The 72,089-nt window shown below is 34.4% G+C and overlaps 3 protein-coding genes, 1 long non-coding RNA gene and 1 other non-coding gene across 8 annotated transcripts; 1 reads left to right on the top strand and 4 right to left on the bottom strand.

Annotated features, from left to right (window-relative positions):
- The first annotated feature begins 6,984 nt into the window (after positions 1–6,984).
- Positions 6,985–9,672, top strand: LOC132609791 (uncharacterized). Its single transcript, XR_009571000.1, has 3 exons — positions 6,985–7,441; positions 8,280–8,345; positions 9,265–9,672. It is a non-coding gene; the product is annotated as an uncharacterized LOC132609791 (long non-coding RNA).
- A 14,821-nt stretch (positions 9,673–24,493) lies between these two features.
- LOC132630022 (uncharacterized) lies at positions 24,494–33,164 on the bottom strand. 3 transcript variants are annotated; one of them, XM_060345528.1, is made up of 8 exons: positions 32,797–33,164; positions 29,178–29,290; positions 28,633–28,682; positions 27,109–27,342; positions 26,648–26,800; positions 25,696–25,791; positions 25,580–25,600; positions 24,494–24,832 (listed from the first exon to the last, which is right to left on the bottom strand). In XM_060345528.1, the coding sequence occupies exons 1-8, from the start codon at positions 33,078–33,080 to the stop codon at positions 24,665–24,667; spliced, it is 1,119 nt and encodes a 372-aa protein (XP_060201511.1). In that variant the 5' UTR covers positions 33,081–33,164; the 3' UTR covers positions 24,494–24,664. The 3 variants fall into 3 exon arrangements, with proteins under 3 accessions (XP_060201511.1, XP_060201503.1, XP_060201521.1); XM_060345520.1 differs by lacking the exon at positions 32,797–33,164 and adding an exon at positions 30,828–31,132; XM_060345538.1 differs by lacking the exon at positions 32,797–33,164 and adding an exon at positions 30,828–31,132 and having other exon boundaries at positions 24,776–24,900.
- Positions 33,165–34,535: 1,371 nt separating this feature from the next.
- LOC132630010 (14-3-3 protein 9-like) lies at positions 34,536–39,740 on the bottom strand. 2 transcript variants are annotated; one of them, XM_060345509.1, is made up of 7 exons: positions 39,560–39,740; positions 38,085–38,391; positions 37,887–37,974; positions 36,301–36,410; positions 36,068–36,216; positions 34,983–35,035; positions 34,536–34,862 (listed from the first exon to the last, which is right to left on the bottom strand). In XM_060345509.1, exons 1-7 carry the CDS (start codon positions 39,636–39,638, stop codon positions 34,860–34,862), a joined length of 789 nt encoding a protein of 262 aa, XP_060201492.1. In that variant the 5' UTR covers positions 39,639–39,740; the 3' UTR covers positions 34,536–34,859. The 2 variants fall into 2 exon arrangements, with proteins under 2 accessions (XP_060201492.1, XP_060201484.1); XM_060345501.1 differs by having other exon boundaries at positions 34,983–35,038; positions 39,560–39,736.
- A 5,165-nt stretch (positions 39,741–44,905) lies between these two features.
- On the bottom strand, positions 44,906–44,979 carry TRNAT-AGU (transfer RNA threonine (anticodon AGU)). Its single transcript has one exon. It is a non-coding gene; the product is annotated as a tRNA-Thr (tRNA).
- Positions 44,980–48,260: 3,281 nt separating this feature from the next.
- Positions 48,261–55,735, bottom strand: LOC132630001 (proteasome subunit alpha type-2-A-like). Its single transcript, XM_060345488.1, has 12 exons — positions 55,576–55,735; positions 54,345–54,415; positions 54,171–54,247; positions 53,404–53,468; positions 52,857–52,903; positions 52,115–52,190; positions 51,602–51,669; positions 50,677–50,746; positions 49,960–50,045; positions 48,865–48,927; positions 48,616–48,681; positions 48,261–48,532 (listed from the first exon to the last, which is right to left on the bottom strand). The coding sequence occupies exons 2-12, from the start codon at positions 54,383–54,385 to the stop codon at positions 48,484–48,486; spliced, it is 708 nt and encodes a 235-aa protein (XP_060201471.1). The 5' UTR covers positions 54,386–54,415; positions 55,576–55,735; the 3' UTR covers positions 48,261–48,483.
- Between the last annotated feature and the right edge of the window lie 16,354 nt (positions 55,736–72,089).

Genomic DNA, 72,089 nt, shown 5'->3' with positions numbered 1-72,089 from the left:
GAAAAAAGATGTGATATAGACAACTTATCCTAATGCAAACATTAATGACTACTTCCATGGCTCGAACCTATTACATTTATGTCACATCGATCGAGTTCTAAACTAATAATTTATACATATTTAAGTTATTGTATAAATATAAATTTTGAATCAAAGCTACTCAATTCGACCGAATACGTAATCGAAATGCTAGCTCTCCGTACTTGCTTTTATCGTGAATTAATAAAAATGCTAGCTCCCCCGTACTTGCTTTTATTGTGAATTAATAAATGTAAATCTAAATAACCTCTCACGTGAACTTAAGGATTATTTTTCTATGAAAAATCTTTTTCAAATTGCAGTATAGCAAGTACTGTCATCTACTGGGAAGAGAAAAAAAAAACATTTTATAATGCAACAAAATGTTTGATCCAATCGGCCGCTTGTAGGAACGACACCTTTTCCTACTACCCAGCTACCATTACATGATGTCCAACAAAATGTTGTTGGATATATTTTATGCAGTGACGTAAAAAATATTAATACAATTAAATCACATAAACAAATGGAAAACACTTTTATTAATAAGCATTTAGTTGGTAATATAATAAATGAAAAAGTAAATTGTTGTAATAGGCTAGCAAATGATGTGATTAGATGAATGAGATTGATTCTCTTTTGATGGGTTTGAGATGAAAAAGGAGAAATTCTTGTTAAGGAAGTTTAATCTATGTTTGCCCCTTTTCAGATCATTATTTAAATTTTGTCTCTATCTTCAAAAGTTGTGCAAATATAGAAGGTGGAAAATTACTCTTACTAACAACGTTAGACTCAGGTCCAATGTCTGCTCATATATTGCTCAACTTTATATATAAAATATTAGACTATCATCCAACGTTTTCGATGACCTTCAAACTTTTAGATAATAATCTAATATTTCTCATAAAATTTTCAATTTACTCAAAAGAGATATTTAGACTGTACATGATCTGAAAGATCAATAAGTTTTGTAAGAATAATAAAAAGAGGATACTTTTCTAAACAACTGTCCAAAAGGGACAACGGTCGAAAATTTCTTGTTAACGAGCCCTTTCCCCTTAAATAGGTCTTAATATGCAAATTTACATTAGTCGGGTCAATAATCCGAATATCAGATGCATAAACAAAAAAGGTCTAATGTAATGGAGTAAATCACATTAATGGTGTAAGATAATTAGCTTACACCGTCAAGTGTACATGACACATTCTTCTCTAACAAGTTGCCAGGTTTTGTTTACTCCTTTTGATACAAAAAATTTTAAAAAAATTGTTTGAGGAATTCACAAAGTCCAATTAATTCCAAATCTAGAAATGGCAAAGAGAAAAACAAAATAGGGGCCAAAATGCAAAAGGATAATATTAAGCATCTGCATTAATTTTAACATCATGTGCAGATGCTGTTACTAATCTTGCCTAAATCCCATGTGCCGTTTTATTAGCTGGTACAATTACACTCTCCATTTAAAAAAAAAAAATGTAACTTATATACATTGATAATGTAAAAAAATTTACATTGTCAATGTAATTTAACTTGTACAACAACAACAACAATCCAGTGAAATCCCACATCTTGGGGTCTGGGGAGGGTAGAATGTACGCAGACCTTACTCCTACCAAGGTAGGATGACTGTTTCCGAGAGACCCTCGGCTCAATAGAAGCATAAAAAGGGAGTCAGATAAGGTTAAAAGATTCAAAACGATATTGTAATGAAATAATGCAAGCGACACAGTAAAACAGGATAATCAAGGAATTCAAACCGATATGGAAATGCAAATAACGAAAGCGGCACAGATAAAATAGAGTAATCAAAGTACAGAAAGTAGCGAATAATAACATAAATCAGAGCACAAGAAATTATAATGCGCTAATGCGCCTACTAATAAGGAAAGATAACGAGACTTATATACTAGCCTTCTACCCTAATGTGGGTCCTCCACACCTTCCTATCTAAGGTCATGTCCTCGGTAAGCTGTAACTGCGTCATGTCCTGTCTAATCACCTCTCCCCAATATTTCTTTGGCCTACCCCTACCTCTTCTGAAACCATCCATGGCTAACCTCTCACACCTCCGCACTGGGACATCTATGTCTCTCCTCTTCACATGCCCAAACCATCTCAGTCGCATTTCCCGCATCTTGTCTTCCACCGAGGCCACTCCCACCTTATCCCGAATAGCCTCATTTCTAATCCTGTCGCTCCTAGTGTGCCCACACATCCATCTCAACATTCTCATCTCGGCAACTTTCATCTTTTGAACGTGAGAGATCTTAACTGGCCAACACTCCGCCCCATACAACATAGCCGGTCTAACTTGTAATTTAACTTGTAATATCATATTAATTATCATTTATACATTATTAAAATTAATACTCAAACAAAATTTACATATAGTTTTTTTTTTTATAACAAATGATTGCGTAATATTTGTTTGTATTATCGCTACATAAAATTTAAAACTCTTTCAAAATACACTCAAAGGGCTTGTTTGGTTGGGGAACAAGTTTTCTTGGGATTAATTATTCTGGAATTAGTTATTCCGAGATTAATATCTCATCTTCAATGTGGGATAAAAATAACACTACAATTCCGGAATAATTAATTCCGGGATTAGTTTTTTCGAGATTTTATCCCAACAAAACTTGGGATTAACTCATTTAAAATTTAATTTCAGGATTATTTATCCCTCTTTCCTTCAAGCACAAAAAGGATTACCTACACGTTTTCACTAAATTATACTCTTCGCTTTATTTTATGTGTCGTTCTATTCTTTTTATAACATCTTTAGCCAAAAAAATTAAAATATGGTTATTTTTAAAGTACTTTCCGAAAAATACTTTTGATGAGCAACAATTTGTGTTTCACCAATAAATTTAAAAAATATTTTTGACAAAATTAGATCAACAATCTGTGCTTGGCCATATTTTTAAAAAGAGCTTCTGGAGAGAAGCTACTTTTTTCATCTTCTGAAACACATCTTCTGCTTCTGCTTAAAAAACACATATTTTTTCCTAAAAGCTTAGCCAAACACCTTAATTTCTAAAGTAAACACTTTTTGATATACAAAAAAGCAATTTTGTATTCCAGAAGCTTGGCCAAATAGATATTAATCTGTTTTAAAAAGAATGTAACTTATATTTAGTAGTAACTCTTTAATTCTAACATCTCGCATGACAGATTCAAAACAATAAGTTTCAAAGGGCATTGGGTACATTACATGCATCTTTGGTACGTACTTTTGGTCCCTCAAGTATCGGTAAATTATAATTTTAGTTCTTATAATGTATGATTAAGCATATCTAACCTTCAATTAATTGAAATGTGCAATTTTTATCCCTTGCTTGTGAATATTCAAAAAATTATCATAATCATTTTGCCACTTAATTACATATGTGTTATGTTGAGCTTGTACTATTACTCCATATTTATAGGTAATGTAATTTTTAAAATAGTCTGAATATAACATATATACTTTCTATAAAAAGGCACCAAAAATACATATTTTAATTAAGTGAAGGTTAAATGTGCTTAATAAAATATTATAAGAATCAAAATTAAAAATTTACTAATAACCGAAGGATGAAAAGTGCTATTATCCCTTTTTTTTTGTGTGTGTGTTCTTAGAAGCACATTCGTTTCTCATGTGCTATATATGGCTCCTACCTAAGTTGAAACCTAAATAGGTAACACTTGATGATAGATTCTGATCTAGCCACATGATTCCACTATATATCACGTACACTAAAATAACGAGTAGATATTAAGTTTTTCATGTGGATTTAAGCATAAGTTACAATTAATGCCAACATAATGAGAGCTTTAAACGACCATCATTATTATTATTATAATATATATATATATATATATATATAGACTTCCATAACAATTTTATTGATATCTTCATGTGGATTTATGTATAAGTTACAATCAATATAATCAAGCATTTTAATATGAAACCTTTACTAAGGCACCTTCATCATGGATGTAATTTGCTTAAAATTATTGTGCCAACTATTGTCCACCTTATCACCTTCTAAGCCAATGCAAAAGTTATTATAATCAGCCCAATTTCTTTTTGTAGTCTCCTACTCTCCTTTTTTCCTCTTAAATAAGTGTATGGTATCATTTCAAATAGTTAGTGCTCCATAATTTGACTTTTGGCCTATATGGAATAATTAATGTAGGCGCCAACTGTTAAAAGAATTAAATATATACTACTTTGTTGTATGTACAATCATATCCCAAAATCCCTTTAGAAATGAGATATTTTATCCTCTTACAATTTGAATAGAAGAAAATATCTTTTTCAGATCTCTTGTATGTTATTTTTCAGATCTCTTATATGTAAAAATGAAAGTCTCTTATGAAAAAGACATAACACTAAAAACATTTTGTAAGTGGGCTATAAAACCATTTTTTTTGGAGGTTATTTACTTATTTCCTTATAATTAGTTCGTTTGGAAGAACTAAGCTTCTAAATTTTGAAAATAATTTCATTGAACTTTTCATTTTATTCTAATTGTCTGTTTGGTATGACGGAAAATGTTTTCTACGTCAAATGTTTTTCTAGAAAATACTTACTTGAAAAGTAAGTGTTTTTTTAATGTATTTTCAGATGTTTAGTCAGTAAACAAAAAAAAAAATTATTCTAGTAGCATTTATATATAACTTAGACAGACATTATGAGGGCGATCTGGGTGGTTGGGGTAGGAGTGGGGGGTGGGGAGGGTGGGGTGGGGGTTGCGATGGGGTAGGGAAGGTGAGTCAGGGGCGGGGTATAGGGAGACAATCAGTATGGAATAGCACTAATGAAACTTATTTCTCCTAATTCCCACAATGAAAGTCATTTTCATACCAAACATGCCCATCAAACTATATCATATAGATTGGATAAAGAATAAAAAGAAAACAAGACAAAGGTTCTCGTGAGTACTCTAAAATTACCGCCGAAAAAATGGACCCCTAATTTTGATGCATACGCAGTTGAACAATAAATAGACTAATGTGACTTCTAAAAGAAGACAATTAGTTGTTCGATTAGGACATAAAAGGAGATGCTTATTCTCTTATTAATTGGACCATGACTTTCCTTCTAATCAAGCAATTCACTATCATTCGAATATTACATTTTCAAAAGTATATTACTCTAAGCTTAAAAGTTTAGCCCCTCCAAAAATATTATAAGCAAAGCATGCTACCAAGTACCAACCTATGGGGCTGTCCGCCTGGAATCGTGGTTGCTAATTGTGATATTTATTTGAAACATCCTTAATTCATTGCTAATCGTGGTTGCAGTGAATTAAGGATGTTTATTTGAAACAATGGTTTTATTCTATTCATTATAAATGTTAAATTATTATAATTTGATCAAACTGCCCTTCTAATATTACGCTCTTTTATGGTGCGGGGATGGGGTGGCGCTATTGACGCGGGAAGGAGACAATTAACATAGAATGTCACTAAATTACGTGACTTATTTCCTCTATTTTTTGCAGAGATTCTGATATTTTTGAGTAACTTTTAAAAAAAATAAAAAAAATTGACCAGTAAAACATAAGAAAATTAAAAAATATTTTCTTCCCTACCAAACATACCCAAACGGACAAAAAAGAAATGAGCACCCTTAGAAGAAAAGGCACGCAACTGAAATTGACTTTGTTTCTGTCAAAGGCTGCCCTACTGAAATGGCTGTCTGAAATCCCAAACAACAGACCATCTTACAGCAACTTTTGGAATGAAGCTTTTGTACTTTCATGCAAATCTAAATTCTTAAAAGATTGTGATACCAGACAAGTCATTCATTAATTAATTATTAAGTAGGTTTTAATTGGCTGTATTTACACCTAACTATTTAATTAATCAGAGAGTCAAGAATCGTGTACTAACTATAGCTGCCAAAATTCATAATGGATTCTTTGTTGAAATCCTAAGTTTACGCAAACGATGATCTCATTATATTTTATTCTAGTGATTGCTTTGATATCCATTTTATGAGATTGTGTAATCATAAGTTTGGTTGAGCTAATTATAGCCTTGCTGGGCTAGTTTCAGATTACGTTGGTATCCATATTTGTTTTTATGTGCTAGTGTACCTGCATTTTTGTTTATAACCATATGGTATTCGATAATGTTTTAAAAGGCGTTTTTCTGAGAAAGTCCCGCGGCTCGAGTGCTAAAAATGCATCGAGACAGACTGAGTCCGGAGCCAAAATGGATTATTTTTGCAGCCATTAGTCCAAAATAGTATGCTTTTTTTTTTAGACCAAAATGGGTATTTCGTTGGATAACCAACGAAATACCCACACTCACACTGTTCCGGTGCCGAATGAATTGTTGCATTTCGCTACATGTGTAGCGAAATGCAACAAATTATTATATTTTTTTTTTTTTGCATTTCGTTGTGCAATTCACGAAATGCAACAATTTTTTATTTTTTTTTTGCAATTCGTGAAAGAAACTTTTTTTTTTTTTTTGCATTTCGTTGTGCAATTCACGAAATGCAACAATTTTTTTTTTTTTTTTGCAATTCGTGAAACTAATGAATTTTTTTTTTTTTTGCATTTCGTTAATTGATCAACGAAATGGGTTTTTTTTTTTTTTTTTTTGCATTTCATGAAATTAATGAAAAAAACTGTTTTTTTTTTTTTGCATTTCGTGAAATTAATGAAAGAAACATGTTTTTTTTTTTGCATTTCGTGAATCAATGAACGAAATAGTTTTTTCAAAATAGTTTATTTTATTTTATTTCGTTCATCTAAAAACGAAATTGGAAAATATATGGATAATATATATATATATATATATATATATATATATATATATATATATATTGTTAGAACCCGTATTTTTGTATAGTGGAATAATCCTGATTTATTTATGATAAGCTAAGGACAAAAAGTTTTTTCGGGATACAAAGTCGGGATTCTTAACCTTCGATTTTATTTTGAGATATAAGTTGTGCATGAATTTATTGGTATGGGACAATTAGGAAAAATTTGGGACCAAAAGGTGATAAATTGGAAGTGGAAAATCATCCACAAATTCCATGTGGGCTGAGCATAGTGGATTGTGGTGCCCACACAATTTGTGTCATCTTTTGAGTGGAACAACTCTTTAATGTGGGCCAAGGGACAATTGTGCAATTCATTAAGTGATAAAAAGATAACCACAATTCATTTACTTCATTCTCCACTTGAACAAAAAAAAAAAAAAAAAAAAGAAGAAGAGAAAGAAGCTCCCTCCATTGAAGCTCACGGACAAGAAGGCCAAAAATCATCCCCTCTTTTTAGCTCCTCTAAAATTATTCCATTGATGTAAACCCACTATATTGAGGTCCCTAAGTAGCGTGGAAGCATCGTTGGAGCGATCAACCCATTATTTTCATCTTTTGGAAACCCTAGGCTATTGGAAAGTTGAAGAAGGAAGGTAAGCATTCATTATGTTTTTGTGTTATGAAGGTTATATTCATGTTGTAGTATCTTATAGTGGTTGGAAATCATGAAATATAGTATGATTGGAAGTGGGTTGTGTGATGGGTGTGCTAGCCGTGTAAATGGGTATTGTGATTGGGTTGTTGAATAAATTCCCTGTAGCATGTTAAATTGTTGTAGTGTGTAGGATGGCTAAGAATCATCAATATATGTATATGTGTAGTGATAGATGAATATGGGTCATGCTATATGCCAAAGAACACACTAATGTCGCTTAGCGTTTTAATGGTTGTTGTGATGACTTCTAGTTTAGAAATGAAAGTTTAATGTCCCAAAGTGATATGGTGAATTGTTGCGGGCTGTTTTGAGGCTGGTCGTGCATTTGACATGAATTGTACATTTTATGAAAATGACATCGTTATATTGTGGATTGTGACGCAAAAAAAAAAAATGGAAAACAATTGTGGGTTGTTGGAATTATTATGTGAATTGTTTAGAATGTTCTTGAATGTTGTTAGTATGAGTTTGGGTTAATAATCAAATGTACGAACGATATTGTGGCTTTAAAGTAAGCCATGGAATTGAATAATTGAGAAGTTGTCGAATGGCGTAGAAGAGAGCTACCATTATTATTTTGCTTTTCGGATTGGTTGTCAATGTTACTAGGTTGGTTATTGTGGTGGTTGTTGTTGATTTTGAGCGAGTTAAATTCTCGAGGTAGCCTATTTACAGGGGAAATGCTGCCCGAATTTTTGTAGAATTAAGGGCGAAATTGGAATTTAATGCCCAAAAAGTCTTTAGCTAATGTTTGGCATTTTATGGCTTGTTTGTAGACCTTGGGCAGCCCGAATCATAGGTTGGATTTATCTTGAGTTGGATCATATTGGAGAGTGTTTGAGGTATGTAAAGCAATCTTCCTTCTTTTGGCATGCCTTAGTTTCACATAGGCTAGATTAGAGCTTTAAGGAAATTCCAAATTCGAGATCCGAGCATGTTATGATCCATATATATATATATTCTTTGGCACTCTTATGTATGTTTTTATGAAATATGAACCATGATGTATTTGAAGTAATCGCTTTCCGAAATTCGCATAGAAAATGTTCACTTTAAGGAATTTTGTAATCTCTGAATGCCATATTTTTTCGCATAGAGGCTCGGATCGCTCCAATAATTTTTATGGGAGTTTGCTTGATGTATAATGGGTATGTTTTTCATAGGCGGGCTCAGTTCGGGTCTATACTCGTCCGTGGGTCCCGCGACGCCCTTTATGTAAATCCGACAACTTTGAATCAAAAAGTGATAATTATTATTCCGATTTCGAATATGACTATTTTACTTATCCTTCGGATTTATAATAATGATTTTATGCATATGATTCCTCACTACTCCGCTCGTGCCTACTATGATATCGTTCGCCGGTTCCCGGGCCGGTTCTGTTGTCGTGCGCTTTGTGATACATTCCGGTGTTATGCTGTGATTATGGTTCACCGTGCTCCTCGCTCGAGGGCCGGGTTCCACTTATGTTTGGCGTTATGCTGTGTTGTGATGTGTGACGGGGATTCGGAGATTTGAAACTTTCTGGTGTTATGTTGTGTTGTGGCGCCATCGACAGGCGGGCGACCACATTTTCCTGTGCCCTATGCATAATTTATACTTTGGAAATAAACATTTTGATATTTTCTTTTTGATATGTATTATTTTCTATATATCTGATTCGATTATTGTTCAGATTTATTTCTGTACCTTCTGCTTTGCATACTCAGTACATATTTCGTACTGACCCCCTTCTCCGGGGGCTGCGTTTCATGCCCGCAGGTACGGACGCACAGCCTGGTGATCCACCTGTTTAGGACACCCTTTCTGCTATTCGGAGTGCTCCTCTCTTTCCGGAGCTTATACTTTTGGTATATATATATTTATTAGTGCATTTGTATATATTCATTCATGGGTACGGCGGGGCCCTGTCCCGTCATATGATTCTGTCGGTCTGTTTAGAGGTCTGTGGACATGTTTGTGGGTTAGGGTCTTTCTGTATGGATGTATGTACATGTCGTTTGGGCGATCCCATACGCCGAGGCGGCCGGTCCGCATATGTTGTTTGGGCGATCCTATACGCCGAGGCGGCCGGTCCGCATATGTTTATATATTGCTTGGTTAGCCCTGTGTGGCTTTTGTTGGTATTTTCTGCGTGCAGGGTATATTGGATAGTCCGTAAAACAAAGGAAACTCTGCCGAAATTTTTCTGGAAATTACCTAAATCTAAAATAAAGCCTTGTCGGCTTCCGCCATATACTAGAATGAGTTGATAGAATTTGAGATAATATTTGATAGATGGGTTCGGGGTGCCCAGATCGGGCACTAGTCACGGCCTACGGGGTTGGGTCGTGACATATATATATATATATATATATATATATATATATATATATATATATATATATATATATATATATATATATATATATATATATATATATTATTTTTTTGCATTTCGTGTATTAAAAAACGAAATAGGATAAAAAAAATTAGTTTTATCCTATATGTTGAGAAAATTAGTCAGCTTTATTTTCAAAAATTGAAACCACATAAGTGAAATTGACATTCACAGCTACATTACTCCGAAATTTTTATGTTGAAGTCTATTGCGCATCATCATATTATAAGTGTTTTATTTTTTAATCAAAACATAACTTTATTTTGAATATAAATCTAATTCAATTAGATAAAAACATAGTTAGAAAATATAGGAGAAAGAGTAGTTGTAAATTGGTGAAACTTTAAACAGTCATAACTTTGCGCTCGGATATCCGATTTATGTAATTGTTTTTTGATTTTTCATATTTTTTCGAGATCTAGCAGCGCAACCGGGCCGATTTTCTAGAAAACCTCTTTTTTCCCTTCCAATTTTAATTTTCCCCCAAATTGGCGGGAAATTTTTAGTTTTCTTTACTTATAATATGATGATGCGCAATAGACTTCAACATAAAAATTTCGGAGTAATGTAGCTGTGAATGTCAATTTCACTTATGTGGTTTCAATTTTTTAAAATAAAGCTGACTAATTTTCTCAACATATAGGATAAAACTATTTTTTTTTATCCTATTTCGTTTTTTAATACACGAAAAAACGAAAATTATAAAAATTATAAAAATTGGAAGAATAGGCCGAAAATAAGAAATACACCTACATGATAAGAAGAATCAAGGAGTGAGGGAGTACTGAGTAGGATTGTTTAACATATAAGTAAAAAACCGCATAATATTGCTATTTTTCTTTCTACAAAAATTAAAACTTATATATTTAGAACTTATATATTTATTGAAACAAAAATATAACCCCCTATCACCCTTTTGGTATCAGAGCGAGAAGATTTGTGGACCTAAATCTGTATTTTAGATAAAAATATAAACTAGTTTTACTTTTTTTTTTTTTTAGGTAATGAAAGATAATTATTTAGCTGTAAAACAAGAGTTAGAAAAATTGTATCCGGAATATACTAAATTAAGTAGTACCAAAGAAAACCAGTTAAGACTACAAGAGTTAATAGATATAATATCAGGATTAGAATATAAATTACTACGATATATAAAATCTAGAAAAACTTTAAAAAACCAAAAGCGATATAGACCATATTGATTGTATGAGAACACTACCCTTTGTCAGACAAATACAAATTAATCATTGGTATTTATATAGAGATATAAAGAAAAGACGAGAAAATCAACAAGTAGAAAAAGCCCTAAGTGCATATTTAGAAATAATAAATTCAGAAACTTTATCATCACTAATACAAAATAGACTTTTATAAAGTCAGATTAACGAAGAAACAATCTCTGCTATAACTTGGGAATTACACGGTATAAGAGAAGATATAGAAAGACTTACAACTAGTATAGAACATCAGAAACAATTTTGTAAAATAAAAATCCCGTTAGGATAATAAATAAAGCTAGAGAAATAGATATCTTAAAAAATCTAGAGTACCTAGACTTAAAAATATACTCAGAAAAGAAGTATAGAGCATTAACAGACCATAGTATTATAAAGTGTAACTTTAGTAACGGAGATCATATATTACATAGTGAAGACAAACAGCTAAATACATTAGTAGATTTAGTCATAAATTTCAGTGAAAAAATACAAGAAAATAATAAAGATATCACTAAAATATTAGAAGTAGTAACTACATCTCAGACTAAGCAAAAGAAAACCTTTGAAAAATTAGAACAAAACCTAGACTACTTAAAAACACAAGAATTAGAATTAGAAAAGAAAGTTCAGACTCTAGTTAATAAATTTAACCTAGAAAAATTACCTACAAAAACGGAAATAGAAAAGTTAGTTAAAGTTATTATAGAAAAACCAAAAGAAATAGAACTAAAAACAACCCACATAGTCTCTAAAATAACGCAACAAGTAGAAGTTTTAACGAGTGACATTAGAGAATTAAAAAAGACAGTAGCAGAACTAAAACAATCACTCTTTCATGAGTAGACCAACATTAGCTCAAGAAGAAGCCGCGAAATTAATAGAAAAATCCATACCTTTACCAGCAGACTATAAAGATTATATACCTAGCGCTAAATCGGACCAAATAATAATACAACAGAATACTACTATAATTTCATTAATATTAGAAATAATAAAGAAAATAGAAAAAATAGTACCAAGGTTAGAATTATTAGACGAACGCATTTCGTGGTTGACTGAACAACAAAGATGACTAATGTCCTTGTCTCTCTCTTTTCGATGCCTTTGTCTTTAATTATTGTTTTCATGCTAATAAATAAATAAATAAAAAGGGTAGGTGAAGGTTGGTGAAATTGGTTCAGAGAAAAGATGAAGAACTATATCTTGATTTGTTGCTTCAATAGATGTTGTTTTAATTAAAATAAAAAACATTCCCGATTTGGTATCAGAGCTACTTCACACGAAAATGGAACTTTTTAGGAGTAGTACTAGGAGAAGGTAAAATAAAATTACAACCTCATATAGCCAAAAAAGCTTAGAAAATTGAAGACCCTACTATTAGTCTAAGAATAATAACATTAGAAACAAGAATAAATGAATTAGAAACCAGATTATGTAACCTAGAAAGAGGAAAACAAAGAGAAGTAGATAGTGAAGACGAAGAAATAAGATTATCAAACATACAACCAATAATGAAACCATTAACAATAATACCAGAAGAATCTCAAGCAGAATTAATGAGCATAGAAGACCATGAAGCATTAGTATATATATATATATATATATTATCCACTATTTTCCAATTTCGTTTTTAGATGAACGAAATAAAATAAAATAAACTATTTCGTTCATTGATTCACGAAATGCAAAAAAAAAAATAGTTTTTTTCATTAATTTCATGAAATGCAAAAAAAAAAAAAACCCATTTTGTTGATCAATTAACGAAATGCAAAAATAAAACAATTTTTTTCATTAGTTTCACGAATTGCAAAAAAAAAAATTGTTGCATTTCTTGAATTGCACAACGAAATGCAAAAAAAAAAAACAGTTTCTTTCACGAATTGCAAAAAAAAAAATTGCTGCATTTCCTGAATTGCACAACGAAATGCAAAAAAAAAATATAATAATTTGTTGCATTTCGCTACACATGTTACATAGTGAAGACAAACAGCTAAATACATTAGTAGATTTAGTCATAAATTTCAGTGAAAAAATACAAGAAAATAATAAAGATATCACTAAAATATTAGAAGTAGTAACTACATCTCAGACTAAGCAAAAGAAAACCTTTGAAAAATTAGAACAAAACCTAGACTACTTAAAAACACAAGAATTAGAATTAGAAAAGAAAGTTCAGACTCTAGTTAATAAATTTAACCTAGAAAAATTACCTACAAAAACGAAAATAGAAAAGTTAGTTAAAGTTATTATAGAAAAACCAAAAGAAATAGAACTAAAAACAACCCACATAGTCTCTAAAATAACGCAACAAGTAGAAGTTTTAACGAGTGACATTAGAGAATTAAAAAAGACAGTAGCAGAACTAAAAGAAATCACTCTTTCATGAGTAGACCAACATTAGCTCAAGAAGAAGCCGCGAAATTAATAGAAAAATCCATACCTTTACCAGCAGACTATAAAGATTATATACCTAGCGCTAAATCGGACCAAATAATAATACAACAGAATACTACTATAATTTCATTAATATTAGAAATAATAAAGAAAATAGAAAAAATAGTACCAAGGTTAGAATTATTAGACGAACGCATTTCGTGGTTGAATGAACAACAAAGAGAAAAAAAATAAAGAGACGTTTAAAAATAAAGAAGTTGACGAATTAATAGACCAATTAAAAAAGGTAGAAATAACACCTCAAAAAGATAAAGTTAAAGTACTTAGAAAACCACAAAAATGGACCTTTTTTCAACTAGACCAAGAAACGAAAGAAGATCAGAAAGGCAAGAAAGACAAAGAGTAAATTTTTCGGATAATAGAATAGGTAATAATTTCTTATCAAGAATTTTAAATAGAAGAACCCCAGAAGAAAATAATCAACAGTTAAGTGAGGTAATAGACGTAGATAGAGATATACAAATTTTCCAACAAAATCAATTAAAACTGTTAAATCCAAAAACTCTATATAATATAGGACAGTTTTCAAGCACAACCCAATTGTGTAGACATTATAGAGAAGAACAAATATCAGCCATAGGAACTAAAATTACTACCATAAATTTAATAGACCCAGTAGCCGTAAGACAAATAAAAAATACTGGAAGAAGTTTAATGCATATAGGATTAATAGTAGTAGGATTAAAAGGATTAACTAGAAAGAACTTAGGAATAAAAGTTTTAATAGTAATTTATGACGATAGATGGTCAGACATGAAAAAATCAATACTAGGACTAACGGAAGTAGACATGACAAATAATGGAGGAATATTTTATATTAGCCCAGATTTTATAATGAATTTAGCAGAATTTGAAAAGCACATAAAAATAGGAATACAAACTAAGGGATATGAAGAAATGTGTGATGGAAATAATTTATTAATATGTGTAGGATTTCTAGGAAAAATGACTAATAATAGTAATACAAAATTTAAAATAAAAGTAGAAGATGTAGTGGAAATAATGGGAAATAAAGGAATAAGACTGATAAAGCCTATAAAAATAAACCCTGAAGAATATGCAGGGATGGAATGGAACCTAGAAGATTTTAATAGAAAAAAGATTTTACAGCCAGAATCTCACCTAATGTACACTAATTCTAAGGGAGAGACATCTGTACGTTTTACTAATTATAATTATATGCCACAAAAAGACATAGAAGAAGAAAGCACTTTAGACGAAAATGAAATTACAGATACAACTTTTATGAATATAGAATTAATACAAGACGAGTTTGCAGTAGACGAAGTTATAGAAAAAGCAAAAAGACTTCAAAAAGAAAACAAAAATATGCTTTTTAAATGTAAAGGATGTAAGTTAGGAGAATTAACAATAGAAGAAACCATAAGTCACTTTAAATTATGTGAAGCCCGAACTGATAATTGGGATATAGAGTAGAACAGATAAACCAAAGAAAATCAGACGATTTTGATAAAAAATTAGAAGACATGCAAAACAGTGATGACGAACTAAAAATAGACTCTATAATAAGTCAAAAAGAATTAATGGAATCTAGTGCATCTAGCTCTAGTCCATTTCAAAGAACAACAGGAGAACAATATACTATAGATACTAGCACAGGAAATGTACCTAGAAGAAGAGTTTTTAGAACAGGAGGAGAACCTTTAAATAATGTCAAACCATCAGAAAAAAGAATGCCTATAGAAGAACCCATTATTCTTCAAGAAGGAGGTAATAAAGGTAAAATATTAAATATAGCAGCACATGACCCCCAAAGATGGAATTCAGTGATAGATCTCTGGAAAGGAATAGTAGTAGCAGACTATATAAAAACATATAGTGAAACAGACGCAGAAACAATGTATAAATATTTAGAAACATTTTTAGGAGAATCAGCCAAAGCTTTATGGGAAGCTTATAAAGAAAATTTTCCAATGGAATTTCAACACCTAGTATCCATGGGAGCAAACCCATATAATTTTACTAATAAAATACATACTTTAATTACAGGGGAAGATCCAAATAGTGGATTATTAGTACTACAAAGAAATGCAGTAATAAAATTAGAACAACTAAGCATAAGTAGTTGGTTTCATATTAAAAAAATTTTAAACGATTATTTTTACTACTGTACTATTAGTGGAAATGCATTTGATCAAGAATTAGGTAAAAAGTTATTTAATAAACTACCAGGAGCCTTAGGAAGTGAAATAGAAGATAGATGGAATAAGAGAGACGGAGTAATGCAGAATCCTAATTTAACGTGGTCCATAGGACATAGAATACAACATATAATGGATATACTACAAGAAAAATGTACTCATATACAAATACAAAAACAGTTAAAAGAAAATGAAATGAACTTTTGCAAAAGCGTAGTTTACACGACACAAAGTTATGATAAAGACAATTATAAAAAGAAAAAGCATAAAAAATACCGAACACAGTATAATAGAAATTATCCTCAATATAATAGAAAAAATATTATCTTAGAAAATCAGCAGCTAGAAAACCTTATTTAGACAGAAATAGGCATGTAAGAAAATATCGAACAGAAAGAAATTATAGATATAAATTAGAATGCTTCACTTGTGGAAGTGTAGAACACCTAGCAAATACATGTCCAAAAAGAATAAATAATAAGACAAGAAATTCCCAGCTAATTGAAGATTTTCAAGAAACATTAATAAATGTAGACGAATATATGTCAGATATAGAAAGCATATATTCTATAGTAAGTGTAGACACAGAAGAAAAAATCAAAACAAACTCATCAGACTCAGAAGCAGACGAATTAATTAATGAAATAGGATTAGAAAATCTAGACTTAGAAGCAATGGATAATTTAGCAAATATAGCCGAAGACTGTAACCATGAGTTTGAACGAAATAAAGGATTAGATAGTAATTCATGTTTCTTTTGTAAATGGTATCCTAGTAGAGACAAAAGAGCTAAATGTAAAAATTGTTATATAGAAGGATGTACAATGTGTATAGAAAAAGAATTTAAAACAAAAATAAATAAAGAAACAACTCATAAGAAAATTGAAGACCCTACTATTAGTCTAAGAATACTAACATTAGAAACAAAAATAAATGAATTAGAAACCATATTATGTAACCTAGAAAGAGGAAAACAAAGAGAAGTAGATAGTGAAGACGAAGAAATAAGATTATCAAACATACAACCAATAATGAAACCATTAACAATAATACCAGAAGAATCTCAAGCAGAATTAATGAGCATAGAAGACCATGAAGCATTAGTATGTAATGAAGATAATAAATTAGGAACAATAAAAATACTTGCAAGAATTAAAATAGATGATTATGAGATAGAAACATTAGCATTAGTAGATTCAGGGTGCACAAAGTGCATAATAAATAAAAGAATAGTTCCACCTAATTTAATAAAAATTCTGGAAAAACCAGTTGCGGCCATGCAAATGGATGGAACCCATAATATATATAGACATTATGTTCATAAAGCTTACATTAGCTTTATAAATACATGTTCAGAGTTTTACAAACCAAGTTATAAAATGGATAAGATATGGGTAAGAGACCTTAATATAAATGTAGATTTTGTCATAGGGTTAGACTTCATGTTACATAATAATGGTAGCTGTATGATTACAAGAGATGGAGTAATTTTCTTAAAAAATATTACTCATACACCAGTACAAGTTCTTAAGACTGAAACAAAGATTCGTCATAGAAAGATCCCTACCACAGACCTGCAAAAGAAAAAAGATAGTTGTTGTAAAGAATGTCAAGAAAAGAATACATGTTGTAAAGACAAACCAGAAATAAAAAATTTAACTCTAGAAGAAAAAAAAATTCTAGGAGAAGAAGACATGCTAGAAAAAGATTATACTTTAATAGATATAGAGACAGAGTTATATAATTTTAAAACAGGAATAGAAAGAATAGGAATAATAAAAAATCAAAAAGACCTAGATAATATAATAAAAATACTAGATGGAATAGAAATTATAGGAGAAAAACCATTAAAACATTGGAAAAACAATAGGATTGTATGTAAATTAGATATAACAAATCCAGACTATATAATTAAAACAGCATCTATTGAAGCAACAAATCAAGATGTAGAAGATTTTAAAGTACAAATAAAAGAACTATTGGATTTAGGAGTAATACGGAGATCTACTTCTAAACATAGATCTGCAACATTTATGGTAAGAAATCATAGCGAAATAGTAAGAGGAAAAGCAAGAATGGTAATAAACTATAAAAGACTTAATGATAACACTAGAACAGATGGATATAAGTTACCAGACAAAACAGAACTAATAAATAGAATGCAAGGAAAGAAAATATTTAGCAAATTTGATTGTAAATCAGGATATTGGCAGGTACGAATGCATGAAGATAGTATAGAGTGGACTGCATTTACCTGTCCTGAAGGACATTTCGAATGGTTAGTAATGCCATTTGGATTAAAGACAGCTCCACCAATTTTTCAAAGAAAAATGGATAGTATATTTGGAGAATATAAAAGGTTTGTATTAGTATATGTAGATGATATACTAGTGTTTAGTAGAGATATTAAAGAACATTTAGGACACCTACAAACGGTATTTAGACTATTTGTAGAAAATAGGATAATAATTAGTAAGAAGAAAATGAAATTATGTAAAAATTATATAAACTTTTTAGGAGTAGTACTAGGAGAAGGTAAAATAAAATTACAACCTCATATAGCCAAAAAAGCTTTAGAAATGCCAGATAAGTTAGACAATGTTAAAGAATTACAAAAATTTTTAGGAATAGTCAATTATGCTAGAAATTTTATAAAAGATCTAGGAAAAATAGCAGGACCATTATATTCAAAGACTGGATCAAATGGTCAAAAACATTTTAATACTGAAGACATTAAATTAGTACAAAAAATAAAAGAGAAAATAAAAAACATTCCCGATTTAAATATGCCTCTAGAAACAGACTATTTAATTATAGAGACAGACGGTAGTTTTGAAGGATGGGGAGCAGTACTAAAAGCAAAACCTAGTAAATATAGTAATAAAAATGAAGAAAAGATATGTGCTTATCAAAGTGGTAAGTATAAAGAAAAAGGAAATATGAGTAGTATAGATGCAGAAATTTTAGCCGTAATATATGGATTAAATAGTTTCAGACTATATATTCTAAATAAACCAGAAATACTAGTTAGAACAGACTGTGAAGCTATAGTTAAATTCTATCAAAAGATAAATGATAAAAATAGCAGTAGAAGACGATGACTAAATTTTTTAGATACCATTTCAATTTATAATTTAAAATTTGAACATATAAAAGGAAAAGATAATAATCTAGCAGATCAATTAAGTAGATTAAATATTACTGCTAACTAAAAATTTTGTTTGAACAGCATGAGACCTTCCAGTTCTCAAACAGCAGACAAGGGGAAAGGCATAGCCTCAACCCAAGACACATACAGACAGACAGTATTAGGTAACCTTCATTTTAGACCTACATCTTTATTAGAAAGAAATACTATGGAAGAAAGAATACAATTCGGAGCCAATAATTTAGTAGCCTATCAGCCATCAAATTGGACTTTTAAAGTATTACCAGAATATGTAATAGATAGACAACAAAGATGCTTAGTGGATAATTTATGGATTTCGCGTAATAAAAAAGACGGAGCTAGTCATTTTGTAGCCACTATAAATGCAGTTTCTCAGTATTTTACAGACCGAAATTTAGACAAAAAAATTAAATTTTATGTTGTAGTTCACGGCAAAACTAATGGTATTTTTCAGACTTGGATAGAAGTTGTAGACTCTATTAAAGACATAAGAAAACCTCTTTTTAAGGGATTTAATAATTTTACTGAAGCATTAGACTATGCTAGAGGAACGTTGGGTCCAAATTATTATATTTCTCCAGCTCTCAGACAAAACCCAGACAAAATCCCTCAATACAATGTACAAAAAGACACAGACAAAATAATCTTTTGCGACCATTGTTCTACCATGACTGATGTAGTCAAAAGATTAAACCAGCAGAAAGAGACATTGGTTCAAGAAAAAATGCAACTCTTGGATCAGGTGAAGACATTAGAACAAAGATTACAAGCAGTAAAGTTCGAATTGATGCAGTCTCAGAGATCTCCATCTCAGACAAAAATGGATGAGAAGGGTGTGCATTCCCCAATGAATGCAATTAGACCCACTGTATCGGGTAAGGATACAGCTAGTCCGGTTCAAACGATAGCCGGTAAAGACTTATCAAACCCGTTGATGGCTGTCACGAATTGCAAAAAAAAAAAATTGTTGCATTTCGTGAATTGCACAACGAAATGCAAAAAAAAAATATAATAATTTGTTGCATTTCGCTACACATATTACATAGTGAAGACAAACAGCTAAATACATTAGTAGATTTAGTCATAAATTTCAGTGAAAAAATACAAGAAAATAATAAAGATATCACTAAAATATTAGAAGTAGTAACTACATCTCAGACTAAGCAAAAGAAAACCTTTGAAAAATTAGAACAAAACCTAGACTACTTAAAAACACAAGAATTAGAATTAGAAAAGAAAGTTCAGACTCTAGTTAATAAATTTAACCTAGAAAAATTACCTACAAAAACGGAAATAGAAAAGTTAGTTAAAGTTATTATAGAAAAACCAAAAGAAATAGAACTAAAAACAACCCACATAGTCTCTAAAATAACGCAACAAGTAGAAGTTTTAACGAGTGACATTAGAGAATTAAAAAAGACAGTAGCAGAACTAAAAGAAATCACTCTTTCATGAGTAGACCAACATTAGCTCAAGAAGAAGCCGCGAAATTAATAGAAAAATCCATACCTTTACCAGCAGACTATAAAGATTATATACCTAGCGCTAAATCGGACCAAATAATAATACAACAGAATACTACTATAATTTCATTAATATTAGAAATAATAAAGAAAATAGAAAAAATAGTACCAAGGTTAGAATTATTAGACGAACGCATTTCGTGGTTGACTGAACAACAAAGATGACTAATGTCCTTGTCTCTCTCTTTTCGATGCCTTTGTCTTTAATTATTGTTTTCATGCTAATAAATAAATAAATAAAAAGGGTAGGTGAAGGTTGGTGAAATTGGTTCAGAGAAAAGATGAAGAACTATATCTTGATTTGTTGCTTCAATAGATGTTGTTTTAATTAAAATAAAAAACATTCCCGATTTGGTATCAGAGCTACTTCACACGAAAATGGAATTATGTAAAAATTATATAAACTTTTTAGGAGTAGTACTAGGAGAAGGTAAAATAAAATTACAACCTCATATAGCCAAAAAAGCTTAGAAAATTGAAGACCCTACTATTAGTCTAAGAATAATAACATTAGAAACAAGAATAAATGAATTAGAAACCAAATTATGTAACCTAGAAAGAGGAAAACAAAGAGAAGTAGATAGTGAAGACGAAGAAATAAGATTATCAAACATACAACCAATAATGAAACCATTAACAATAATACCAGAAGAATCTCAAGCAGAATTAATGAGCATAGAAGACCATGAAGCATTAGTATATATATATATATATATATATTATCCACTATTTTCCAATTTCGTTTTTAGATGAACGAAATAAAATAAAATAAACTATTTCGTTCATTGATTCACGAAATGCAAAAAAAAAAAAAAAACAGTTTTTTTTATTAATTTCATGAAATGCAAAAAAAAAAATCCATTTCGTTGATCAATTAACGAAATGCAAAAAAAAAACAATTTTTTTCATTAGTTTCACGAATTGCAAAAAAAAATTGTTGCATTTCGTGAATTGCACAACGAAATGCAAAAAAAAAAAACAGTTTCTTTCACGAATTGCAAAAAAAAAAAAAAATTGCTGCATTTCATGAATTGCACAACGAAATGCAAAAAAAAAAAGATAATAATTTGTTGCATTTCGCTACACATGTAGCGAAATGCAACAATTCATTCGGCACCGGAACAGTGTGAGTGTGGGTATTTCGTTGGTTATCCAACGAAATACCCATTTTGGTCTAAAAAAAAAGCATACTATTTTGGGCTAATGGCTGCAAAAATAACTCATTTTTGGGCTAATGGTTGCAAAAATAACCCATTTTTGGGCTAATGGCTGCAAAAAAATACCCATTATTCTAGTGATTGCTTTGATATCCATTTTATGAGATTGTGTAATCATAAGTTTGGTTGAGCTAATTATAGCCTTGCTGGGCTAGTTTCAGATTACGTTGGTATCCATATTTGTTTTTATGTGCTAGTGTACCTGCATTTTTGTTTATAACCATATGGTATTCGATAATGTTTTAAAAGGCGTTTTTCTGAGAAAGTCCCGCGGCTCGAGTGCTAAAAATGCATCGAGACAGACTGGTGAAGCGCCAGTATTATGAGGCATAATGTTGGGATCGAAATAACAGGATGTCATGCGAAAGCTAATAATAGCATACATCGATAAATCAGACGACAAAAAGAACTATACTAAAATAAGCATAATATTATTATATGATTTGGCCAACTAGCTTACATATGAAAAACTAATATAAAAGCATAAAATTATTGAGAAAATAATCTCCCCCTAAACAAAATTCTTGAAGGACTACATTGTAGATGCTACTGTGTTTTTTTGTTCTACTTATGGGAAGGATGTCTTCAATTTATTATAGATGTCCAAAACTTTTCCCCCAAGACAAGAAATAACCAAATATGGAAGAAAATTATATTTCCTTTCAGGAAAAGTAAAAACAATTATGATAATATTTTGACTTTCCTTTAAAAGAAAAGTGAAACTCAAATATGATAAGAAAATCAAGGTAAAAACCCTAAGACATAAGTCAACCTTCTAAGCATTGCTTAGGCGTAAATGCGATCCGAACCTTCCGGACATTCTAGGCCGGCTTTATCATAAGGCCACTAAAGCAATGGTTTGGGGCCCCAACTTTGTGAGGGCCCCATTTTTCCTAAAAGATTATCATAAATATTATTAATTATTTTTGTAGGTATTGTTAAATTCTAATTTCCCACTTTTACTATTCTTATTATCTTATTATTAAATATTCTAATTCCAAAAAGAAAGGAAAAAAGTGAAAATTTGAAGAATTAATTAACTCCCAAAAAGGAGCCTAGATAATTATATTATCAATTGAAAAGGATTTGTTAACGATTTCGCATCTAAAAAAGCTAGAAATGTAGACTTGAAACAAAACAAAAAATATGGCGATCTCTCCTTTTTGGGAAAAGGACACAAATGACTAACCAGGTGAAACTATTAACATCGGTGGCCCAAGAATTTTCAAAGTCATTTTTTAGCCTTTTCAAAATAATTTCATTTTCTAGCCATTTTTCAACTAATTACAGCATATATATATAAATTGTATCATTTTTGTATCTGTATCACTATTGAATATGTATAAAAAATGTATCATATGTATAGAAACTGTATCATTGTTGTGTAGAAGATGTATCACTACTGTACATGTATAGAAAAAATGTATCACACGTATAGAAACTATCGTATAGAATATGTTTCCCTGAAGCATATATGTATAGAAAATATATCATTGTTGTATAATTTGTGTATAATAAATGTATAATCAACAACAACAACATACCCCGTGAGTCCCACAATGTGGAGTCTGGAGAGGGTAGATTGTACGCAGACCTTACCCCTATCTTAGGTAGGGAGGCTATTTCCGGAAGACCCTCGATTCAAGAAAAAGCATAGGAAAAGTTAGATACGGGTAAACAATTCAAAGCAATTATGAAAATGAAAACAACGAAAGTGAATAAGCCATGATAAACCATTATGTGCAAACAGATACTCGTAGAAATTAAGGGACAAGAAACTAAATATCAATGCAACTACTCGCAAGAAAGGATAAACGTGACTACCTACTAGCCTTCTACCCTGATCTGAGTCTTCCATACCCTCCTATCTAAGGTCATATCCTCGGTAAGCTGAAGATGCGCCATGTCCTGTCTAATTTTTGTTTAATAAATATATAATTAATGTATACTTACTAATTATACACATATTATACATGTTTTGGAATATTTTTTGAAGGCTTAATATGAATTTTTTTCGTTGATCTTTAGTGGCAAGCGATTAAAGTCACCACAAATAGTCCTATTCTTTTTGCGGTGAATCTTTTAGTGACGACTTTTCGATCTATAAAGTCGCCACAAATAGTCCTGTTCTTTTTTTTTTTTTTTTTGTAGCGAATAACGTCGCCACAAATGTCTGATTTTTTTTTTTTTATAATGTGGGCTGGGCGGCTAGCGCTTGGGAATAGTATAGGTCTAACAGCCAGCTCAGGTATTAAGCCCAAAATGGGGCCTTTTTGGGATTTTCTTTTGGGCAGGTGGCTTCATCGTGTCTCCCTTGTTTTAAAAAACATTAGGGCCTCTGTTTAAATTTTGCTTTAGGCCCCCAATCTTGTTGAACCGGCCCTGCAGACTTTCATTTTTCTTTTATTTCTTCGCTCTATCCAATCTCTTAAGCAGACTAGAACATTCAAAGAACATCTCGAGAGATTGCAATAAGAACAACGGGATGCTGCTTTGAGCTGTCCTCCTACCATTGCAACAGAATAAAATAAATTTAATTTGAGTTGGCCTTCTACCATTGCTTATGAAAATAGACAAATGTTCAGAATTATTAACTGTTCGACCGTTTAACTATCCATGTCTTATGTTAAATTTGTACCATTACTCTATATTTGAAGGTAATATACTTTTAAAGATAGTCCAAATATGACATATGTCTCACATAAAGTGGCCAAAAACACACATTTTAATTGATTGAATATTAGATGTGTAGAGTCATATATCACGATGACTAAAATCAGTACCAAAACTGAGGGATCGAAAGTGCTATTCTCCTACTTTTGAAGATTTGCAAACTCAAATTTTCACATATTTCAAAAACTCAAAAGCTCCAAAACTAAGGATAGCATATTCCCGGACTCATGTTATACAAGGTTCTTACAGAAAATGATCTATCTGGATATAAAAAAAATCAGTTCCAAATTTTACAGATTATATGTTCTCTCTTCCATTTTCCTGAGCAGATGGCTAACAAACATGTCTCAGCAAGTATGCAAAAAGTTAGTAAGGCACGGTGGCGGTAACAGTTCTGTGTCTAGGATCAGTAAGAACAGTTTGTACATTGGCAAAACCAGTTTCCTTCATCACTCCTTCAAGATCAGTCAAGTAGTATTCATCCAGAAAAGGTTCAGTACTCTTCATCAATGTAAACAACACTGGTGGTAATTCCTGTACAATTGGAAATCATAGAGAAGCTGGACTCAGTGGAGGAGCCACGTTTGCTGAAGCATGTTCAACTGAATCCCCATCACCAAAAAATTATACTCTGTATATAGGTGAAAACAAAAATCTTTTGTACTTATGTTTCTGGAGAAAATAACAAAAATGGCCCTTATGTTTGAGTGTAGGTTCAAAATAGTCTCCTAAGTATGCACTGAACAGTTTTTGTCCTTTGAGTTTGCCAAAAGTTAACACTTTTAGTCACTGTCAAATATTAAACAATTTATGTTCGTTAGATTAGACGAAAACAGTGGAATAAAAGACTTAACCATAAACACCACGAAAGTCCCTCAGATCCAAAAATATGCAACAAAAAGAACTGCTCTAGACTTTTCATAGTTAACTTTTGGCAAACTTGAAGTGTTAACTTTTGGCAAACTTAAAGGACCAAAAACGTTAAGTGCATACTTAAGGGACTATTTTTAACCTACCTTCAAACATACGAGACCATTTTGTCATTTTCTTCTCTATGTTTGTGTGTGTGTGTGTATTTTATATATTGTTGAGTCCCCTAAACATAACAGAGCATTTTCTTGAACCCCTTTGATGAAATTTCTGCCCCTGCCATTGGCTGGACTCATAAATAATTTGTTCATAGTTTGTGTTTGAATTGTTGAGTAAAGCAGACCAACCAATTTGAAACTTTTATATCGAATTGTTATGTTTGAAAATATGTAATTGAAAGAACGGACGTACCTGAAGAATCTTCGACTTTGGCTGCAGATGAAAGCAAGAAAATGTAATAAGACTGATGTAAAACAGAACTATAATAGCCATAGTTATCAGTTAACTACAGAGATCGGGTAAATTACCGAGTTATCAGTTATAGCAATAGTTCCTCCAGGTCGAAGCAGCCGGAATGACTCCTTCACTACATTTCTTATTGCTCTTTCAGGACATTCATGAAACTGCACCAACAGTAGAAAGTTAAAAGACATAGTGAACATAAACATCGAACAAAATCTGCATCCCTCAATTTTTGCTTTAGCGTTATAGATGATACCCATCAACCATTAGTAGGCGTTTGGACATGAATTGAGTGATATTTGAGAAAAAGTACTCCCTCTGCAAGGTTTTTGACTGGCACGAAATTTAAGGATAAACTTTTGAAACTTGTGGTCCAAAATAAGCCACAGGTATTTTTGTCTATAAATAATCTCATTAAGAGTAAAACGAAAAGTTTAATGTTAAATTGTTACTAAATATAGAAAGTGTCATTCTTTTTGGGACTGACTAAAAAGAAAAAAGTGTCAGGTAAATTGTGACGGAGGGAGTAGTATTTAAAGTTGAAATTGTGTTTGAACATGCATTTCACTTGCAAAAAAAAAAAGTTGGAAGTTTTGTGAGTGGAAGAAAATTTCACTTGAATAACTGATTACATTTAAGCATTTTCTCTACTGCATGAAGAAACACGTAGGAAAAAAACAGTAATTGACTCCTAAGCTATAGTGCAAATGTTCCTCTTGCAATCTATATATTCATTGGTAACACGACCTTTGATAATTGAATCTTCCAATTTTCATATTTCATATTCAAAATTCATATAGGATTACTTAAAATATTAGTAATAAATATCCTTTACTTTTTATGGACCAATTCCAGGCACATATCTAACAATGTTGCTTTGAGCAGTCACAAAGATCATACATGCCGAAAAAATTATGTTATCACGAATTTTGCCTTTGGTGTTCGTATGAAATGGAACGAGCTAATTTTCCTGTGTAAAGTATGTGATTTATCTTTGCAGTTAGCTAGACAACATACCACGTAAGCAATTGAAACGAGATCAAATGATTTGGAAGGCAAGCCAGTGTTTTCACCATTTGCGTGTATCCAGCTGATAGAATTCTTTCCCTGGTTTCTTTTCTTTTCTTTATATTGAGCAACAGAAAGGAAATAAGGTGAAAGATCCAAACCCTGCAGAAGATGATCGTGATAAGAAAGATATTAAATGTTTAAGAATGAGAGAAAATGACAAAAATGGTCTCTTATGTTTGAGGGTAGGTTTAAAATAGTCCCTTAAGTATGCATTGAACATAAATTGTTAAATAGTTGACAGAGATTAAAAGTGTTTTAAACTTTTGGCAAACTTAAAGGACCAAAACTATTCAGTGCACACTTGGGGACTATTTTGAACCTACCCTCAAACAAAAAGGGACCATTTTTGTCATTTGCTCTCTCTTTCTCTTATGCAGATGAACTTAGAAATTTTTGTTCATACTCACAGTCACTTTAGCAGAAGGATATCTGTCTGCAATATATCTTGTGCTCACGCCAGCAGAACATCCAATGTCAAGAATGTCTTTGATCAAGAAGTCTGCTGAATATTGCTGATGATGTTTTTCGATTGCATCAAGCCAATTTCCACGTACTATCTGGTTTGCTTCATCAAGTGAAGACGCATTAGGTATTGCACGTCTCACCATTGACATAGTAGCGGCCTCTACTTCAGCTGCAGCCTACAGTAGTTAATAACACTTTCAGAGAAGGTTTCCCTTCTTTCATTTCTTATCTCGTGTGATAGAGTTCAATTAAGGCCTAATCCGTGAATGTTTACATTACAGATGGTGAGGATGAGATGTTCCGCTGGTGGACTTGGTGATGCACCACTGAGGTAGTAACTTATTTACGTGGTGTAGTTTGACTAGGCATGGAATTTAAGAAAGAAAGACTTTTGGAACTTATGGTCTTAAACATGCCATGAGACATTGTGGCTATAAAAGCATGTCATTCAGGGTAAAATGAAAAGTTTAAAGTTAAATTGTTTCCAAATATAGAAAGATGTCATTCTTTCCGGAATGGATTAATAAGGACAGTATCACATAAAATGGAATAGAGGAAGTATATCATATATATGAAAACATAGGAAAAACATACTCCTCCGTCCCAATTTATGTGAAGATGCTTGATTGGGCATGGAGTTTAAGGGAAAAAGAAAGACTATTGAAACTTGTGGTCCAAAGCAAATCATAGAAATTTTTGTGGCTATAAATCATCTCATTAAGGACAAAATGGGAAGTTTAAAATTAAATTACTACTCCCTCCATTTTAATTTGTTTGTCTTTGTTTGACTTGACACGGAGTTCAAGAAAGTAAAGAAGACTTTTGAATTTTGTAGTCTAAAACTAAAGATATGCATAATGTACCAAAATGCGCTTTAATCTTGGGGTTTAAACATGCCATGTGAGATGTTAAAATTAAAGAATTGCCAAATTAGGAAAGAGGTATTCTTTTTTAAACAGACTAAAAGAAAAGTGAGACAAACAGATTGAAACAAAGGGACTGAGGGAGTACTAAATATAGAAAGATGTCATTCTTTTTGGGACCGAATAAAAAGGGAAGAGTGTAACATAAATTGAGACATACGGAGTATATAGAAAGGAGTGGGAGGAAAAGAATGCTGGAAGTAGAACCAGGTGATGCCTGGAATCAGCCAGCTTTAGGTTAAAAGTTGTTGGCGTATTAGTTCCCTAAATTAAAATACAAAACCAAAAGCAGTTGGACAAACTTGGAACTTCTAAGCAGCTTAATAACCAAATGAAATCAACATTAGTACCATAAACAGATAACCAAGAGGACATATCATAACTTCTATAACTTGATCACCAAACCAACAGAAGCACAGATAATTAACGAAGTACAAATGAAAGCAAAAGCCATTCAACCTAGATGACTTGACACCAACAAAAACTCAAATGTAGATGAAGTTATGCCCTAAACTTAAAAGTAAGTGTGATGTTAATTCTTACCAGCCAGGACAGGTTGCCCTCATCATACGCGTGGAAGGGATTGAGATAATCTGGAAGAAGAAATCACTGTGTCAGCCAGTTTGTTTTTTTGGAAGGTTCATCTAGTATAGTAAAAGTTTAAATGAAAAGGCTGTTTTCCAGTTCTAAACACAGATTCTAGGAATTTACAGGTTAGCTGATAGAACAAATCAAAGGATTAAAGATAAAACCAAAGCCAGTGATATTGTAATAGTAACATGTGAATTATGATTTGAAATTATAAAGAAACTCCTTGCTCTATTGGTAGGGCACATCAACCTCTAATCATAGGTTAGGTTATTAAGTAACCAGGGTGAGCTGAACTACTTGGAACAACTCCATGAATGTAGTACGTCGGTTTAGGAGGCCCAAATAACTATAGATCGAAGCTATCCAATTTCTACACTATGATGGTTGATTTCTCGTGGCCTAGTTGTACCTATTGTCTTTCTTGTTCCACTGGTTAAGACCTTTTTGGCGGTGTAAAAAAAGAAAAAAATGTTAAAAAGTTTCATAAAGAAACTTACAATCAGGGTATACAATAGCAGGATTCTCAATGCTCTCTAACTCTTTGTAAACATCTGAATCCAGTATCTCCTTTGTCATCTCTCTCCATGGAATATTAGTTTTCTCAGCTGTACTGTTCAAACACCACTAGATCAGATCAATTCACTTTCATTACAACAACTTCACAAGAAAATAGAAAAAAAAAAACATCAGAAATATGAAAATTGTCGCATTCTTCAAATAAATATATAAAAGTGCTTCTTTTAAATTTACGGAGCTAATTCACACATTTCAATATGGTATCAAAGCAAACAAATTTCTGAGATCAGTTATTTCCCTACATATCAACAAAAAGTATCTACACGTAGCTGATTCAAGAAAAATAATTCAACCGCACATGAGTAATAAATAAACTTAAATAAATAAAGGAAAAAGGTAAAAATACTCATGTACTATATGGAATGTCTTAGGGCCTGGACATAATTGTTTTTTCCTTTTCCCAAAAAAAGAAAATTCAAAATACAGTTGGTTATACATTAGAATAATTCTGAAGATAACCAGTTTTTCAAATGAAACTTTTTTCTCACTCACAAAACTTCAACCTTTTTTCAAGTGATTTGCATGTCCAAACATAACTTCAATTTCCAAATGCCATTTTTCAACTGCAACTTCAAATAGTACTATGTTTTTTCAAATATCCCTCAATCCATGTCCAAACGCCTATTTAATTTTAACTAATGTTATATTTTGGGGACATTCATAACCTTCCTTGGCAAATTATGTCGTACCTGCCCTTTGACCTAACTGAATTCCAACTAGAAGTATAACGGCGAGTAATTTTATACCATAGTCAAAGTCAAAAGGATAATATTAGACCTTTTCTCGAAGTATTTGTACATGCAGGATCCACTCAATTCAAGCTGGACCTCCCTTAAAAGAAGGAACAAATACGAGAAGATTTGCTATGAATAGCCCCAAAGTATAATGGAGAATTAAAATGTTTTCTATAATAAATGGGTAAAATTTGGACCTTTCCTCATAGATAAATACATGAAATAGTTCATTTTCTAACTGCATCCAATGGTGTTGCCTAGTGGTTAACGAAATGGGTTGAGAACTGGTCTCAGGTTCAAATCTCAGCATAGGCAGAAACATTAGGTTCAAATCTCAGCAGAGGCAGAAACACCAGGTGATTTCTTCCCATCTTTCAAAATCTTGGTAGACAGAATTACCCAGTACGTATGTTGGTGGGAGATAGCCAGAGGCAGAGCTAGAAGCCCAGATACGGGTTCGTTCGGCTGAACCCAGTAGCTATTGCTCAAACGGTTTATTTGTATTAAGAAAATTCATAAAATATGTACAACTATTAAGTTTAGAACCCCGTCATTAACACTTGAAGTCGTTATTTTAGAATCAAGAACACATAAAATTGAAATCCTGGCACCGCCTCTAAAGTAGCTGATACCCATGGAATTAGTTGAGGAGCGCAAGGTGACCCTGACATTACGGTGGTGGGAGGTAGCAGGTACCCAGGAAATTAGTCGAGGTGCGTAAGCTGGCTCAGACACCATGGTGTAAGAAAAAAGAAGGAAATAGTTCATTTTCTAACTGAGTTAAGTCTATGTTCAGACAATACAACAAACAGATAGTAAGCATAAAAGTGATCGGACCTTATGAAAACCTGTCTAGCACCAAGTTTGAGTACAGAAAAGAGTGGTTTAATGGAAATGAGAGTTCCAACAAGACGTGAAAGTGGAGTTTCCCCTGTCCATTTAGGCCTTTCAAGTTGTCCTTCATTTGCCTGTGCACTTCCACTGCTTGAAGAAGAAGAAGAAGCACACACTCTAAAAGGCAAAATTCGTCTTCTTGTTGCACTTTTCAGTAATGGGTCGTGGCTTGTATTGTTGGTTATGGTGAAGAAACTGGCATTTGCAGTATCAAGCTTGAAGTTGAAAGCCATTTTGCTATTCTGGAAAGGGAGCAGTTATTTTTGAGGTTTTACGGTTTATTGAGGCTAATGCATAGTAAGCTAATGCATATATTAAAGGAGGTAACATAGTTTAAGTGCTTAACTTATCTACTTAATGGACACTAGGAGACACGCTCAGAAACTTCTCTAAAATTTTTGTCGGAAATATCTTATAGAAACACTGTATCATGTGTTCAGGTGCTCAATCAGAACAGGTCATAGTTCGAGTGCCTAAGTGATAAGTTATGCTACTTTGTATTTTGATGATTTGACAAACCTACTCAAGGAACCAGATATGTTTACAGAGAGACCAGATGTGATCAGGTCCTTGGCCACTGAAAGTTAACTCTACAACTTAAAGCTGCTAACACTGTAGCAGTGCAGCAGTATAGCAGCAAAGTTGCTGCAGCTTGACCAATGGTCCAAGGTTTATGGTTTGTCACTTTCACCCTCTCTCTACACATATATAAACATCATGTTCCAAGTGAAAATCCATGCTTGCAAAATCAGTGCAAGTCTCCAGTTCTCAAGGTGCTCTCAAGAACAAAGCTACAACAAACTGAAGAACCATATCCAAATCACTGAAGATGTCTTAAGTCCTTTGGTTTGTTGAGTCTTTGTCTTTTGTTCTTTACTTGTAATCCTACACTACTTTCAAGAAGTTTTATAGTAGGACAGATCTCAACCTTTTGTTATTTTGGTTTCTTGGCTACAATTAGTCAAGGTTGTTTGGGTTTTGGTTAGAGTTAGTCGAGGTTTGTTGCTTTGCAATAGGGTTATTGTAAAGGGCTTACAATAGAGTTATTGCAAGGGGTGAGAGATTAAGAGTTTAATTCTTAGGTTGAAATAGGTTGTAATCTGAAGTTGCTCAAAGTTGGAAATCTTACTCCGGTAGGTCCTGATTTTTAATCCCTTGAGCAAGGAGTTTTCTACGTAAATATCTTGTGTTATTTACTTTCCGTTTTACTTAAGGGATTGGTTAGAGAACCTGGTTCTCTACAGTGTTTGGTGGACTCTTAGTTTCTATCACTAAGCGAAATTTACTACTCCCACCTTCCCAATTTATGTCCCACTGTCCCAATTTATGTGGCACCTTTTGATTTGGCACGGAGTTTAAGAAAGAAAGAAAGACTTGTGAAATGTGTGGTCTAAAATAAGTTTTATATAAATGTGTAGTTATAAATCATTCCATAAAGTTAAATTATTTTTTAAACATAGAAAGGTGACATTCGTTTTGGGACTGACCAAAAAGAAAATGGTGTCACGTAAATTGGGACAGAGAGAGTAGCAATTTTAAGAGGCTATCTATACAACAACAACATATCCAGTGTAATCTCACAAGTGGAGTCTAAAGAAGATAGAGTGTACGCAGACCTTAACCTACCTGGGAGGCAGAGAAGTTGTTTCCGATAGACCCTCGGTTCATAATAAAGTAATAACTACAGCAACACAGTATTCTAAGCAAATAACAAGAAACAGTAAATAAAACGGATTAACAGAAATCGAAGGACAAGAACTACGGGAGAAATACTACGACTACTAGTGAGAAAGGATTTTAAGAGGCTATCGATATACAATACTGTCAGGTGGGTGTGACCCAAAAAGTAGTGAATGTTTAGAGGATCTGACACAAATGCGACAAAATATTTTGGAGAGTACGAGCAACATACCTTATAAAAACCTGTCTAGCACCAAGTTTGAGTATAGAAAAAAGAGGTTTAATGGAAATGAGAGTTCCAACAAGACGTGAAAGTGGAGTTTCCCCAGTCCACTTAGGTCTTTCAAGTTGTCCTTCTTCAAATGCTTGTGCACTTCCACTGCTTGAAGAAGCAAACACCTTAAAAGGCAAAATTCTTCTTCTTGTTGCATTTTTCAGTAATGGGCCAGGGCTTGAATTGTTAGTCATGGTGAAAAAACTGGGATTTGTAGTGTCAAGTTTGAAGATGAAAGCCATTTTTTTGCTGTTCTTGAAAGAGAGCAGTTATTTTTGTTCCAACTGAAAATTGTTGTCACTCTTTTTTTTTTTCTTTCCATGTTTTGTTTGATATTTTCTTGTGGTTTGAATACACGACTATCAAAATCTCCAAAATCTCAATGGACCAATGAGAAGGGAACACGTGTACTTTCCGCACTTCTACGAGATAAACTTTCTATTAGTCTGCTTTTTGTCAAATGTTAGAGAAATCTTATTATGTTATACAAGAGACATGATTAGTAATATTTGTTTTGAGGAACTTCTATTTTGTCTTTTCAAACGTTATGTTCCTCCTAGTTCTGACATAGTGTACTTTACAATTTGAATGGAAGAAAGATAGTCACAGAAAATTTTCATGTTTTATTTAAAAATGTCTTACATGTAAAATTAAAAATCTTGTAAAATTTGGCATAAAACTAAAAAGTTGTTAATGGCCAAAACTAATTGACCCCAATAAGTTCTTACAACTCCTATTCAATTTGGATGAAAAAAGTAACAATGTTACAATCATTACCTTAATACTGTTCTTATCACGAAAAAATTCATTAGATAACGTGTTATACTCTCTCAAAATAAAGGGTGATTTGCACAGATAGGTTATTCTTGGGAAAAAGGGTCAAATATACCCCTGTACTCTGTTTTATTAGCTAACTTTATCCTCCGTTAGTGATAATGAACAAAAATACCCCTCCATCTATAAAGTTTACACCTATACCCTTAATTGGATGGAAAACCCCAAATCCCACAAAATTATCAAATTTCAATTAAAATTATGCGACCCGTCTCTTATAACCTAACCCTCGACCCCATCTCCTCTCCCTCACTGTTGCTTTCTACATACAGTGACGAGTGATGGCTATGGAGCAAGCAACAGTGAGGGAGAGGAGATGGAGTCGCGGGTTGGGTTATAAGAGACAGGTCGGATAATTTTAATTGAAATTAGATAATTTTGTGGGATTTGGAGTTTTCCATCGAATTAAGAGTATAGGTGTAAACTTTATAGACGGCAAGTTTTGTTCACTATCACTAACGAAGGATAAAGTTGACTAATAAAACAAGGTAAAGCGATATATTTGACCCTTTTCCCTTATTTTTGTGCCTGTACCTACAACTTATCCCTTGTTTTGACAAGGATTCAAAAATGGCATCTAGAGTTTAATGGGGGACAAAACGCACAAAAATATCCTAAATTGAGAGGCAAGTATTTGCAAATACACCATATTACTTTATTCCACGTTCTATCCCGTAATAGTAGATAAATATATTCTCATATTACTTATCCGAATTAGTTATACACTGTATGGTTTCTGGTATTAAAAACCGCATTTAATACCGAAACCAAACATGGTACAAAGCAATATTGATTTACATACCAATATTAACTTGGCTTGTACCTCAAACCAAACGACCCCTAAATGAACAAGGCAATAAAAATATTAAAATTTGGTGAAATTTAGATCATAGAGGTTGAGAGGACAAACAAACTGGTATTCTCCGTTTGGCTGCGGCAGTCATCTGAAACTAAAACTACCTATAGACCATCGACAAGACGGAACAACTCACTCTATTAGGGAGGGAAATAGCACTGGGATGCAAAATCGAACCATATGCAGACATCCAACTGACAATCAAACAAACTATAACAAGACACGCCAATAATACAAGCATCTATTATGACCCTAACTAACTCGCACCCCTCGGTGCATCATCATCCTCCCTTGTCCAAATACACATAGTAGGTTCTAATTGTTTAGCCCCTTACTGCAAAAATAGAAGAAAAAATATGGTTCAGAACAAGTTGAAAGGTTAACTACTCGAGCGTAGGTGAAAAATTAAATAATTGTTTGAGTGAAGGATCGGAAAGATGAACGAAGAGCTCACCTCGGCACCCTCAGCTCCTGATTTGCTTGTGGCCGCATCTCCCTTTTGGGCATCTTCTGTTGAGAAGGGAAAAAAGAAATGTTAACAAGAATAATTAGAAAGTCAATATCTTTTCAATGTCAGCAAAGGCATTGTATTCATCTAATTGAATTTCTGTACTACCATAGAGGACCTATCTGTTAGCCTTAATCAGCATCAAACAATGTGTTGCACTGCGATTATAATCCATCTTCAAAGTCAATTTGGTTGAAGAATGTTAAACAAAAAGATGCCAAAATTTTCCAATCTCAATGCCTCGATACAAGCAGGAACATCTGTGAAATACTGAAGCAAAGAGTACAATTGGCTAATCCTAGAACATTGAAAGTCTTACCTACTAGTTGAAGCAATCCCAACCTCATCCTCAATCAGTAAATGAAAACAAAAGTATGAAACATTAGTGCAACTCCGTCCTCACTAGATTATCCTATGTCCGACAAATCGTTGGATGAAGCAAGAAAATTTCTCAAACAGCCAGCATTTCCAGCCTGATTTGATTCCTTTTTCCCATAAAATAAGAAACGGCTATAAAACAACCTCCCGTCCTGCCCCCTATACTTGATGCAGATATTGTGGAACTCCTTTCTCACTAGATTCTTGAATGTCTGTTAAAGCACTTAGATGAAACAAGAATAATCCTCAAACAACTAACATTTCTAGCCTGACTAGATCCTTGTACCTCAGAATAATATCAATACCTACAACTCTTGTTTTCTCTAGACTTGTTTTCAAGCAGTACACTGCAGTCAAAAGTTCTCAGATGCCATGTAGAATGTTGTAGAAATGATTTAATCTTCCTGAACACCTCCGATTATCTTGATTGACAAGTTACCATCCATAATACACAAAAACTATGGGAACTATACTAGAAAAGGACAATCAGAAAGTTCAACAAACCCCAATTAAATCAGTTTCCGCCAAATGAAAAACAAATGAGAGAAAAGTGCACTGTGCTAGCAAACCATAACAAGCTAACTGAATCCGCAATCGCAAGTTGTAGATTATACAAAGATCAAGGCAACTTTAGAATCTGACTTGAAGTATACCTGAATCCTCTGGAATATCAGAAGTCCACAAGGTGAGATTGTCCCTTAGAAGCTGCATAATCAAGGTGCTATCTTTGTAGGACTCCTCATTCAGGGTATCCAACTCTGATATTGCTTCATCAAAAGCCTGCTTTGCAAGGTGGCATGCCCTGGAGAAGACAGATCATAATAAGTTGAGATTATATACAGTGATGAGTAGACTTCAAGTAGATGATAATGCAAAAATAACAGACCTTTCAGGAGAGTTCAGGATCTCATAGTAGAAAACAGAGAAATTCAAAGCCAAACCCAACCTAATGGGATGGGTAGGTGGCAATTCAGCCTCAGCGGTGGTTGTAGCTGACTGCACATGAGGTTTAGAAGGAATAATAAGAAGAATGAGATAAACATAGATTCACGTGTTGTGTAATCAAAAGCAGCTATATATTCAAACATGAGGAAAAAGTTATGCACAACGTTTGTAATGCTGAAAAATTAAAATAACAATAAGATAAACTCCCATAAGGACATCATATTTTTATGAAAAAGGTCATTGCTTTCCAACGCCCAACTACCAAACCTTGGGATACAAAACATACTGGTTTGCAAAAGTTTAAAAGATAACAAAACAGAAAAAAAAAGAAGGGGGGGGGGGGGGGGGGGGGGGGGGCTACATTAAGTATCACCATTTTGTTGTGTGCTGCATCATGAAATTGAAAGAACCAAGAATATATAAAGGACCCTAGCTCATGTGGCAAAAATTGAACCCCGTACTTGTAGGCTGTAACCAAGATGTCACAGTCTAGATTCTCATCAATGTATCAAATTGCTATTAGTCAGCTTTCCAGTTAGCATGTATACATTACTAAATGGAAAAAGCAGATTTTTAACCAAAAAGAAAAAAGAGTAACTCTCTCATCTACTTGGAGGCTGTAACCAAGATGTCACAGTCTAGATTCTCATTAATGTATCAAATTGCTATTAGTCAGCTTTCCAGTTAGCATGTATACATTACTAAAGGAAAAAAGCAGATTTTTAACCAAAAAGAAAAAAGAGTAACCCTCTCATCTACTTGGAGGCTGTAACCAAGATGTCACAGTCTAGATTCTCATTAATGTATCAAATTGCTATTAGTTAGCTTTCCAGTTAGCATGTATACATTACTAAAGGGAAAAAGCAGATTTTTAACCAAAAAGATAAAAAAGTAACTCTCTCATCTACTTGGAGGCTGTAACCAAGATGTCACAGTCTAGATTCTCATCAATGTATCAAATTTCTATTAGTTAGCTTTCCAGTTAGCATGTATACATTACTAAAGGGAAAAGGCAGATTTTTAACCAAAAAGAAAAAAGAGTAACCCTCTCACCCAGGATCCTTTCAAACCTTCACGCATCCAGGAAGAACAAACGAATGGATTTTTCTCATGTGTAGTACAGTCTAACTAAAGAGCAATTCCAACAAAAAAAAAAGGGAATGGATTTTTCTCATGTGTAGTACAGTCTAACTAAAGAGCAATTCCAACAAAAAAAAAAGGGTCCATCCTAAAATTTACATACATGATGCTACCCACTCAAACGAGTCACTTGCATTGAGATCAATCTTCAAACAGACAGACAAACACACACACGCTGTATATACATATTATGCACACATTCATATAAAGGTACTTTAGTCTTTAAGAGGTCAAAAGCCTGAATTTAAGTCATTCAATATGGATTAAGCAAACAGAAGATCTGTCAATTCTTGCATAAAAGGCACTGAACCAAGAAAAAGGAGGTGGACACTGATATGTGCACTTCTGTATTTTTCTAGAAGAAGTTAGGTACAAGCAAACCATTACCTGATAAGCCTTCAATGAAAGATCAGAAACCTCTTTCTTATCGTCACCGCTTTTGAACTCTGCAAGATAGCGATAATAATCTCCTTTCCTGTACACAAAGTAAACCAAACCAAAATGAACAACCACTGAAGCTTCAACTTCCCCAAGTCATCATAAACAATATTTGTTACTCAAGCTGATTAATGCAAAAGGCCTCACATCTTATAGTAAAATACAGATGATTCGCCAGCAGGACATGAGGGAATGAGATGCTCATCAATCACAGTCATGATATCACTGCAAATGTCGGTGAGCTCCTTCTCAACCTTATGTCGGTACTCCTTGATCCGTTTTGAATTCTGCTCGTTTCCTCTTTGCTCCTCCTTCTGTTCAATAGAGGACAAGATCCTCCATGATGCTCTCCTTGAACCTACGACGTTCTTATAACCAACAGAAAGCAAATTCCTCTCCTCCACAGTCAATTCAACGTCCATATTGGCGACCTTCTTCATTGCATCAACCATCTCTGTAAAATAATGTCTAAATATAAAAGTCTAACCAATTAACAACAAAAAATGCCTAATTTAGTTTTAATTGCTGAAAAGAAGGGAGATGGAAAAAAGAGTTACGCAAAGTCGATCCACAACGAAGTACTCAAATTTAACTGAACTAATCTTATTCGTTTAATCCATAGTTTTACTTTATATACATTATAAAGTAGTATGAATTCAGATAACAATGAAGGGTTTAATATTTTTTTCATCCAGTTCCACGCAATCAAGGAAGACTTTTGTTAACATCTCTAAACTTTCTTTTCGTCGCCATCTTCAAAAAAAAAAGACTTTTTTTTTTCACTTTATATTGATATGAATATTACTTAACTAAATATGTTGTGGATAGAGCTCAAAAACAACACATCGACAATTTTTTTCTTTGATAACCGGTCTGGGCCAGGTTGCACGCACCTCAACTAATTCCACAGTACACTTCTTCAAAATTCTAATCAGAACACAATAAGTGTAATTAAGCAGATAACATTAAGATCACAAACACTGATTAAGATTTCTAATTTTTTTATTTTTTTTTATATATAAAAAAAAAAAAAAAAAAAGCAGCAAACATTAATTAAGAAGATATAAATCTCCACTATCATAAAATTTGTCCACTTTAATTAAGCAGATAGATCAAAAAACAAAAAACATCAATTAAAAAGATAACAAAATTAGAAGAATGAAATTTTATATTCCATTTTTAAAGCTTTCTGAGCAATCAGATACAAATATCAGTCAAATTTAAACATATAAAAATTTAAAAAAAAAAAAACCTAATTAAACATACAAATCAAAGAAAAACCCTAACAATCGTAGCGTTCAGCTTAATTAAACATATAAATTATGAATTTGAATAAATAAATTTTAATATTCGATTTTTGAGTACTCAGTATAGTAAATTTAGCATATAAATAACAAAAAAAAAAAAACAAACTGTACTAATTTGAGATCAAAAAATTCGTCTACTTCGCTAAGTCTGATATTCGAGTATTGATCGAGTAATCATACATCAAATCAGTCTAATTTAGCATACAAATCAAAAAAAAAATATTAATTTCAGATCAAAAAATTTCGATAGAGACAAATTTTATATCTATAGAGAGAGATAAAAAAAAAAAAAAAAAAAAAAAAAAAAAAACTAACCATCATATCGTTCAGCTTGTTCGGCAAGTTTAGCGAGATAAACGAAGTTCTCGCGTTCTTTTGACGGAGCTGCTGCCATTTTTCCGATTTAAGTGTATCTTCGTCTTCAGTTGTGATTCTTCACTTTCCTTTTTTATTTCTTGTCTCGTCAATCTAAGATTTGATGTGTTTTGACCAGTGTTTTAAGAGGTGACGCGACCCATTGTGGGGCCGAGGCATAAGTCTCGAGACACGGGCGTAAATCTCATAGATTTGGTGTAAGTCATATGTTTCTTTAATTTTGTAATTTTATTATTAAAAAATAAGTAAAGGTAAAGTTTTCATTTGAAATAAATCATCAATAATATAAAAAGAATTATTATAAATATTATTTGAGAAAGGTATCAACACAAAAAATGTTAATAGCCTAGATAATCTTTAAAAATGAAATCTTCATTCACTTGATCATTGATTCTTAGATTTATTACTCCTTTCCGATCTCAACTAATATTTGTACTGACTTTTCTTTATATATTCAAAGAAGGAGAAGGGAAAAAAGTGTAAGAGCAATGAAAATCTCTGTTATATCAGTTTCAGACATAATTATCTAAAAAATACTATTTATAACAATGTTATTTTCTATGAGAGTTGCTTTATTTATTTATATATTTTAGGAAAAATCGCTACAACATGATAACATAAAATATAAATATCATTATACCAATAATAAAAATCATAATTTATAGCAAAAATACTTTTAAAGTATTAAAAATTAAATTTAACTCCCGGGGCGTACACCTTTACGCCCGGGGCTTACTCTTTTGTGCCTAGGACTTACGCCCCAAATTTTACGGCGTACGCCCTATGAATCTACGCCTTTCATTTGCGCCTCGGAGCGTTTACGCCTCGCCCCAAAAATGCCTCTGAAAACACTGGTTTTGACAATCTCTCACATATATTTTTGGGGCTTAATACATTGACATAACCTTAAATTGCCAGTAAATTTCATTTAGATACTTGAATTGCGATTTATTTCTATTAAGCACCTGAACGCATGATAAAATATTCCTATTACATACTTTCAGCTCAAAAGTTGTAAACGTTTCTGCATGTTTTTTCAAATGTCATTACGTAGATTATAAGTTAATCACTTAAAATATATCACTTTCTTTAATTATTAGCACTAGCTTCAATTACCATAAGACCCCAGGCTTACTTCAATTGAGACTGATGGGTATAATTAAAGAAGATAACATATTATATGTCGTTAACTTAACTTCTTAATAGATGCTTGAGAATAGGCGTTAGAACCAAAAGTGTCTAATTGAAACAATTTATTATGTGTTCAGGTGATCAATTGGAAGAAGTCGTAATCTGAGCGTCTAAAATTTATTGACAAGTTTAAGTGATTGTCAATGTATGTATTAAACCTTTATTTTTATTTTTTTGTTATAAAAATATAAATATTAAAATTTAAAATTTAATAGAAATATTACAAGCCTTGACTGTTTTGGGAGACATGGTAACCAAATAATCATTGTTCAAGAAAAACAAATCAAAAAAATAAATATGAATATAACTGTAACTCTCACAAGTATCTAAATTGCGCCATTCCTTAACTAACTTATCTGCTAAATCATTCGCTTCTCTGTAGACGTGCATTAATGATGGATCACCAGCTTAGGTGTTTAAAAAAAGGAGTCTTAGAATTATATAATGAGTTATATTAACTGAGGGTTGATCGCTAATTTACTGTTAGTAGTGGCGGAACAGAATTTTCATTAAGAAAATTCAAAACACATGAACAAGCTAAGGAGATTTAACATTCACTAAATATACATAAACATCATTTTAATCTTGTATACACAGTATACCGCCCACATGTCGTCTAGTTCAGTTGATACCCTGTCTTTTTAAAACTAGATCATGGGAATTTACATTTCTATATGATTCAATTTTCAAAGGAATTTTTCTTCATTCTCTCTTTTTTGTTTTTGATAGAGAATCTTATGATATGGGCTAAAAGTTCGATTGCAGTGCTTCTGATCCTAAATTTAGTAAGTTACCCTTGTGTTTTCTTTCAAAATAATCTTTTGTTTTCTATCAAATACAAGTACAAATTAAAGATGAATCAAATCTGTTGCTAGTTTGAAGTCCTTAAAAAACTAATTTCCTCAAGAAATTGCCAATTAAATGAAAAGAAAAAGGATTCTTCAAACTGTGGTTTGCTTATGTATTAGAAGTGATGTTGCTCAGACTCTTCAAAACTATCGTTGGCTGCGTACTGAATCCTTCAAAAGTAGTGCATCTTGAGGATCCGATACGAGTGTGACAACATTTTTGAGAGTCTGAGCAATATAGGTTAGAAGGGAGCTTCTATACCAACTATGTACTACTAACTTATTTCAAAGTCGGAAAATGAATTGACTTTTGGAAAATTATTTGAGTCTGGATATAAGAACTATTTAACTAACACCAAACACACATATATAGAGTTGATGATGAAATTTCTGTAATTATGTACATGGATATATAGCAAGATCAACTAAATTCTAGACCAATCAATAAAGGATGAAAAAAAAGATAAAAAAAAAGTTGTAACTGCACTTTCTGTCTTCAAATTTCTTCCTGTCAGTGGAATCAAATGACTTCAAACACAAAAGTTAGATACTACTACTACAATATTAACACAATAAATTAAACATAATCATAATGTGGAAACACAAATCAGGAGGACAAGAATACATTTTCCATGGAGATCTTGAAAAACATGAAATTATCCACTTCCCCTCTCAATCTCAGGCTTCAGCGCTATAACGTGTACTTGTTTAATAGATGAAAAATCATCCATCTTCGTCTTCCCCGAGCTTTTGCTACTACTTTCTATTTTATCTTCTGCTCCACATTTCATACCATGCTTGATTGCAACTTGCTTAACTTTTTTGGCCAGGAAACAAAGAAGTTTCCTGGACTCAGCCTCTGAATTTTCCAAGTATTCCTTTAGAGAGGCGATTCCATTAGTCATATCGTCTTGTCTCTCCTTCAGCTTCTTGATTTCTAACTTCAACGTATCGTTGAGATCTCTCTGGCTCCTCAACTCTTCCTCTACCCCATAATAGTAAGTTTCTTGATTAAAATCTTTCTTTATACTTTTGTTTCTTCGCCGCTTTATGTTAGTCAGCAAGTGTTTTTTCTCCGCTTGAAACCAATAATTTTCATATTCCCATGTTTGAAGTCCAATCTTCTTGAACTCCTATTAAATCATATCTTTAGTACATATACAATTGGAGTTAATAAGATCCATTCACTGTTGTATTGAAAATTGTACATAATGATCAAGAAATAGGGTAACTTACATAGTTATTGAGCTGATAAATGAAGCTCGACATATTAGTATGCTTGAAATATTTGGGTAGAAGCTCGAAGCTAAATCTGATATGATCCCAAATAATGAAACTAGTACCATATGGACTCCAGCATATGATAGAGTTTGTATTCGGATCCTCCACCATATCATGTCTTCGTTACGAAAGGGGGTATACCAGGTTCGCGTAATAGTTTTAGCACCATCGCCACCACCACGATGTCCGTTTTCTCCAGCAGAAAATTGATTGATATTGTTCATTGCCATTGTCTCTTTTGTTGAGAGAAAGGAGTAAGTTTTTTTGCATAATATTGCCATTATGTGATGTTTGTTCTTTGTGTAGAGTTAGAAGAACAAAGAAATTAGCTTGCTTTTTAATGTACATTGCCACAATATTAAATCGGGCCTTTGATAGATAGTCCTATCTGATTCTTTTTGACTTGTCCTTACTAACATGCAAATTGAAACTATTCCTTCTTGTACTACTGTTCCATGCATCTTATTTATTTATTTATTGGGTTCCACCTGATGTTCAACACCCATATGAGGGGTCTTGACCAATTCAGATTTGTGCCTCATAAGACTCATTTAAAAGAGAAGTGAAGTGTTACCTATCAGGATTTTTTTTATATTCAGGATTCGAACCCAAAATTTCTAATTAAGACTAAAGGAATCACATATATCCCACCACGATCCTCGATAATAAGTCCGATTTATTTATTTTTTGATTTTCACCTGGTGTTCGATACCCTCATTGAGTCACTAGTGAGCTCCCTACCTTTCAAGGTTGAGGTGGAGAGTTCAAAACGCGTTGCATCTTCTTCCCCTTTCTCCTCCACCTCTCTTATGTAATAAAAAGCAAAAAGAAGAAAAAAAATAGATTTATCGATATCAAAAGGATTACTTTGGACTGTGATCTATAATTTCATATGATGTCATCTTTATTGGAACTTATAAAGTAATGTGTTCTATTTTTTTGTCTTTGTAAATCCGTTAACAAGTACTAAAGAGTAAAGAACTTCAAGGTTATGATCAGAAGAAAAATATAGTTTGGATAAAAATAAAAAAAAAAATAAAAAAAAAAGAATGCGTTCTATAATTTCATATGATATCTTCTTTATTGGAACTTATAAAGTAATGCGTTCTATTTTTTTGTCTTTGTAAATCCGTTAACAAGTACTAAAGAGTAAAGAACTTCAACGTGTATGATCAGAAAAAAAATAGTTTGGATAAAAAAAAAAAAAAAAAAAAAAAGGAATGCGTTCTATAATTTCATATGATGTCGTCTTTATTGGAACTTATAAAGTAATACGTTCTATTTTTTTGTCTTTGTAAATCCGTTAACAAGTACTAAAGAGTAAAGAACTTCAAGGTGTATAATCAGAAGAAAAATAGTTTGGATAAAAACAAAGAAGGAATGCTCTCGTTGAGAGTTTGGATAAAAAGCAAAAAGAAGAAAAAAATTAGATTTATCGATATCAAAAGGATTACTTTGGACTGTGATCTATAATTTCATATGATGTCGTCTTTATTGGAACTTATAAAGTAATGCGTTCTATTTTTTTGTCTTTGTAAATCCGTTAACAAGTACTAAAGAGTAAAGAACTTCAAGGTTATGATCAGAAGAAAAATAGTTTGGATAAAAAAAAAAAAAAAAAAAAAAAAAAAAAGGAATGCGTTCTATAATTTCATATGATATCTTCTTTATTGGAACTTATAAAGTAATGCGTTCTATTTTTTTGTCTTTGTAAATCCGTTAACAAGTACTAAAGAGTAAAGAACTTCAAGGTGTATGATCAGAAAAAAAATAGTTTGGATAAAAAAAAAAAAAGGAATGCGTTCTATAATTTCATATGATGTCGTCTTTATTGGAACTTATAAAGTAATACGTTCTAATTTTTTGTCTTTGTAAATCCGTTAACAAGTACTAAAGAGTAAAAAACTTCAACTCTTCAAGGTGTATAATCAGAAGAAAAATAGTTTGGATAAAAACAAAGAAGGAATGCTCTCGTTGAGAGTCGAACTCAAGACCTCCCGCTTACTAAACGGGTGCTCTAACCAACTGAGCTACGAGAGCTGATGGGTTTTTGCCCTTTTTACTTGAGGAAATCTGGTTGATGATTTTTGGATTACACACTACACACGCAGAGAAGTATAATGTTCTTGTCATGGCATATAATTTGAATATTTGAGGTTATTCTGATGAAAATTAAGCAAGAGATCAAAGAGTTTCTATGAAATAGGGAAATTAATGTAATGTAGAGGGAATGAAGAGGACCAAATTGTTATCCTCAGTAAAGAGCAATAAAAATTTATAAATAATGCACAAAATAACAAATATCCCTACAAAAGGGCAAAAAACGTATATGTACATAGTGAGAGGGTATATTTACAGAACATGACGATACTTTTCAGCTTACAAAATATATCAATGGATTTCTTACAAAATCTATATGAATCACGTAAATTAAAAAGAAGCAATAAAACACAGTAAATAAGGTAAGGAAACTACTTTCCTTATTTTATCCATTTTTCGCTCCCCATTCAAAATTAAGAGATATTATTCCCTGATTTTCTTCAACTTTTGCTCCCTTATTTCATCCACTTTTCTCCCCCATTCAAAATTAAGAAATATTGTTCCCTAATTTTCTCCAACTTTTACTCAAAAAGTCCATTCTAATCGGTAATTCTCTCATTCAAAATTCACAAACAGTCAATTTCTCGATATGAAAACCTATTTTATGTTCTATTGATGTTGCTTCTCCGCCCTGTGCTTGTAGAAAAAACAATTTTTTGAATTGGTGGTGATGAAATTTTGGATTTAGGGACGGTTTCAGATGTGAGAAGAGGACAAAACATAGGTGTTGTTATAATTTCAGCCCGATTTTTGGGTGTTTCATGTGGTACTACGTGCTCTGTTTTTGTATCTAACTCCCCATTAATGCTTCTCTGTCACTGTGCATATACAAGTGAATTCTCAAAATCTCTCAAGAAAACTCAATGAAGATGCTCTCCCCAAAGTCAGATTGCTTGAACTTTCGGAAGGGGGGGGGGGGGGGGGGGGGAGGGAGCGAATGTACAAAGTTCTTACACCAGAAAACATATATGTATAATTTTTTGTATGCAATATGTATAACTGTATAAATTAGTTATAATTTTTATATATGAAATATGTATAAAAATTGTATGTATATTTTGATTATGATAAAGTACATATAAATTGTATAAAATCTGATTAAAGTATGTATAAATTTTGAGAAAATGTGTATAATAAATCTATAATTGATACAAACCAGATTCCATACAAAGTTCATACACCAGAAAATAAATATGTATAAATTTTTGTATGCAATATGTATAACTGTATAAATTCGTTATAATTTTTATGTATAAAATATATATAAAAGTTGTATGTATATTTTGATTATGCTAAAGTACAAATAAATTGTATAAAATCTGATCAAACTATGTATAGATTATGAGATAGTATATATGTGTAATAAATTTTCTAACTGATACAAACCAGATTCAATACACATTTCATACACATATTAGTTTTCAACATTTTTAAGCACACTGTGCCGCATATATCTCAAAAATGATATATAGTAGATTCCATACATATATTAGTTTTCAACATTTTAAAAAACAACAGTTTATAGAATTTATACAAATTTCAAACATACAATGATCACACATGTCTTAAAACGATACAAACCAATTATTATATACAATTAATACACAGGTTAGTAATCACAATCTTTCTATTATTAATGTATAAATAATTTATACACATTTCATACACACATCTCATTCACACATTTCTACTTTTTTACATGCTGCATTAAAGATTTTTTTTTTCTTTTTTGCATTAAACATATCATCACTCTCCATTATTTCTCACAAACAAAAGCTGAAGCACAATTAAAGTCTAACAATGTAGGACCGGAAAACAGTGTTAATATACAAAAATAACAATAAACAGTAACAATGGTGAAAGATTGGTTTGAAAATCGTGAGTTGAAAATATAGAGAATTGCTATCAAGCAAAAAACGTTAAAACTGGTGGAGAATTATTTGTCGATGGAGCTGAAATCGTATCATACTAGGAGAAAAGATGAATTTTAGGTCTGAAAATGTTGTCTATCGTAGAGGGAGAGAGAGAGAGAGAGATCTTTTTGAAAAGAAGAAGAAATTGATCGGTAACTATTCTAAAATTAAACCCATATTTAAAACGGAAAAGGGCCAAAATTACCCCTGAACTTTGAAAAATAGTTCATCCATACCCTTCGTTATACTTTAGGGCCAATTATACCCTTACAGTTATACTATGGGGTCAATTATACCCTTATGTCTAACGACTGCCACGTGGCATCATCTCAGCCCTTCAAAATTATTTTACCCTCAAATAATTTTTTACCCACTAAAATAACTCAAAACGACCCGAATTTTTTTTTTCCAGCAAAAATAATACGAAATTATTTTTATATTTTTTCTGGAAAAATAATTCCCTATTATTTTTGCTGGAAAAAAAAATTCGGGTCGTTTTGAGTTATTTTAGTGGGTAAAATATTATTTGAGGGTAAAATAATTTTGAAGGGCTGAGATGATGCCACGTGGCAGCCGTTAGACATAAGGGTATAATTGACCCCATAGTATAACTGTAAGGGTATAATTGGCCCTAAAGTATAACGAAAGGTATGGATGAACTATTTTTCAAAGTTCAGGGGTAATTTTGACCCTTTTCCGTATTTAAAATTGTGAGTATCCCATTAAGCCCAAATCTGATATACTTTAAAATTTTATTGATATGTTTTGTAAATAAAGAAAAGCATCCTTATGTTTTGTAATATAGTTTCCAAAGTAGTATTATTAGGTCATTTTCCCAACAATAAAATGCAAAAAATACTTGCCAATATCCAGGGTACGACATGTGTGCTTTACATAAGGTTTATCACTACTTATGATTAATTAACATGTACTCACATTTCAATTTATCACTTAACCTAAATTAACATAGTTTGATATATTAAAGAGAGCATCTTGGTCAACACTTTCGCCTCTTAGTGAGTTTGATAAAAGCACATTTATGATATCGAGGATTCACATAGCCGACCCCAACTAGCTAAGGATTGCAAATCAATTGTTGATGTTCTCTACCCCATAAGTTCAACACCGCTTTCTTACACCCCTCTTAAGTTTCAAGACATTTCAAGTTTCCTATCTACTTTTGAAGGCTATTTCACAGACATAAAGGAAGTTCAAACATATTGCCTTCTTTAGACATTCAATTACATATTTAATCAATCTGTCATGTCTAGCAAAAATAATATTAAGCTTTTGGGGGCATAAAACAGATAGGAACAACCACAATTAAGTTAGTTTTGATAAAAGACCAAACTGTAAGAAAGGAAAGTCAAAGATTATCCTCATATTTTTGCCATAATCAAACTGTAACAAGGAAAAATAAAACAAAACAAAGAAAGTTCAACAAGATTCTCAGATAGTTTTGCCATATCAAACTCCACAGTGCTTTTTTCCTGACAACTAAATTCGTCAACATCCTAGACACGAAAAGAGTCTATTCTACTTCTTGTAGATAATCATCTATTTCAGCTGGTGTGAGAACTCTGCAAGGAAATGAACTGGTAAGCTTAATAACCAGCTCAAAAAGAGACATTATTTTAAATTTAACGACAAAGGAAACACTTGCCTGAATACTTTGTCATTGCCAATGATGCCAATCTCGATGTTTTTTCCAGAGATCTGACCCTCAAATCTGGATGGATACAGAAAGATTATCGTTAGGGATATACTCATGTTATAATTCTGATCTTAACCAATGAAGCAAAAATAAATCTCTTCCAAGATAAGTACTGGGACTTGTAGAAAAACACCGTACTAAGGGGAAAATTCACGACTACAACAATAATTGCATCATGAAAAAAGTTAAGATGCTTACCCCTCCTTCAGGGTCAGTATAGCAGTGTGTACAGCATCATCAAGTTCCAATTCCTCAGTGTACCTGGGAGAAGCATGAGTATCAGTTTTAAAAGCAAATAAATATTCACCAGTTATTATAAAAAACAGTTCAGATTGGCTATTAGTTGGCAAATAACATGATGGTCCAATTTTTAAAGTTCACTGGTGGATGGTTGCTTTAGACATGATCAGTTATTTACCACCTCTTTCACCTAACCCTCTGCTTTAGTAGAAGTCTGGTTCATTCATACATGTGAAACTTGCACACTTTATGATTCCATGAACTCATCAATTAGTAGAGACTACGCTAGACCAAACTCCCTCATCATTTTTCACCACCCTCTGACCCACCTCTTGTCATGATGGTTGGCTTGATAATTACACTTACTGAATCGTGACTTGGTGATGGCACATCCAAGCTAAGTAAAGAGAATCATATTGGGTAATGACTTATGAAACTAAAATTATTCAAATTCTTATCAAAGGCGCACAGGATCTTTTACACTAACACTTACAAGAACACAAAGACAGGTCTAACAATTGACGCACTAGCTCTGCTGGCTGTCTTTCTACTCCTAAATTCTACCTCGCTTGATTGTTGCAAAGAGATGCAGGTTCCTCAATCACCAGTTTCACACTCCAACTAATAAAAAGTTATACTCGCAGTAAAATGTATACACCACTGTTTCCACAGCAAATCAAATGCCCCAACCACTTTCCAACTTTTAGTACAAAAACTGAAGCACTAGGATATAATGTGGAATAAGAACGTGAACAGTTAAAGATGAAAAAAGTTTGTTGTCAAAGAAGATTGGGTGGAATTGGATGTTTGCGGGCATTATCAGAAGGTAGTATCGTGTAATGGGATATACCACGGGTTTTTAGAGTTTAGTTCACAAGGAGTGTCCAAGGAGAACCTTAAAGTTTCTAATGGTATTTTCTATAACTTGATCTGTGCTTGATGTGTACCTTTGAATAAAGTAACTGTGATTGACGTGCTGGTCAAAAGTCTGATCAACTTGGGATGCTAAAGCTTAAAATGAGATGAGGGGTACACAATTCCGTGATAACTTACCTCTTCTCTAGAAATGTCTTCGCATTAGACACATTCTTCCCCATGGCCGAAGCCTTCCAAGAGAAGTAAGAACCTGATGGATCTACCTAAATGAGAAAAACAAACAGAATATCAGAACAGTTCTAGCATCATAACTCAGGACCCTGTAAATTAGCTCATGAAAACATGACCGACCCAACACGTTCAAGTTTGGGCGAGTCATTGACCCATCCATTTATAAGCTCAGGCCATTTTAGCCCAACCCATTTCAGTCAATCCAAAAATTGGGCTGATATGTAGCCCAATTTGACCCATGCATACCTTGTCAAACTATTTTCAAAAAGACATTTTTTTTATTTGATACGTTATATAAAAAAAATAGCCACAACAAAGGAGAACAATAGTTTTATTAGGTACTTGAAAAATCACAAGAGGGCAAACAAAGAAATTAGAACTTAGTAAGAATTTAGGGGTCAGGTTATGACCCCCATTTTAGCCCAGCCCATTTCAGCCCAAGCAATTTGATCCGCCCAAATCCAGCCCAACCTGCCCATTTGACACCCCTAGGTTAAACAGGTCATACAAAGAGGTGTTAATCAAGTGGGAGAAGTAGCCGGTGAAGCATGGGAATGAATGTATAGACCAACCAACATAAAGCAAGTAGCTCATATGCACCTTAATAACAATAAAGGACATAAAGAGACAAGTGAACACACCAACAAGAGGTAGATAATATACCTGATATAGTTGAGGACCCTTGTCATCATATCCCGCAACCAAGAGTGAAACACCGAATGGCCTTACACCACTGCATAGGAAAGAACAAAAGGAATAGAATTAAGGGATTGCACAAAGAAGACTACCCATGGTCACAAACAGATATACCAAGGAAATCTAGTTTAGTTTCATAACATGAGCAGCGTGCTTTCGAATTGATAGTTTTAACCAAGTAGAAAAGAGAATGGAAAAGTGGAATAAATACTAAGGAAGAACTCAGAGAACCGAGAATACAAGAAGATAAAAATTGTAGCAGTATTTTCATTCTGTTCCCTTCTCACATGATATTCACATACAAGGTAAAGCTGCTGCTTCTTTTCCAAATTCTTTATTACCAGCAGCAGCGTACAATTTTTAGATTTTGCATGCCTTCAACTACAACTATGTCAACAAGGTTCCATTAGAAAATGAAGGCAATGATGCTTTCAATATATGCACATGTCAAGGAATTGGTTTATTACGCACACTGCTGACCATTTTTTCAACCATTCATTAAATACTATTTGAGGCAAAAATGCATCATCACATCAGTGATATCAGTCACAAGCTACACAATTAGCTAATGTTAAAGTATTGTGCTTCAAGAATTTTAATGGTGTCGAATCAATTAAGAACAGACTGACACCTACAACTTTTACCAGTAAAAACATCATAGTGATGATTGACCATACAATAAAGTCCATGGAAGGAGAGAGGCCAACCACATCACTTAAGAAGAGAAAATATCAAAGTTAATGTTTGACAAGCCACAAAATGTGTCAATCAGCCTCGTGAGATAAAAACAACAGAAATTAAATGATTTAAAAAGAAGAAAGAAGTAAAAAACCCAAATTGCTAATATAGGACACTCCGTGTTAAGTGAATTATGATATAAAAGAGCAGTTACCCTGATTGTGTGAATTCCTGCATGACAGCAGCAGTTTCCCTCACCAATTGCGTGACAGGTATTGGTTCCTATGCATAGACAAATTAGGCAACAATAGTACACATCAGTTATGCTTAAAATATCAATATCAAACAGGCCTGATGCAATACCACTAGTATTACATTTAGTTGAACAAGGACACAACAACAACTACTATACTTCGATCCCAAACAGGTTGGGATCGGCTATATGAATCTCCACTGACCATACTGCTCACAGTTGAAAAAGGACAAAGGAGGAAAAAACACATCTGTTCCCAGAAAGCAAGAAAACAAAGTACTCTTGACAGCGACAATATCAAGAAAACGTACTCCCAAATACTCCTTCAATGTCCTAATTATGTTAAATGTTTAAAAAAATAAAGATAGTTGTATCAAATGCCAGCATACTGGACCCACAAAGTGGTATTACATCACACAGTAACTCCAAACACAACATAAATCAATCTTGGCAATGGTAAAAACTAATTCATACTTTATAGAGTCGATAATATTGCTCAGCCTGCTTTCTACTTTTTCGCACCAAAACTCGAGAATCAGGGCCCATGCCGCTGCAACAAAGATCATAAGTGTCAGTCAAGAATATGCCTTGACCCCTAGAATATTGAGGAAGTAAAATTATGTATGTTCAAGCTGGGTCCATCAAACTAAGGAGCTCAGATAGGGAGAATAAGCACAGTTTGACAGTGATAGCAAAGTCCTTCCCCGCAAATTTTATGAAGTATGTTAAGCTGACTCCATCAAACTGTCAATGCAAAGATACTTAAGATGCGGCTATAACTAAACCCAATGCTGCTCATTATCTCAATTCATATAAATAATACTGTGTTGGGATAATTAACTGAACTTGCACATTCTTTTCGTGGAAATTCTGCTACCGAATTCCATAATCTATCAATTATAAGTGCGATTCACTCGGTCAAATGTGAATAAATATCCAAGAATCCCACCTCAATTTTTCGTATAGTTGAAAACAAAAACCCATTCTATTTTAATGATCCTCTAGTCATTTCATGGTTGACCTTAAACGTGTGAGAAAAGAAACCATGAACTAGCCAATTAACAAAACTAATAAAAGAGCTCAACCACTAGAGAGGATGGTCATTCATAATCTGAAGACAGTTTGCATACAACTCTAGGCATGTTCAACCATACATACTCGTATCCTGTAATATGAAGAGGATACCTTATGACAATAAAGATAAAGGATCTCTCACCTGTAAACTACTCCAATATTTGGTGTCAAAGTCTGAATCTTTTGCACCTGAATTATATATATAAAAGAGAGGGGATGAAGATGGTTACTACGACAAATGTTAAGAGATACACATATAAAAGGTGAGAAATCTATTGAAATTGCAAAACACACCAGTAGTCACGAAGCTTACTACTAATACAGATCAAGAAAACAGGAAGAACGAAATCCACAGTGCTACTGTACAGAGGAAAAGCATTTAAGACTAGTAAGGCAATAAGCATGACCTTGAATGCACTTGTTGATATGTTGTTACCTTATGACAGTATTTTGAGATATTTGGAGACTTACTCTCCATAGCGGTAAACTGAACACTACTAACATCTTTGTACAACCTTAACATCTAAGCAAATTCCTACTGACTGATTACTAGAAATAAGCACAAAACTATAAATTGTTGCAATATAGATGAAGCCATAAAGATGTCACACCAGGGATTTGTGAACAAGTACAATCAGTCATGACTCATGGATAGACAACGAAGGATGATTCTAAAGAGAAAAACTTACAGATGTTTCATCAACAAGGATGGATGGTAATTTCTTCTCAGTTGCAATTACAACACCATTAGCAGCTGCAATCATCCAATTATAAATGTAAAATCTCTAAAAGAACTAGAAATTTATTGTCAAATAAAAAGGAGAGCTCAATTATTCAACTTAATTACGAGGAATCCTTTTTATGATATACAGAACGATTATAGTAGAATACATCTATCACATTACAAATACATTCTTGATTAAATGAAAGGCCTCAGCACCGGGATCTGATAGCATAATCTATATTGCAAAAGCCATGGAGATCCAAATCAATATGAAAAGTAAAACGAACAAGATCTAAATTGAAATAATCGAGGACTTCTGTTTGCGGCATGCTCTAAATAAAATTTATTTATGGCTTCATGACTCAATACTAACCAACTTAATAAAAGGGCATCCCGGTGCACAAAGCATCCCTTGTTAGCCGGGTCCGAGGAAGGGCCGCACCCCAAGGGGTGTGATGTTGACAGTCAACCCAAATGCAAGCATTAGCGACTGCTTTCACGGCTCAAACCCGTGACCTATACATCACACGGAGACAACTTTACCGTTGCTAACCGACATAATGACTAGCATAATCTTTGGCTTTATGTCAAATGTCAATACTGCCAAGATGTCAGTAATTGGGCATTGCTAGTTAACCATACACGCAAGTACCTATAGACATAAAAGATGCACTTTCTTTTTTGAAACTGGTAAAGTGACATAAAAGATGCACTTATTATAACTTGAGTTACCTTTAATCCCCAGTGACGTTTGACCTGATCCAACTGCGGTCAAGGCATGTTCAATCTGAACCAGCTTTCCAGATGGACTATGTAACAACAAACCATGACAAGAGAAATTGCAGTCAAAACAAGAAAAGGTATACATAAATCGACATACATACAGTGGCTCCCATAAATCCCTACCTGAAAGTGGTAAGCGAGAAAGAGTACTGACTATCACCCATTGGATTAAATGCTAGTCTTCAATCGAGACCCTGAAATAACATGCCACAGGAATGTATTAGATATAGGAGTCATCGACTTAATTCTGAGTGTGTCCTATTTACTTTAGTTGTTGAAGAATCATTTTGAACTACGAACACAAAGTTTTACCAAAATTGCCAAAGACAAGACTCAATTGCCAAAACTCTTTCTTGACAAGAAAAAGTTTCGCTCTTTTTCTAATTCTCGCTCTAATTTTTGCGTTTCTCTCTCTCTCTCTCTCTCATACACCTCCACAAATCATCAGGCCAGCTGCTATAGCCTATGATAGATCTTTAGCGAATAAGGGAACTAATATCTCTTTCTATTCTTTTTTTTTTTAAATGGTAACAGAGATTTCATTAATAACAGAAAATTTAGTCTCAGCACAAAGAAAGTGCTAAGAGATACAAGACTTCCAAGAGAGAAAAACCCAAAATCCAAAAGCCAAAAACCTGGTCTTGTACCAGTTACAGATACCCTATAAGGTCAACTACTGACTCTATGTCTTGAAACAAAGGAGCAAACCTCGGTATGTCAACAATCGAAAACTCACGCAAAGTTTTCGATTCATAATCTTAGCCAAAGAAAGATTAAAGTATGATTAAACTTAAAGATCAAATTAATTTCAAAGACCATTTGAGATATTTTAACTCAACAAGGTTTCCTCTTTCTCCTTCTATTTACCATTTTATAGGGCAAAATGAAGAACCCTAAAAAAAAAAAAAAATTGAACTTATACTGTAGTTCCTTTCTATAGCTCCAAACAAGGTGCTAAATTAAGTACAATTACAAAACCTAAGTATGTTAACAATCCAAAATACATGAATACAATACACAATGCTAAGTTATAACAACAACATTAGATTCACAATTTTAGCCAAAGAAATGCATAAATTTTAAATTTAAAAAAAAAAAAAAGTTTCCTCTTTTTCCTTCTATTTACAATTTTATGGGGAAAATGGAGAACCCTAGTAACAACAAAAAAAAAAAAAAAAACTTTCCAAACACGGTGCTAAATTAAATAAAATGACAAAACCTAAGTATACACAATGGTAAGTTGATTAACAACAGTTATTAGATTCATAATTTTAGCCAAAAATATGATTAAACTTAAGCTCAAACTAATTTTACATACTATTGAATGGTTTTAACGACGAGATAGAGGAATTACCGGATTTCGGCAGTTAAATGTAACGGTAGCGACGAAGAGTTACCGGCGAAATAGCACAATTGTTTTTTTTTTTTTTCGAAGCAGAAATAGGTAGTGTTGGAGTAGGCTTGGGGAAAAAGAAATTGGATTTATTTGTTATTATTATTATTGGTCAAAAATACCCTTAAAACTATTCTAAATAGATTAATTTTAACTTCCGTTACGTTTTTGGCTTAAAAATAATGTTTTTGGCTTAAAATTGGTCGAGTATGTCAGGCATTATATTTTTACTAACTGTTGCTCCAAAACAAGAGGCAGATGGACTAATTTTACCCTTGACATGGGGCATTTTTACCCTTATTTTTTTAACTTTTTTTTTTGGGTTGAATGTTTGAGATATATAATAACAAGATACGAACATAAGTAATATAAACGCTTTCGGTTTTAACAGATAGAAAAAGATAATGGCAAGGGCATTTTTTAGTAAAAAATATAACAGAAGATAAATTTGACCTATTTCGAATAGTTCAGGATATTTGTGGCCCTTTTCCCTTTTTCTTTTCTAAAGTATTGAACGGGAAGATACTTTTTTTTTCTCATTCTTAAAATATTGGTGCGGGTTACTATTTCTAGAATAAATAATTTCTTTTGAAAGAGTTCTTAGAATTTTTCAAAAGTTGTAACTATAAAAGTAGTGATTAATAATAAGGGTTATATATTTAAATGGATAATATTTTTATTTTTAAATGACTAAAAACTAATATTCGAATTAATGAAAACTATTATTTGTGTTGACTCATTGTGGATCTTACCATTTTAGAGTGGAGAGAGTAATATTCATGACGTTATGATTTAGTAACAATGATGATGGGGTAAAAAAGTGTCTTTTCCTGTGTTGGTAGGAAGATATCTCAAAAAAAAAAAAAAAGTGTTTCTCGTGGAGTAGGATGAGCTCTCTTGTTTTTTTTACTTTATAAGGAATTGTACTTTAATGTACAAAAATATTAGTAGCTAGTGCATGTGATAAATTGATCTGAAGGCAAATGTGCCTTTTTTTAACCCCCAACATGTGAGGTATACGTGACACCTAATCCAAATATACTAGGAAAAACACATATGAACGTGTCTGCAATCTTGAGTTTTCAATCTGAAACAACTTAAGTCAACCTCAAATCATCTCCAAACACCTTTAAATTTGATGTACAAGTTCCTTAAGATGTTTCCAACAAAACTAAATGCCACTTAAACCAAATCACGAATACACTAACCAAAAATTTGAACCAAACTTCAATGGTCTTATGGTATTTTAGGTCCTTCTTCAACTTTCTTCTTCACAAATGCATTCTTGTTCATCACATATTTGGTCTCTCTATTGCAAGTTTATATGAAATAACATTTCTACATTGTTCTAGTGAAATTGTTAGGCCAATATTATAACTGGGAACTTAAATCTGAAATTGACGGCTTTGATTAGCAAGTTGAATTGAAGTTTGAGCTATTAAAAATCAAAATCTCAATTGATAGATTTCGAAATATCGAACTTAGTATTATTGATGAAGAAGCCGATAAAGAAATGTGAATTTACGTTGTTGGCTATAGTTTACCAATTTTCAACTTAAATTGTCAAAAAATGACAATAAGAGAAAGTTTAGCTATTTCTTGGCATTTAGTTGGCCGATTCATACTCATATGCCAATTTCTCTTTATTTTTCTCGTTGTCCATCATTTTACCTCATCTCTTTTGTTTCCTACTATCATAGAAGCGTGAGCAGGGATTTAGGATAGACATGTGTGCTTAGTTGTAATTAAAATGTGAAGTAATGGCAGTTTTGCCACTTTCTTTTCTTGGTGTTGTAACATTAAGTAATTATGTGTTTAACCTACACTCACTCACAACACAACATCACTCTAGAAATATCCATTTTTCATCTTTTTTTAGACTTCTAAGTATTAGTTCATGTTCTGATTTTAAACGTGTGAAATGGTCCTTACTTTTGTGATAAGTTGGAACTCCCATTTTCCATTAATGACAATTGCTTCCCATTTCAATAAGCTCTCAATAACTGCTTTCGATGGAAGAACAGTATATATGGAAGATACTGGTTGGGTCCTTAGGCACAAAAAATAAATATGAAAATTACTACATCACCACTTAGGTTTTCTGAGTGCTTAAAAGACTCAGCGGAAAAAAACTGACCCCGACAAGATTCCACTACAAAGGCCGAAGTTATGTCAACTCCCTGTTCCGCTGCGTTTTCTTTGAATTTGAATTTTACATGCATTGGATCATGTAAATAACTTACATTTGGTATTAGAGCATCATTACAAACTTCTACCTTGTCATTTTTGTAAATTTACGAAAATTGTTTCGAAATGGGTCTTGATTTTCTAACATTTTCTTAACTTTGTATCTGATTTTCGGGGTCTAATACGGTGAATATGAACTGGATCTGTTAAATGGGTCGAATGACCAGTCAAGAGGATGAAGATAACATGTTTTGTTTTCGGCGCTGCACTGTGGTATGTGACTTTAGTACTTGAGTTTTGTCTTTAGTGTGTAAGGAACCCTTTGTGTGATAAAACCTAACAGAGACATCAATATTATGCATGAAACATTTTAATAATTTAAGAACCTTAAAATAACTAAACATTGTTGATCACAAAATGAGAATTCTAATAGAATTGCAAAGACAGTAAAGGAATAAATAAATTCACAATTATGCAACCCAAAGAAAATTAATAAAGACAAAGAAAGTGTTACACCCCAGAAAATTTCGCGTTACCAAGATTGTAGACGACTTAGTATGGGCTCAGGAGGGAGTAAAGATATACAAGGATTAGGGATGAAGATTCTGTTATATATGTATAAGAATATCATATAGATGATATTGGAGGCCATATGGTGTAAGCTGTCTGAAGGGACCATTCTGTTAACATGTCGGAAGCGGCATGTGTGTTGGATTGCATTATTTACTTAAAGATTGTTTTGAGACTTCGTGTGCACATTTATGTTTCTTCCAGCGAAGGCTGCAGGTGTTGAGTTAGATTGTGATTTCTTCTCTCCTAAGTCAAATTATGATTATGATTTGTTACCACCTTACATACTCAGTACATTGTCCGTACTGACTTCTTTTTGCCTGGGGACGCTGCGTTCATGCCCGCAGCCCCAGATTGTTTGGCAGGTTAAGTGTATAGCTAGGATGCTTGGACGTCAGCTGGGATTGACAAGTTCCACCTCATTCTGGAGCTGTGGTGAGTCATGTATAGATATGTATGATTATGGGTATGTCAGGGCCCTGTCCTGACTCATAATGTTCAGTTTGCTTCTTAGAGACTTCTGCAGACAGTGTCCTGTGGTATGTTTGTCGAAATGTCGACAAAGTGATGTCAGTTGAGTCATTTGTGGATTTTAAAAGAGTATGTATTTTAGATGATTTCAATTGATTTAAAGTACTTATTTGATTGAAAGTTTTCATAATCGTTATAAAGATAATGATTTTTATTTGGAAAAGTTTTATGTTCTTAAAAGTTTTTGAAATGACAGGTTTTGATAGAGCGAATGTCTGAGGGTTCGCTCGACTCTGATTTAGAGTCGGGTGCCCGTCATGCCCTACCATTGTTAAGGTGTGACAGAAGGGTAAAAAAATAAGGAAAAATTACGTGTTATAGCTACTTTTAGTACATAATTTGTGATACTAACTACCTTTTGTTTTAATTACTAATAATAACTAAATATTTTTTGTAATAAATATTATTTATTATTATGGATGTCTATCTTTAGGAGAAATATTAGGGTTAGTGACTTTGGGATCAAGTCACTTTTTCCCTATAAATATAGAGGTTCTCCTCCATTGTAAATCAATCTCTAACAAGAGAAATAAAGAATTGCTCTCTTCTCTCCTTCTCTACAAATGTTCTTGTTGTTGTTTTATTATTTTATAGCACGTTATCAGCACAAGTCTCTAACCAATTGAGATATCTACTTCAATTGGGTATGTTCTTACTAAGAGTTAATCAGTGTCTTTCCGCGCGATCCAGGTATGAACAGTTTCTCCGTTAGAAAAATAATAACATGACCCGTTGGATACTGTAAGTTCTTTTTAGTCTTGTTTAAATCAGTAGTCACGTCCATATATCATCTCTAATCACCATGATTTTTGTGTTTAGACGGATAAGCAAGTGATGTTTACATTAGTTACCCCTTAAATAATTTGCATCAATAAAAATATGAAAATAAGTAATCATCAGTAACTTTATATCAATGAAATTATGCTATCAATTTTCGGACAGCGCTAACACAAAAGTTTGTTTTAGTGTGTGGCTATTTTGGGTGATGTTTTTGCCAGCACTACAATTGTGTATACCGTTTCTGCAGAATAGATTTCAACCACTGTTGTGAAATCTAAATTAACTATAAATTGAAAGGGATAAAAAAGATCACGGAAGCATAATATCTTGAATTTTGTAAATTCAATTTGAAAGAGTAATATAACCCAGAAGTGGTAATCTTTTTATAGGCTTGTAATTACAATTGAAGATATGTTAGAGAAAGCTCTCTACATTATATACATGCCTTGATTTGCTCCTGAAGTAGCAACTAAGCGACCATAATTTTATATGGTTAAGTGATACGCTCAAATTACACCTATTAATGGCGTAAAGCGGACGTTGTCAAATATAGTAACCCAAACAAGGTTGTTGAATTCCACAGGGAATATGGAGAGAAAAGGGTATTAATTGTATGCGATACTAGTCTTTAAAGGCTTTAATCCTATTCCGAATAGTTTGAAAAGAGATTTGGTTTGTATTCGCTATTTTGAAGTATTTGGAATTTGTTTGGATTGGGAGAACCAAAGTTGTGTCCCCGCAATGATTAGATGTTATGCTATGAGTGTCAATATGATATATTTCTAACGGGTCGGGGTTTTGTATGCACTTAATCTCTAATGCACTTTCTAATATTATCCAATAGTTAGAAAGTATTTCTTTTCATGATTTTCCCAAATGCAGAAAAGTTGTAAATAAGATTGATTAAATATGCCAAGTAGAGCTCATCTTATCCCTAAGCGAGTTCATTAAACGAGGGTTAGCGCCCCGAGTCCTTGTTATATTATTTCAAATCACACCCTAGTTCATCTTTCCAAATAAACTAGGGTTTGTGCATGAACAAGTGTTTGCAACCACTAATGAACAATGAATGCGAGAAATAATAAAACACATCACAACCCATTATATATATATATATATATATATATATATATATATACAATGTTAGACACCCATTACATAGCACCCATCATTTGGGTCCACAACTTTGATTAAAGAAACTACTCACACATTATGGTCTCAAAAGTAGTAAGCAATAAATGAGACATAAAACTTACAAAGTGTGATAAAGATGATGAAAAATGGAATCTTCTTATCTTCACTAAGCTCCAAAAGGGGAGTATTCAATGCTCATCCACCAATGGAACTTTGTTCACGTGGTTAAAATTAAACATAGCTGCCAAAAAAAAAAAACCTAAAATGTTCTTTAAATAGGCTCCAAAAAACGCACAGCAGCAAGTGACAAAATTGCCCCCGATAGCAAGATCGACGGACCGTCGATCGTTCGACGATCCGTCGATTTCTCTGTCATTTGTACCTTCACCAATGTGTTCCATTCGACGGTGTCGTCGACCAGTTCGACGCTCCGGCGGGTATTCCGTCTTTCTCTCTTCTGTTGACAGATCCTGATTGACGACACAAACGACGAAGCGTCGATCAGTTCGACGCTTCGTCGATGTCTCCGTTCTTTGTCGTCTTCAACTTTGTCATCACCGGAAAATCAAGCTTATCGACGCTTCGAAGGACGGTCCGTCGGCTGATCGACGGAACGTCGATTCTTCATTTCTGGCCAATTTTTCCTTTGTTCTTTGCTTTTTGATTTTGGGCCATTGTTTTCCTAAAACATAACAAAACATATTAATGAGAACCAAACTTACTTGAAAACAACCAAAATTCATAGTAAAAAGGCGTCGAATGTGCCACAAATCCGCGGCACATCAACACCCCCAACTTAGGATCTTTGCTTGTCCTCAAGCAAGTCAGACAAAACAACCACAAAATAAAACTACAACTATGCTAAAAATAAAGTAAAAGTGACTACAATGGTGCTTGCTCATCGCTACCGGCATGTGCATTTTTCAAATCAGCTCCCTCTTTCCTCATTCCCAAATAGGGTTCTTTAAAAAAAAAAAACTTATTAGAATTGACCATGACGCTTCAATCGATGACATCACATTATTAGAAGCATTTATGCGTGCGAGTATTCACCATTATGCCCTCACTTAGATTAGAGAATGTCCCACACACAATTTTACAATAAGAATCGAGACAAGGATGGATGAGAATAGAAAGCACTCGCGCTCACAAAGACGTTCATGATTTACAAGTGCAGATAACATATGCTTGCCTTTAATTTCAATGCCTAACACTTTCGGATGGTTCAGTTGTGATAACTATAGGACTTGTTCTTGGGTTGTAATGTAGGCTCGGGGACGGGTAGGATACTTATTTGGGAATTAGTGACTCATCCTCCTCGACCCTACAGATTTTGACCTTTCTTCTCATGCCCAATCTATTTATTCTTCAACTCATGCCTAAGATGTGATTTTACTCTTACTAGAATTTACAATCCTTTTATGAGACAATATTATTATTATTATAACACTATTATATACATTTTTTTTTATAAACTTTTCTCAAATTTGATCTGCTATCACATCTAGTTCTCGACTATGCAACTCACACACCCCCAACTTTAGGCTCTTGGCCTTTACTTCACACATATACCACCCCCAGCTTAGGCGATTTGTCTCTTTTCTCTAGTAGAGCCAAGGAGGGAACGGGTGCAAAGATGGAATGAATTCATGAAGTGGGGAAAAGGTTTGTTACGGCTAATCAAGAGAAAAATCAAAGGCTCAACGTGGGAACTAGTGATATTCATATAGAACGGGTTTTGGACTTTTTAAGGTTGACGTGACTATTTAGAAGGAAATCCTTCGATCACTTCACAACCAACTATCCTAAGAAATATAGCACGACCTACCAGGCCAGTTCTGGATCCACATATGCTAACAATGAACACAAGAAGTTCTCACACTCACAATGGCATAAGGATTTGAACACTCAATTCATACACACTCTAATATCTATGATGTCACAAAAAGAACCATACATGTCAATTCATTACAACTTAAGATACTCAATAAACTTTCGGAGGGGTCAATTTCAAATCAATCCATTTTCAAGTTCACAAATATCCTTTTTCATTCAAAATTCATGCCATAAGTTCAAAATGCAACAACTATGAAAGTCACAATTACTTTAAATAAGATTTAACACAAATATATGCTACAAGGTACATCAGGTTACCCCACCCCCAGCAAAAAGAGGATGCATTGTCCCCAATGCATCAAAAATCATACCATCACCCCATGGTGGAGGGGCCGACCTGAAATGCTCTAATCCTGCTGTTGCTGCTGAGGTGTCTCCTCCGCAGCAGTGCGAATGGGAGCCCTCTCTACTGTTGGCTCAGTGGACTGAAGAGGTGGAGCTGACTGGCTCTGTGGCTGCAGGTCCTGAGGAGCTATCGTAATCTGCCTGACTAGTGTTGGGATAGCACTAGTGCTGGAAGATACGCCGGTGAACCTCGTGTCCAGGAGCGACCGCCGAATACCCTCCTGAAGCTCGGGGTCTTCATCCTCATTATCCTCCTCCTCATCCTCAGTATTAGCCAATGTGACAGGCCTCTTTCTCTTGCGGCTTTCCCTAGGCTCATCCTCAGTCACTAAGTCAACTACTCTGATTAAATAGGAAATGCTGGAGACCGGTGCAGGTGGTGTCGAATCATCCACAATAACCTGCTCTCTTGTCCGAAGGGCCGTAATCTCAGCTCGGAGCTGGTCAAGCTCGGTCTTCAAATCTCCCGAAGTACCACACTCACTCTTTTTCTGAATAGTGAGTATCCGCATCTCTAAACTATCAAGTCGCGCATTTACCCTAGCATGATGCCTCTCCATAGCCTCCTGAAGAGGCTCCAACTCCGGTGCAATCTCTTTCCGGAAAAACCTACCCAACTGCTGTAATATCCGGGTCACCTGCTGATCAGCACGCTCTGCCTTGATTGCAAACTCTCTGAAGTTGGCTCTGTTGAGGACAAAGAGATCCTCAGAAGCTGATGTTGTGGCTGACGGAGGAATAGGAGATGCAGATGGGACAGTAGGCCGAGGTGGTGCCTCTGAAGAAGGGTAGCATCAGCTACAGATGGTGTGGAGGCCTCTGTTGTGGACAATCCTTCCGTGCCTATATCAACTGGGCCCTGTGGTACTGAATCTATAACATGGTCAGCCTGCTCACCCATGAGATCTAGCAATGAAGTACTGGTGGCCTGAGATGTACGGAGGGTCTCATCCCTACTCCGTGTGATGTCACACACCTTTGTTGCGGGGAGAGTAGCTGCAAATGTATCAATGTGCCTCACCTGGGCCAACCTACACAACTGCGTGATAAGGCACGGGAATATCAAGGTTGTCGCCTCCTGTGGTACGCGTGCCCGAATGGCTCTACTGATCAGATCACCCAAGTTCATTGGGTACCTGGATAGCATGGCAGCCACAACCACTGCTCTGTCCGGCTTGACTATATTATCTGCTCCCGTGGGCAGAACCCGATATATGACGAAATTCCACCAAAATTTATCTTCCAAGCTGATATCCGCCTTATGGATTTTGGCAGCCAAGTGTCTCACCCATGGGGCCTGGTCCGCCAGCCCTCTAGCCATCAGTGTCGCAAACCATTCCCTTACAGATTGCTCAGCCCTTCTTTCAAACTTATTATCATATTCCACTGTAGTCGGTGCCACGAAGTCATCACCAAAATAAAATTTGTTGATTGTGCGGGCTGAGATGTCAACATGGACACCCCGAACATACACGGTGTCTAATGGAGGGGCGGCTTTCAAAGCTCTCTTGTTCTTGTGCCGCAGCTCGAGCATCACTCTGTAGGTAGCATAGAATTCCCGAACCATGGTCGGGCAATAATCCCCTGGAGGCTGTGTGAATGCCTCAAGATGATAGTGCTGGATGAGATCAGTAATCCGAGGGTAGCTCTCTAAGCCGCTCATACTGATTTGTTCTTCTTCTTGAATATTTCTCCTCGAATTACCCTGCTGACTGTAGTGGCCCCTTTTATGTAGTACTTTCGGCACCCCTCATCGGGGAAGCGGATTGCAGCTATCTCCATCTTTTTGCAGACGCAGCCGCTCTTGTTCCTCATCTGAATTTCGCTCAGGAGTGACTGGTTACTCTGTTGCTGCATCGCTAGAATCAGCGGATGTGGAGGATGAAGTCCCCTCTGCAGACTGAGAGGAGAGTAAGGTGGGTGATTCTGCTTGGGGAGTGGTGGTCTGTTCCCTCAATCTAGTCGTTGGGACCACCGCTTGACGTTCAGAGTCGGAGGGTTCATCCCTAAGAGTAAGGGTTGTTTGACCCCGACCTCAGCCTTTTCTGGGACCACCACCCCGCTTGACTGGATTCTTTGGAGGCATACCTGAGAAAAGAACACCCTTCGTTGTTAAAACAACCATAGAAATATAACAGAACCAGACAAAAGTGCAAGACATGGGATAATGTTAAAGCTGCCAGCGGTCCGTCGATTTGCTATAAGAGTCGTCGAACAGATCGACGGAGCGTCGAAGTGGTCATCGAATTGATCGACGAGCCGTCGATCTCTTGTTAGCCACTAGAATTTTTGACTGAAAGACGGTTGGAAAGACTCCCCGTCGATTGATTCGACGGGCCGTCGATCTCACGTTAGCCACTGGAATTTTCGACTGAAAGACGGTGGGAAGGCTCGATGGGCCGTCGATCGATTCGATGGGCCGTCGAGTCCATCGTCGATGTTGTTTTGGTTAAGACTTCTGAGAAGGCTCATTCGACGTTGAGTAGGAAGGTCCGTCGATTGAATCGACGGGTCGTCGAACTGAGCATCGAATGCTTTCGCAGGCTAAAACTACAGATTCCATACACTTCTTTGGCCGAGGTGCAAATCATCACATATTTTGGGGTTACTCAGACTTCACCCCATGTTGGCTTGGGTTAGACTAGGGAAAACATTTGGCGGGCAAAACAACTCGATGGTCGTAATGCCCTCCAAGCCATCGTGACACACAACGCCATACTTTGGCATTTCATCGAACAGGTGGTGGGCAAAACAACAACAATCTCATGAATGAGGTGTGTTTGTCGTAATTCCCCCCGACTCGGCTAAAGATCAATGAACCAACATCCAAAAACAAACAAACTAACAAACCACCCCCAGCAAAAAAAAAAAGAGCATCCCAGGCGAAATAATAGAAAAAAAATGGAGCAATTGGAAGGCAAGCAAAAATAATCAAAACAAGCCATGGAATGCAAAAATAATCAAGACAAGGGAGCACACAATCCACTAATTCACATACCTTAAAATGGAAAGAATATGATTTCAGCCCTTAAGGAAGGAAAAACACCTGAAGAATCACTATTAGGGTGACACACACAGAGGGACAGAGTAGTAGGGCAGGGGGGGAGTGGAGGTTGTAGGGTGGTGAAGGAAGGGGGAAATAGGTAACGTTACAGAAGGGAATGAAGAAAAGTGAAGACAGTGTGGGTTATAAACCCACTGATCTGAACCGACGCGTTAAAAGGACGGAGCGTCAATTAGTTCGACGCTCCGTTGAGTGAACACTCCCTCTTATATATATATATATATATATATGAAAAAAAGAGAAGAACGCTCGTCGAACTGACCGTCGATCAGTTCGACGGAGCGTCAAACGTGTCGTCGAATTTCCATTATTTCCAGTGACAAATCTTTCAAGTGATCCACTCGACGGTGCATTCGACGGCTCGTCAATCAGCTCGACGTTTCGTCGAATGTGTCGTGTAACTGCTTTCCTGGCAATTTCTGGGTTCAACACTTAGGTTCCTCAACACATCAACAAACATTAAAACAACACAAATCAACGGAATGAAAAAAAAAAAAAACATATTTCGAAAATTCCCATGGGTTGCCTCCCAAGAAGCGCACAATTTAACGTCGCGGCACAACGTAATACCACTTTTGATGCTAAGGTCCGGTGTCATGTTTCAACCGGTGAGCATCAACAATCTTGTATCTATCAACCATCCAATGGTAGTGCTTTACCCGATGACCATTCACCCTGAAAGTACGCATCCCATCGTCGGACTTTAACTCCATTGACCCATTGGGTGACACACTCACCAAAGTAAAAGGGCCGGACCACTTGGATTTCAACTTGCCCGGAAAGAGCTTTAACTTTGAATTGAACAGTAACACCGAATCACCTGGTTGAAAATCTCTCTTCAGAAGTTTGACATCATGATAGTGATTCATCCTTTCTTTATACGAACTCGCACTCTCATAGGAATGATACCGAAACTCATCCATTTCATTCATTTGAAATAACCGCAGCTTGGTTGCTTCGTCCCAATTCATGTTCAATTTTTTAATGCCTACAAAGCTTTGTGTTCAAGTTCAACAGGTACATGACAAGCTTTACCGAACAACAACCGATAAAGAGAAGTACCAATGGGTGTCTTGAATGCTATTCTATAAGCCCAAAGAGCATCATCAAGCTTAGATGGCCAATAAGTTTTGTTTGCGTTAACCGTTTTGGCTAAGATGCTCTTTATCTCCCAATTGGAGACTTCGACTTGCCCACTAGTTTGGGGGTGGTAAGGAGTTGCCACCCTGTGCTGCACTCCATATTTCTCCAATAGATTAGCGAATTGCTTGTTGCAAAAATGAGTGCCACCATCACTAATTATTGCCCTTGGAGTGCCAAACTTTGTGAATATGTTTCTTTTGAGAAATTTGGTGACACTCTTGCCATCATTGTTGGGCAATGCTACAGCTTCAACCCACTTAGACACATAGTCAACCGCAACAAGGATGTATCGCATACCATGAGAACTCACAAATGGGCCCATAAAGTCGTTGCCCCACACATCAAATAGTTCAACCTCCATGACAAAATTCATTGGCATTTCGTGCTTCCTCCCAATTGACCCTTGGCGTTGACATTAGTCACAAGATTTCACCATCAAATTTGCATCATGATAAAGGGTGGGCCAATAATAGCCACATTCAAGCACTTTAGCTGCTGTGCGGTTCCCACTGTGATGACCCCCTATGGGAGAGTCGTGGCAAGCTTTCAAGATTTCCATGGCCTCGGATTCAGTCACATATCGCCGAATGATGTTGTCGGCACAAGTGCGGAATAAATAGGGTCATCCCAATAGTATTGATGACTATCTCTAAAAAATTTCTTCTTTTGATAAGCCTTGATGTCGTCAGGGATAAGACCCGTCACCAAGAAGTTGGCGATATCTGCATACCAAGGGGCAACCTCACAAGATACAGCCAAAAGCCTCTCATCGGGGAAAACATCATTTAACTCGAGATTTCCACTCGGTCTCCCAGCTTCCTCAAGTCTAGATAGATGATCCGCAACTTGGTTTTCACAACCTTTTCGATCTTTGACGTCAAAGTCAAACTCTTGCAACAACAATACCCAACGAATCAACCGTGGCTTTGCATATTTCTTTGTCATCAAATATCTCAAGGCCGCATGATCCGTATGAACAACCACTTTGGATCCAAGTAGATAGGCTCGGAACTTCTCAAACGCGTAGACAATGACTAGAAGCTCTTGCTCGGTGACGGTATAATTCATTTGAGCTCCATTGAGGGTCTTGCTAGCATAATAAATTGGGTGCATGATCTTGTTGTGCCTTTGCCCAAGCACCGCACCAATAGCAAATCCGCTTGCATCACACATGAGCTCAAATGGGATTGACCAATCCGGAGATACAATAATTGGAGTAGAGGTGAGCATTTCCTTCAACTCATTAAATGCCTTAAGGTACTTCTCATCAAATGCAAACTTAGCTTCTTTTTCAAGAAGCTTACACATCGGGTTGGCGATCTTGGAGAAATCTTTGATGAACCGCCTATAGAAGCCGGCATGTCCCAAGAAGCTACGAACCCCTTTGACAGAGATTGGTGGAGGGAGCTTGGCTATAACATCAACTTTTGCTCGGTCTACCTCAATACCTTTCTCGGAAATCCTATGGACAAGGACAATCCCTTCCTTCACCATAAAATGACATTTCTCCTAATTAAGTACAAGGTTGGTTTCTTCACACCGCTTCAATACCTTACCGAGATTGGCAAGACATTCGTTAAAAGAGTCACCAACAACCGAAAAGTCATCCATGAAAAATTCTAAGAAATCTTCCACCATATCCGAGAAAATAGATATCATACACCGTTGGAAAGTAGCCGGGGCATTGTACAAGCCAAACGGCATGCGGCTGAAAGCAAAAGTGCCATAAGGACAAGTGAAAGTGGTTTTCTTCTGGTCCTCTAATGCAATGTTAATTGTACCCCGAGTAGCCATCCAAAAAGCAATAATAAGCTCTTCCGGCTAGCCGATCAAGCATTTGATCAGTAAAAGGCATAGGGAAGTGGTCTTTACAAGTCGCGGTGTTGAGCTTTCGATAGTCCATACACACTTTCCATCCGGTAATTGTCCTTGTAGGAATCAACTCATTCTTGGAATTAGGGACAACAGTGATGCCCCCCTTCTTTGGCACACATTGCACCGGACTAACCCATGGACTATTTGCAATTGGGTATACAACACCCGTATCCAACCATTTGATTATATCTTTCTTGACCACTTCTTGCATAGGAGGGTTTAGCCTTCTTTGATGCTCTACACTTGATGAACTATCCTCCTCAAGTTCGATTCTATGTTCACAAATACCGGAGGGAATCCCCTAATATCCGCAATAGTCCACCCAATAGATCTTCGATAAGCCCGCAACACTTCAAGCACCTTTTGAGTTTGTTCCTCATTTAACAAAGATGAGACAATAACCGGTAAAGTATTATCTGGGCCAAGAAAAGCATACTTCAAATGAGAGAGAAGTAGCTTGAGCTCAAGTTTTGGAGGCTCAATAATCGAAGCCTTAACCGGAGGAGTGGTTCTTTTATCAAGATCAAGAGATAATTTCTTCGGCTTATAAGAGTACGAACCCCGGCCAATAAGAGAATTAACTGTTTCAATATACCCCTTCATGTCATCCGCCTCGAAGTTCACCAAAATAGCCGAAAGTGTTTCGTCAAAGTGCTCCTCCTCTAACTTATGATCCACCGCTTCGTCTACCACATCGAAAGAATCAATGACAGAAATGCTCTCATAAGCACTAGGCAATTTTAACCCCTTGCTAACTTGGAAAGTCACCTCTTCATCATTGACCCAAAATTTTATTTCATTTTTTTTTGAGTCCATTAGAGCTCTCCCGGTGGCAAGAAATGGCCTTCCCAAGATAATTGGGACTTCTTTGTCAACCGCACAATCAAGGATGACAAAATTTGCCGGTAATAAGAATTTCCCCACTTTAACAAGGATGTCATCAACAACCCGTACCGGTCTTTTGATGGTTCTATCGGTCATTTGGAGACGCATGCTCGTTGGTCTAGGTGTTCCCAAACCGGCTTGCTTATAGATGGCTAGTGGCATCAAATTAATACTAGCCCCATTGTCACATAAAGCACGAGCAAAATCATGATGACCGATGATGCAAGGGATAGTGAAAGCCCCGGGATCTCCCTTCTTCTCAACCTTTGATGATGAAATAATAGCGCTCACACGGTGGGTGACTCCCACCGTATCATGCTGGATTGGTCTTTTCTTCGTCAACAAATCTTTCAAGTATTTAGCAAATCCTGGCATTTCTTGGAATGCATCAAGAAATGAGATGTCCATTGACAACCCTTTCAATTGGTCGTAGAAGCGTTGGCATTTGGAATCCTTCATTCTTTTCATCAATCTTTGTGGAAACGGGGGAGGAGATTTATCTGTTTGAGTCAAGGGTTTAATTGCCCCCGTGACCTTGCTCTTTTGGGTGCTACCACCGGTAGCTTTTTCAACACTTGGCTCCTCGTCACCCTTGAGAACAATAAGGTGTGCCTCCCTCTCTTTCTCAACAATAATAGGCACTTCAATTGGTGCCTCCAGTTATTCTTCAATTTCTTCCTCAATAACCTCATCAACAATCGGCTCGACAATGATAGGTTCAACCACTCTCTGATTCACCACATTAAGGATCTTTCCACTTAGAAATAGCTTTGCATGAGGCAATGTGATCACCTCCACTACCTCTTGCGTTAGGAATTGTGTCGCTAGGAAGGCCCCTCTTTGTGGTGGATGTTGCTCATAAGAAAGATCTTGCATTTATGACTCAAGTTTATAAATCGAAGCGGTGTGAGAGCCTACCACTTCGGTCAAATTTTCCATCTTCTTGTCACTCTTATGTTGGTTGTCTAATATCTTTTCAAGCATAGATTCCATTCGAGAGGTCCTTTGATCATTGGAAGGACCCTCTCGCCAATTTTGAGAGTTTGAAGTACGGCCCTTTGGTGGAACATAGGCATTGGAATTCCAATTACCATAATTGTTGTTGTTGTAATCCCTCCTGTCCGAACCACCATATTCATTTCGGCCATATTTATTGCTTTGTTGTTGGGGTCTCCATTGATTTTGATAACCCCCTTGAGAGTGATCGATATAATTAGCATCCTCACGTTGTGGCTGCCCCTCTAGATAAGTTTCCTCCAAGACTTAGTACACTCCGGGAGCATGAGATGGCATCTCTTCGACAACATTCACACTTTTAGCTTCTTTCTCCGCAAGCCTCTTTGACAGCAAATCCACAGTGGTTTGCAATTGAGCAAAAGCATGATCTCGCTCATGATTCTCTTTGGCCACCGCGACAATAGAGGGACTATAATATGACAGAATTTCACTATCACTTGATTGCCAAGCTTAATTGTGGGTGGTGAGCTTATCGAGTAAACTGGTGATGCTAACAAATGATTTATCCATGAAGCATCCCCCAGCTACAGTGTTAAAAGCAATTTGATTCATTGTATCTAACCCCTTGTAGAACTTCTCGGTGAGAATAGCATCCGTAAACCCATGAGTTGGAGATTGAGCTAGATAGTACTTGAAATGCTCCCATGCTGAATATAATTGTTCCCCAGAAGTTGTTTGAACTCAAAGATCTTACCCCGAAGCTCAGCCTTTTTGCTTGGTGGGAACCACTTCTTCAAAAATGTATTGGCTAACTCGCTCCAGGTATGAATAGAATTGCTGGGGAGCTTTTCATACCATTCCCTTGCTTGGCTAGCCAAGGAATATTTAAAGACCGGTAACTGAAGTGCATCAGCAGAAACAACACCTTGGGATTGTTGAGCACACACATGAAAGAAGTTTTCAAATGTCGGAGTGGACAATCCTCCGAAGAATTTCGGAAATAACCTTCAAGTTTCAGTAGTTGATAGATAGAACTATCAATTTTGAAAGTAGCATTTCCAGTTCTAGGAGGAACCACAGCAGAAGCATACGCAGCTTCATTGATGAA

The sequence above is a fragment of the Lycium barbarum genome, chromosome 1 (genome assembly GCF_019175385.1).
Source record: "Lycium barbarum isolate Lr01 chromosome 1, ASM1917538v2, whole genome shotgun sequence".
Taxonomy (NCBI): Eukaryota; Viridiplantae; Streptophyta; class Magnoliopsida; order Solanales; family Solanaceae; genus Lycium; species Lycium barbarum.
Note: the sequence above shows the minus strand (reverse complement) of the source record. Positions and strands in the feature narration are given on the sequence as shown.

Excerpts from the sequence above, each read along its gene's own strand:
- LOC132630010 (XM_060345501.1), bottom strand. The coding sequence starts at position 39,638 with ATGGCAGCAGCTCCGTCAAAAGAACGCGAGAACTTCGTTTATCTCGCT. Across the intron at positions 38,392-39,559 it reads ACAAGCTGAACGATATGATG|AGATGGTTGATGCAATGAAG; the intron begins GTTAGTTTTTTT and ends ATTATTTTACAG. Across the intron at positions 35,039-36,067 it reads TGATATTCCAGAGGATTCAG|AAGATGCCCAAAAGGGAGAT; the intron begins GTATACTTCAAG and ends CCTTCTCAACAG.
- LOC132630022 (XM_060345520.1), bottom strand. The coding sequence starts at position 31,117 with ATGGCTTTCAACTTCAAGCTTGATACTGCAAATGCCAGTTTCTTCACC. Across the intron at positions 26,801-27,108 it reads ATCCTTCTGCTAAAGTGACT|GGTTTGGATCTTTCACCTTA; the intron begins GTGAGTATGAAC and ends CATCTTCTGCAG. Across the intron at positions 25,792-26,647 it reads TCGTTTCAATTGCTTACGTG|TTTCATGAATGTCCTGAAAG; the intron begins GTATGTTGTCTA and ends CTGTTGGTGCAG.
- LOC132630001 (XM_060345488.1), bottom strand. The coding sequence starts at position 54,385 with ATGGGTGATAGTCAGTACTCTTTCTCGCTTACCACTTTCAG. Across the intron at positions 54,248-54,344 it reads TTCTCGCTTACCACTTTCAG|TCCATCTGGAAAGCTGGTTC; the intron begins GTAGGGATTTAT and ends GTTGTTACATAG. Across the intron at positions 52,191-52,856 it reads AATATTGGAGTAGTTTACAG|CGGCATGGGCCCTGATTCTC; the intron begins GTGAGAGATCCT and ends TCTTTGTTGCAG.